At 32.7% G+C, this 60,948-nt stretch overlaps 4 protein-coding genes across 6 annotated transcripts; 3 read left to right on the top strand and 1 right to left on the bottom strand.

The window, feature by feature from the left end:
- Positions 1-3,993: 3,993 nt before the first annotated feature.
- On the bottom strand, positions 3,994-5,861 carry LOC131844924 (mitotic spindle assembly checkpoint protein MAD2A). Of its 2 annotated transcripts, none has more exons than XM_059193921.1 (3): positions 5,626-5,861; positions 5,405-5,551; positions 3,994-4,549 (listed from the first exon to the last, which is right to left on the bottom strand). In XM_059193921.1, the coding sequence occupies exons 1-3, from the start codon at positions 5,693-5,695 to the stop codon at positions 4,143-4,145; spliced, it is 624 nt and encodes a 207-aa protein (XP_059049904.1). In that variant the 5' UTR covers positions 5,696-5,861; the 3' UTR covers positions 3,994-4,142. The 2 variants fall into 2 exon arrangements, with proteins under 2 accessions (XP_059049904.1, XP_059049905.1); XM_059193922.1 differs by having other exon boundaries at positions 5,638-5,701.
- A 206-nt stretch (positions 5,862-6,067) lies between these two features.
- On the top strand, positions 6,068-8,168 carry LOC131844922 (SET domain-containing protein 4). Its single transcript, XM_059193918.1, has one exon. It carries the CDS (start codon positions 6,403-6,405, stop codon positions 7,777-7,779), a length of 1,377 nt encoding a protein of 458 aa, XP_059049901.1. The 5' UTR covers positions 6,068-6,402; the 3' UTR covers positions 7,780-8,168.
- Positions 8,169-10,072: 1,904 nt separating this feature from the next.
- LOC131844926 (iron-sulfur clusters transporter ABCB7, mitochondrial) lies at positions 10,073-27,072 on the top strand. Its single transcript, XM_059193923.1, has 14 exons — positions 10,073-10,232; positions 10,330-10,435; positions 13,779-13,909; positions 15,251-15,458; positions 16,115-16,281; positions 17,094-17,223; positions 17,714-17,862; positions 18,614-18,788; positions 19,278-19,435; positions 21,126-21,289; positions 21,829-21,958; positions 23,045-23,173; positions 24,825-24,971; positions 26,280-27,072. The coding sequence occupies exons 1-14, from the start codon at positions 10,077-10,079 to the stop codon at positions 26,490-26,492; spliced, it is 2,163 nt and encodes a 720-aa protein (XP_059049906.1). The 5' UTR covers positions 10,073-10,076; the 3' UTR covers positions 26,493-27,072.
- Positions 27,073-30,967: 3,895 nt separating this feature from the next.
- LOC131844921 (lebercilin) lies at positions 30,968-39,424 on the top strand. Of its 2 annotated transcripts, XM_059193917.1 has the most exons (8): positions 30,968-31,118; positions 31,625-31,835; positions 33,973-34,037; positions 35,752-35,943; positions 36,349-36,568; positions 37,201-37,341; positions 37,915-38,416; positions 38,672-39,424. In XM_059193917.1, exons 1-8 carry the CDS (start codon positions 31,069-31,071, stop codon positions 38,857-38,859), a joined length of 1,569 nt encoding a protein of 522 aa, XP_059049900.1. In that variant the 5' UTR covers positions 30,968-31,068; the 3' UTR covers positions 38,860-39,424. The 2 variants fall into 2 exon arrangements, with proteins under 2 accessions (XP_059049900.1, XP_059049899.1); XM_059193916.1 differs by having other exon boundaries at positions 37,915-39,424.
- The last annotated feature ends 21,524 nt before the right edge of the window (positions 39,425-60,948 follow it).

Raw genomic sequence — 60,948 nt, 5'->3', positions numbered from 1 at the left:
GTACTTACAATATGGCGGACGGATGATGCCAACGGCTTTAAAACGCTAATAAACTTATAATTATTGTCGGAGAATATAAATTGGAGTGAGAATTGAGAGTGGATATAAGTCAAAATATTTCTATAACCATGATTTTTACCACTAGTCTGATTGGGTGCTTTTATCGTTTAGGTACTATATATATCGTAACAATAATAAATATCTTATAATATTACCGTTCCCGCCAATTCCATCAATGAACGGAATGTCGTCTTCGAAATTTGAATTACATAGAGTATAAAATATGTACAGAGTGAGTCTTTCAGTCAGTGCCCATCCTGGAATTGTTGCTCATTAACACTATGAACTCTGTCTTTCGAGTTTCCTGTTGACTAGTTGCTACCTTTACTGAGTTTGAGTTACAATTCAAGCTTTTCTTATTGCACTACAATTAATAATACTACAGTAAATTATAAAAGCGCCCAAGAGTAATCCTGTATGTAGTAATTATTCACACCTACATGTTGTTTTGCGGAGTTAATGCGAGCTAATTATCATATGTATAGGATCATAGTGTACATATATATATACATGATTCCCTAACATAATTATGATACTGAAATAAATAATACAATTGGATTATTTATTTTAATGAATTCGTTATGGATTGATTGGCCTGTACATATATAGCACCCTTAATGATAAATTACATTACGTCAAAAATTACAATTGTAATTTTAACTTTAACTTTAGGGTCGATTTCCAAAAAGTTTGTAATTTTTGAATTAATGAAATATATTATTAACCCTACGATATTGATAGAAAAGAGCAATTATTTCAACGGTTTTGCAATTTTGAGATATTCACATAGGTCACTCACATATGGAGACAAAAGTATTCATAGGGGCCATCCATCTTAGACACTCCCCTCTCCTGTGATGTCACATATTTTGCAATTATAAAATATTACGAATATATTTCTAAGGTTTTCATTAATAGTTCTACATTTAAGATTTTCATATATGACCTCCCTAATAATACGCCTTCCACCCCTTTTACATAATGTCACACTTTGTCGACTTCCCCCGCACGTGTAAATGTCACACTGTCGACTTCCCCCGCCTAACGTGTGAGCATATCACATTTTGTCGACCTTCCCTGCCTGACGTAACTATAATGTCACACTTTGTCAACTTCCCCCGCCTAACGTGTGTCCATGTCACACTTTGTCGACTTCCCCCGCCTAACGTAACTATGTCACACTTTGTCGACCTCCCCCGCCTAACGTGTGATATATATAATTCATGGATGGTCCCTAATTAAAAACAGGCAGTTTCCATTATTGTGCGCTTATTTACAATACGGCTGTAAATTAGGCAAAATGCGACCCACTGACACTATAAAAAATCTCATATTTTTTTATTTAAGCTCTCGAATAGGCGTCAGATTAAAATGTTAAGTTGTATTAACAGTTTTGTACAGTATTATTTGCTGAATAGACATTATTTATTGTAGCTTGTAAATGCTATTTTGTAAGGGCTTTGTTATATTATATAATAAATGAATTGAAAACAAATGTGTACCTTATTATCCTAATCTTAATATTACTTTTTAAATGGATGATAATGGAAGGTTATACCTGCCTGCGCTAACGGTATACATTAGCGATGCACAAGTGAAGGATGATATAATCAGCATGAGGTTACCTCAGTTAGCCCAGCGTGGGAAATTAGAAATTAATCGCAATTGTGTCCATTAGTGTGACACTGTGAAATTCGACCTAGATCCTCCATCCTATTCTAACGGGGATCGAAATGATGACGGCCTGAGCCGAGGTTCCAACCCCTCCTCAGACTAAAGTCGTATCCGTCAGGCGAGGGAGAAAGTTAGGCCTTCAGCCTTTCGATCATCCTGCGGGTTTGGGAGTGTGATCGGCACTCACGCCCTATCCCTACACTCTATCGTCCGGTGTAGCTGTAAAGGCCAGCTGCGGCCATTAGACCAGTCCGAAAGAAAAAGCTAATGATAGCGGAAATAAACAAACTTATACAAACACTTAAACATTAAGTAATCCCACACGTAGTCAAAATAAACACATATGATACTTAAAATAAATCAACACTTTAATCAAATGTAAAGTTCAATTTCTACTTACAATTATATCTCTTAGCTACCTACTATTATACTAGTTACATTAATAAATACTGTTCATATAAAAATGGTACATTGTCGAACTGATATAATAACAAGGAGGACAAAATATATACTTGTTTTTTAATTTTCACGTTTGGTATATACATCATTAATATATATATAGTTATACAGGGTATAATTCTCATATATATGAATTATGGTCAGCTCACGACCATGGCAAGTGCAACTAGCTCACACAATATATATATATATATTATCCTGTTGAGCCTTAGATCGATCCCGATATATTGAACAAACATTGTCACAAAGATATCTTCACAGTATTCATATAATCAATATCCAGTGCTACAGAATGAGCACTCGCTAAAAAGTTTTCACTCTGTATATCTCATCCTCTGTGGTAATAGTTTATTTGGTCCAAATGTGAAATTTAGGCATTTAAAGTTTGTAACTTGGTAATATCAAGTAGTTAACAAATAAATAATTAATTTTTTAATTGATCTATCTTCCTATAACATCTTTAAACTAATTAATATGAATGAAGACATGGTTTGGTCCCTCAGAGATACAACACAATACCACCGGCATCACAATATCAGTGGTACTGTTTATGTATATAGGTGATAGTTACCACTTTATTTGTATTTATACACTTGAACTTAAATTGTAAAGTAAAAATAAAATTATTTAAAAGAGCAACACACAATTTTCTTGATCGTTCTTCTTGTGATGAGACAGCTTTCCGAATGAGCGGTAGATTAGAAAAATGTGATGACTATTCAAAAGTGCTTCAATGTAAGTTTATTTGAATAAATGATTTTCTATTCTATTCTATCATCAGGTGGATAATCAGCTTGTTTGCCATTTCGAATACATAAAATAGGTTTTCTTTTCTGCAGTTATCAAAATGAGTCTTATACAATATCACTTTGAATAATATAATGACAATATAATTATATTCTAGGACAATTCACGCAGTGTTATCAGGTCAAAAGGTAATTAGAGCTTGTGTTAATGGTTTTTTATATTACGTAAGTGGCAAACAAGCATACGGCCCATCTGATGGTAAACGGTTACCGTACCTATAGACATCTGAAACACCAGGGGCGACACGTGCACGTTGCAGACCGTTAAGAAACCTTAAAATACCCTTCTCGCAAAACCCCGTGCTGTAGTTTCTACAGAAAACCTTGGCAAGTAGTTCATTCCAACTGATATAAATACTGAAATTACACTTATTAAAATACATGCATAACATACAAAAACATACAGACCAATACAAATCATCATACTTATGAATACAAATGTTTGTACTATGCAAGGAATCCAACCCGCAACCATCAGAAGTAAAGTGGCATGCCAAACCGCTATACCACTGAGGTTGTCCTACAGAATATATCGCTACATGTTTAAAATGTTACTGTAATTATGTACAAGTGTGACAATATTAGTACTAGGATTCTGTGGTACATTCAAATTGTTTTTTTACAGAATACACAATATTAACACGTTGACGGACACTTCCTTTTATAGCCGACAAAGTGAAGTTTACTATGTGGCATGACGGCTCTAGCCGTCTATAACGAAATGGTCGTTTTTGGACACAATGACTATAGTGGCACAAATGTGCATTTACCGGCGTACAAGTAGAAGCCTAGTGTCATGTTTTGGAAGCAATTTTTTAGGTTGAATTTTGTTTTCCACCTATTACATGACTTGCAGCTTCAGAACACATGTGGGTGCGAAGGGAGTAGTGCAATTTTGTTTTCTCTTGAATTGTGTCAAAATTAAGGCTATTTAAGCAGAAAATGTGAAACTATATTTCTAATATTCTAAAAATTACAAAAACAGTATTAATTTTTGAACTTCACTTGTTTCTACTGTCTGTCAATGTGTTAAAACCATGTATACATACATTACTATCATTTCAAAATGTATTAATTATCATAAATATTACCCGTGTTTACATGTACCATACATATAACACTAAAATTATAAAATGCTAGAGATTAATCGAACAATTTATATGTAACAACAGTCTCCATTTTATGTAAACTAGTTGTGAAAGACTTCAATTGTACGTTCTGAGCATTCGTAATAGTTATGGGTTCTGCTTCTGCCCATTTCTCAGGTATATCACAGTCTGTTTTAGCGTGCACCAGAACATCAAACGAACATCTGCGATCTAAGAATGGAAGGTATGATATTGTTGCTGCGACTTGCAGCATTACATCTCTAATTTCTTGTTGGATCTTCTTCAAATCCTTAGTGCCTACTGTTTCGTTCTTTTCCTTCGATAATGTGGCGTCACCTTCTTCATACTCGACTTTGAAGTCCCAGCATTCCAGCACTTCTTTGTTAGCAACATCTAGTATAATGAGTGACAGTTTGCTGACCTTCTTGTTCACTATCCATTCTGAAATAAGAGAGTAATAGTTTTGATAAAAATGAAAAGGATAGATTTAATGTTTGTGCTAATATTTAATTCTAGAATAATAATAATAATAGTTCCGCAAAATAAACTACATATGTACTTTACTATATTTTGTATTACATGCATTGAAGTCAAATAAATAAAAAGATATTTTCTATGCAAGATGCATTTTAATTATATGATATCACTCAGAATAGGGGTGGGCAACCTTCAGTGTGGCAAATTTTATTGTGCCACTAGTATAATAGATATTAGAATTTAAAAAAAAATCATTCGTAATTATTTTCTGCAAACATTCATATTGCATGGTTGAACAAGACACCAACAGTGAGTGATATAAAAATTGCTTCAGTTTACTACCATTTTATTATTAATCTATATTGAAGGGCTAAAATAGAAAAAATAAATCCAATTATAGAAATACTTGGTGGCTTGTATAAACTTTTTTATCTGGCCTCATGTTGCTTAGAACATTTTCTCATGTGAACATATTTTTACTACGGAATTTATGTTGTGTTGTTGTTATATGTGTTGATTTGATACCTTGGGTTTTATTTATGTATAGGATATATATAGTACAGTACAGGTATAAATACTTAATGGTGTTTAATACATTAAATTCATATAACACAATGAATGGATATTGAAATAATGGTTATTTAATAAAGTGATTAACTCATTAGCTTTAATTGAAATATAAAATTGATTTTAATCCAAATTTATACAGTTGCAACGGAATATAAACTTGGATATGTATTATTTAACAAAATAAAGGAGAAATTAGTTCGGTTTTATTTAGCCACTTAGATTTGATCGAGTAACAAACATGAGACATACCTTCACTTTGTGTTAAAAGATTTGTTAGAAAATTTTTAATTTGCGAGTCTTCAGACAATAGTAGTGTAATACCATAATGCTGTTCAGCTTTAAAAGTTTCAGCCGGATACAGACCTCTTTGGAATAATACTGAATTCATAGCAAACTCTGAAAAATTACCAAATTATTAGTACAAAAATTAATGAACAATAGTGTGATAGTACTTTGCATTTTTTACTTACTAAGATATTCACATATGATTTGTGCGGAGCCTCGGAGGGTTATAATGTTTTTGGTCTGTTGCTGTGACATTTTACTTTATTACAGTTAAAAAAATGATAAAAAAATAAAATAAACGTTAGGTAAAAAATTAGAAACAAAAACAAACGGTTACGAATTTAATTTTGAAGGAGAAGTGGGGAGATGTGACAGTAACTGTATGGCGTTCTAAAACAAACACGTAGTATTGTTGTAACGAATTTTTATAACTTATTGAAAAGTAATAAAAAAAGATAATTCTTATTTAATAAATGTAATTGATTATTCTTATAAAATCATATTTTGAGATTACTTTTGGATAAAATAAAACAATATGACTATAATTGCGAATAAAATAATCGCAATTTTAGAACGAAGATTATATCGATTTTGCGTTTTGAGACTTTATAATTTATAAAACCTAGCTCAATTTCGTATAAAAGAAAACATTAAGATTAAATATTTGTAAGAGGATCAAGAAGAAACTAGTGCTTGAAATAAATTTACTGTAGTAAAACTGAGGTCTTTACTATTCTATCAGCATATATTAATTACGTCGGCCCACTAAACAAAACGCAGAATGTGTCAAATCAAAAGTCAAAACACCACGATAAATTTTTATATCGTTCATCGTTGTTTATTTTGTTTTTATTTTAATGTTTTTATTTTTGTGTAATTAATAATTATCAAATATCATAATGAGTGACAAATAAATGTAAATGGAAGTCTTCGAATGTATACGGTAAAAATACAGCTCAATTATGGGCCGTACACAGCGGAAGAGAAATCGAAATAAAATGCGAAATTTTCGTACATGTGACGACTGTAAGGAAATTGTTTTCTTCAATTCTTGGCTGGCCAAACAGGGGATGCGACGGAATAATAAACTAACCCTGGCTGTGTTCGATGACACAGGACGCGGAGTACTGACGAAAAAGAAGATAAAACCTGGAGAAGAACTAATGAATCTACCATTAAATTTAACAATCAACGTTACTACTATTCTGATGGATTTGAATTTTTGTAATATATTTTTAGAAAACACCAAACATTGTTTACAACAATATAAGAATTCTGTGACATTTCAATCGTTAATGGCGTTATATTTGACATATTTAAAGGTTCAGGGTTCAAAAAGTGAATGGTTTCTATACTTGGAGAGCTTACCAAACGAATATACCACACCATATTTTTTGCGAGGTGATATATTAAATCATGTGGACACTGATATATTAGCTGTGATCTCTAAACAAAAAGATATTATTAATTCATCATATTATATTTTTGAAGAAATTTTAAATAATACTACAAGTAATGATGTAATTGTAAAAGAACTGAAAGAATGTTTTACGATGTCTATTTATGAGTGGGCCTATTTTACGGTGAATACACGATGTGTTTTTATGGATTTAACCAAAGTAATCGATTTGAAGAATGTACAGACATCTATTTTAAATATTATATGTGATAATACAAAAATATCATTATGTCCGTATTTGGATATGATAAATCATAGTCCTATTGCTAGGAACGAGACAAAATTAGTTGTGAGTAGGAACATAGAAAATATTAGAGTAGCAAATTTGAACCATGTCTTATTTGCAGACGTATGGTTTTCGATTTTTACCAAAAACATTTTTGAGCCATACACGCAAGTATTCATATGCTATGGCGATAGTCATAATCTGAAATTAATTACAGAGTATGGGTTCTATCTTCCCAACAATGAGTTAGATTATGTATCATTCACTTTTGAAAGTGTGGACACCTTTTTAAGGTCTCAAGGGATCAAGTTATCGAATGATCAAAATATATTCATAAACAGTCATGGTTTAAATAAAGATCTATACATCGATTTGAAAGGCCTAAGTTACAATTTTTATGGCTTATTAATGGTTGTAAAGTATTATTATAATAAAACTGTTGATGTCGGTAGATTGCTGTACTCAGCGGCTATATGTTCCAGTAATAGAGACTTGAATGACATTATAACACCAATGGTTAGAGATAAGTTAATTAAGCTTAAAGAATCTGTTAGTAAATTAGAGACTTATGAGAATCAATGTGTGATCACCAGTAATTGTATAGCTCTCATGTGTCAGTATGTTGTTATACTTGAAAAGTTTATTAAATGTTAGAATGTGTCTTTTTATTTTTATACTGGCTAATACCCATGACTCCCTTTACGTAAACATTTAGAAAAAAAATATCTACTACTTTGAAGAAAATCTGATGTTGCAATAATAATTACAAATTTCCTCAACGCATCCCTTATCTGCTTTTGTGTGAAAATTCATTATAATCGATTCAACAGTTTAGGTGTGAAACTAAGAAAGTAACTCACTTTTGTCAGTTAATATTTTTGTTTCATAAACGATTAAAAGAGAAACTGACAGACAGAGCTTCTCTTATACTCATTTTTATATTGTACGAGGAATCGAACCCGCACATCAGAATGAGCGCGTATATTAAACCGTTGCACCACCGAGGTCGTACGATGTAGCAATGTATCCTATATATGTTCGACCGTAACAATATCTCTCATGAAACCATAGTGGCTAATTTTAAGCTTAGGCAGGTACAGCATTCAGCAATTCTTTTTAAGCATGATAGGACACAATAGTCGTGGGCCGCCATCGCAACGAGACCGTTCACCGTCGACGATGAACTAATTAAAAAAAAGTCTAAATTTCGACTGGTTTACATCGTCGTCGAAAAGACTATTTCTTCACATAAACAATTGGTAAACGTAAACTATGTAATATTGTTATCTGTGACGTAAACGAGCGAATGTCTACCGATTGACCATGTCAGAGCGATAGTCTCGGTCGGCTCACTAAACGACGAGACGATCGCGACGCGACGCAATGAACTGGTCAACCAGTCAACGAAAAACTTTGTTTATGTATGAACTGTAAACTAGTTTAATTGTTCGGTAACAAAAAACAGTTAGTTAATTCAACGCCCATATCCTGCACTAACGATACACGATTGCGGGGCACCAGTGAAGGACCGTAAAATTAAAGATCAAACGAACTTACCAAGTGAAGTTCGATCATAATTATGTGACAGCTTCATTCTTAGCGATTTGTGTTTACATATTGTAGTAGTATTCCCAAGCACCAGCCTCGCACGGTAGTTTATAGTTTTTTTTTTATAAAAATAAAAATTAGTTCATTCAACGCCCATATCCTGCACTAACGGTTCACGATTGCGGATCACCAGTGAAGGACCGTAAAATGAGCAGGTCAGTTAGGCCAATGTGGCAAATTCACCGGTCATATTTATCATTATAGTCACCAGGGGCGTCGATATGATACTGTGCCTACACTTGTAATATTTCTGTCAACACTCGACACCCTTCCATTAGTACCTCTCCACAAAACATAGATTTAAGTTAAATGTAAAGCCAGTCGAGAAAGTCTATGTCTCGACTCCGCGTCGACTGTACACGTTTCTATTAAGCCACTAAATGTACAATAAATAGTACAATTATTTCACCTGTATACTCACTATCTAGATACTACAATATACAATATATTGTAGCGACATCTCATCACATCATTTATAACGCTACAGTGGTGAGAGGATAATCATGGTACTACAGTACAGTACATTGCTGGCATGCTAACAATCTCCTTTTCCTTCCCTCTTATGTAATCCATATTTGTGCATCAATGAAAAACCAATCGTGTAAATGTATATACCTATATAGATTTAAATTTGGTATTGGTACACAAGGAGAACGAGATGAACAAATAAAATCTTAAAATAGAGTATGAACACATGCATTTCGTGAAATTATGAAATACAAATTTGGGGACTTTACTTGTTTTACGTGGTATGCTACCATTAAAAATAATTTTTATCAAAGAGCAATAGCATTTGTAGAAAATCTAGCTTACCGGCTCTATCAGTGCTTGCGGTCATAAATTCAAATAACAAGGTAGTACGGTCACAATTGGAAATAGAAAAAATAAATTTATTACTTGTGATCCTAGTTGCTACTATTATATTTAAATGTACGTATTATCTATCCTACAATGATCTATGCTATGAATCATTTCATTTACATTTTTATAAACGTTGAATAAACAAGTTTCATGTTGTTGATGTTGTGATATATTATGAAAATAAAATAAAATATTAGTTCTATCTATGGCTTTCTTAACTAAATGTGAGTAAATAATTTAAACTAATCAGAAATTTCAGGATAACTCATTGATACCATTTAATGATAATATTCACTACGTAGTAAACCTACTTTTTATGATTTTGTAAATAAACTTCAGAATTTAAATGTTGATTGAGTGTAAGCAAGCTGGTATCCCTAACCATTTATAAGAAGTAGATAGATGTTATATTGTAAAAATCCCCTTATAATTTGCAAATAAGAAATGTCAAATTGAATTCCTTCACTTGTCAGTCAACCACTATGGCGGCCGCTCTGTTGTCAAACAAAACATTCAATAATTTAATAAAAAAACATTATAAATTTAATAAATCGTATTGTATCACTAAATCACTAGTTATAAATAACCCCCAGTTCAGTTTAAATTGCAAACAATGTGCGGCCGCAAGTCATTTCAGGGTATGTTGTAAGAAATTAGTATTTCTTTGCATTTATATTTTATTACTGCTGTGTTATTGTGAAAATACAGCAATTTATGATGTTAATATTCTTTTAGTATTATTCTACACCAACCCCAAACAGTGCAGTGAAGGCAGACCCAGCGAAAAATGTTTTGGCGGCAGTTCTTGCAAACAAACCAAAAACTGGAAAAATACCAGTTGGTAAGTTGAAATATTTATCACTATCAATATATTGATAGGTAATACTTATTAATGTTTTAATTGAATATTCAATGTTTTTAAAATAATTACCATTATTTTGTAATTCTACCATGTTATGTAATATTGCTCTTGACCTTGTATCTAATAATTGGTAGTTTTCTACTATCTGTAGCAGATAAAATAAACTTCGCAATCTGCCGACTGTATGACGCTGCACAATATAAAATATATTAATAATATATGCCTCAATTTTAGTATTATGATTATACTACTTTTCTTTCATATCTGTATTTTTTTTTAACTTTTTTTCTTGTTTCATTTGTTTTTTGAGATTGAATATATAAATAGTCTATGCTCAGTCTTAAGATACACTCTATCTTCAAGTTTAGTTTCATTAAGATCTATTCAGCTGTGAAAGTACCAAACATGACTGACAGAAACTTTTGCATTTATTGTATTAGTTATTTCAAAGTTTTATTAACTTTCATCATAATTTGAATTACAATAATAATTATATTTATACAGCATAAGTTTGTTGTGTACCTTGTTTATTAAATTGTAAGATTATTTTGCAAAATGTATCTTCTTAATATTACAATTTTCATTTCTTTGATGGTTTGATTTGTTAATAAGTTTTCTTCTTAATTCATTTTGACTAAATTCTGATTTGACACTGGCATTCAGACATGTATATAAAAATAAAAAAAATCTGTATTATCTTAAAACAAATTGTGGTATTGTAACATCTCCCAATCCTTATAGAGATACATATACTCCAATATACATTATAAATATAATTGGAGTGTCTGTTTGTAATATTGAAATAACCGTTTTAGCTAAATGCATAGGAATATAAATGCAGTACATACACGAAAATAACAATTTTCGTCTGTCTGTTTGTTCTGGCTAATCTCTGAAATGGCTGGACCGATTTTGATGGGACTTTTATTGGCAGGTAGCTGATGTAATAAGGAATAAATAAATAATTTTAGAAACTAAAAGTTGAAGTCCTTGCGGATGAAGTTGCAGGGAACAGCTAGTTTATTATAAATTTCTTTTCCTATAAATGGTCACTCATTTTAATTTTTATTAAAATAACTATTTGTATTAAACTTTTTAACATATTATGTAAAGTTTGAAGTTTACAAATAGCATACTACGCACAAATACATAGCTATAGTCAGTGAAACATCTTATTTCTTACTAATGTTATAAATGCAACAGTTTGTGAGTATGGATGTATGTTTGTTACTCTAACATGCAACAACTATGAATTTTTTTTATTGAAACTGTACAGTAATATAGCTTATACACCAGAATAACACAAGCTATAATTTAAAATGTTATATAAATTGGGCAAAATATAATGTGCAATGTCGTACGTACATAGTACAAAATATACTTTCTTCTATTTAATTCTTTAATTTAATGTTATACTTGGCACTAGCAACACACATTATAACACAAATTAATTTTCTGTTCCATTCATAATAATCACTATGTTGTTGACATTAGAGTTTAAAATGTCATGTTAGCAATACATGTTTAGTTAGTCATAAGTACATTCAGTCATGGCATGGTTTTAGCAATACCACAATCATTGTAACTCTATTGTGTGTGTATGTGTGTGTGCTCAACACATAAATGGCCCAGATGAGTGGCTATAGCTATATATGTAGAGAATAGACAATTTACATTTATACTTTTTTTTTTGTTCAGATTTTACCATTTTTACCTTTAATTTCTTCTGTTGTGCCATGTATGCTAATTTATAACACACATATGACATTTAGTGTGAAATAACTTTAATAGTGCAATAAGCTTAGTTAAACTTTAGCATTATTAATGTACACCTTGTTTATGGTTATTCACCAATGCACAAAGATTTATACACTTTTTTTTTATTAATATAATTTAGAGGAAATTTTTATGAGTTGAGTTTGTATGTTACTGATGAAGTAATAAAATACATATATAATTTTAAATAATAATAAATTTATACCTTCTTCAATGGATAGTTGGATGCAATCCAAACAAGCATAAACTATATGTCAGGAGTCAGTTCCTTCCCAAAACATAAGGAAGACTGATTAAAAATCTTAAGATTAACACAAAAAAGTTTAGGAAACTTAATTATTTGTATTCACACAATATGGTATTTTGTATTCACACATTTCAACTGAATAATGTAAAATTACAACAATTATTTAAAAGAGCATCACGCAAGTTTCTGGCTTGTTCTTTTTGTAATGAGACCGCTTTCTGAATGAGTGATAGATAAAAAATATGTGATGACTATTCAAAAGTGTTTAAATGTAAGTTTAATGAAGAATTTTCTATTCTATTCTATTTATATATTCTTCATCTCTATAAAACATTATCAGTAGGTAAGTAATATAGATTATTAATTATTAAGAAATAATCTGAATTCACTGCAATAATTCCACTCCTGCTAGTAGAAGTTACATTTGCAATCTTGGTACGAAATTACAGAACCGACATTATGGCGTCATATCCGTTTTGCCGTTCACGGAATGGTTCTGACTTACCAATTTACCATCATGCCTTAAGCATGTTTGTTATTTGGATTACATAAAAATACTGTTTAAATATTTGTGCACATGTGATTGACCATATGTATGAGTATATTAATTATTTAGTTGCATATCAGGGGCGTAGCTACTGCCGTATCAATTATACGTGGCCCCACAACGTGCGTAAGCAAAAATTAACCAAATTAACTTCTCAATTTTTTTTTTATTTTACATATGGAAAATTTAAAATAAAAGTTTCTTTTTGTCCCTCAGCAGCTAGAAAGGATTTAATAAATCAGTTTGCCGTAAAAAAGGCAACGAGAGTGTATATTTAATCTGAATTGTTTGTAAAAATTTTGAAAAAGTGACAGACAATTATGACGAATAAATATTTCTTCTAATTCTTTTAATTTTATGTATTTTTTTCTTTTGTGATAAATCTTTACCCTTCGTAAGGGACCGCAATTTTTTTTACGGGGTCAAGGCACGCTACGTTTCTGTTGCATATACATTAGTTTCTATTTGTTTTCTTCTAAATCTTTTAATATTATGTATTTTTTTTTCTTTTGAATTAAATTTTTTTCCCTTCGTAAGGGACCGCAGTTTTTTTTACGGGGTCAAGGCACGCTACGTTTCTGTTGCATATACATTAGTTTACATTTGTTTCTGTTCATTAGTGTTGCCATTTTTGTTACTAATACTTGGTTGAAATGCAGTATCCCCGCACGCACTCCTTGTTTGTCCGCTTCTACCTTTTCCATAACTGTCATCCTTCCACAAAGTCCTGATGTTGTATCTCCCATCCTTAGGTATCCAAAAAAGAGACTGCTTTCACCCAGGTGCGTCTGTTTTGTCCCGTGAAGATATAAGCTTGGATGATGCGAAGCCGGTCACGGGTGCAGACATGGTCAGGGGCATGCTGGAGTATGTGTGGCCCAGGGTGAGTATTATATTATATCTTTTAATTAGGTACCTAATCTATACATCTATACATATAAATAAAATTAAAGTGTCTGTTTGTATTATTGAAATAACCGTTTTTTACTTACTACATGCATATATTATATAATATAAATACGGTACGGTACATACACCAAAAAAAATTGGATCTGTTTGTAATATTGAATTAACCGTTTTTTATTACATGTATATGAATATAAATGTGGTATATACACCAAAATAACATTTTTTACAATTCTTGTCTGTTTGTTCCGGATAATCTCTGAAAATGAAAATTTTGACCGGACTTTTTTTGGCAGGTAGCTGATGTAATAAGGAGTAACGTAGGCTACTTTAGAGATTTTAGAAAAATAAAGTCAAATTCCACACGAACGAAGTCGTGGGTACAGCTAGTATAACATACACTAAATTACAGTTTTTGTAATCAAAGTTATCTAATTTAGATGACATGAGGACTTACTGTAAGGATTGTTGTTTAAGCATATTTATATTAGTGTAAAAGTGTACAAATAAATAAATAATAATATATAATAATAATCTCAGGACAATTCACACAGCGCCATCTAGACCCAAGTTAAGCTAGCTAGAGCTTGTGTTATGGGTACTAGATAACTGATACATATACATAGATATTTTTTTTGTAAATACATACATATTATACATAGAAAACACCCAGACCGATACAAACAACATACTCATGGATACAAATGTTTGTGCCGTGCGAGGAATCGAACCCGCGACCATCGGTCGTAAAGCGGTGTGCTTGACCGCTAGACCACCGAGGTCGTAAAATATATTGATATCCTAGGATAATTCACACAGCGCCATCTAGTCCCAGACTAAGCAGAACTTGTGTTATGAGTACTAGAAAACTGATATAAATATAGAGATAGAGGGAAGCGAATTGTTAGTAATGTGGACTCATTACCCCATTACTATACATACATTACGCCAAGTTGACCTCCACGCGGATCCCCCTGGAAACCATCGTGACAAATACCTGGTGAATTTGTCACTATGAGCTAACTGACCTGACCTCATGTTTAACCAGTCATTCTCCACTGGTATGCCAGCGTAAACCATTAGCGCAGGCGTACTATTAACATTCATAACAAAAAAATACATACATACAACATGTATGTATGTATTTTTTTGACAACTACATATTATACATAGAACAAACAGTCATACTCGTGAATACAAATGTTTGTGTCGTGCGAGGAATCGAACCCGCGTCTCAAGTAAGTCGGTCCGCTAAACCGCAAGACCACCGAGGTTAGGATAACATAATATATATAACAAATATACTTATATATTACAGGACAATTCCATGATAAGAAACCGGGTCATGCTCTCCTTGTCGCTCCTGTTCGGCGCGAAAGTGATGAACGTATCCGTCCCGTTCCTGTTCAAGTACGCAGTCGATGAGGTGAATCAGATCGCGACCACGCCCACCGGAGACGTGCTGCTGGGTATGGCGACTGTACCGCAGGCGTTGGGAACTACCGCATTCAGTTTACTGCTCGGATGTAAGTTTAATATAATAATAATAAAAACCTCTTGTTTAAAACCTGTTTTGTACATAAATATTTAAAAACATTATAAAAAACAATTGAAATATATTCACATAAGTCAACAGACAACAGTCTTTGATTTCATACATAATAATGTATAATATATAAAAGAACCGGCAAATACAAACACCTCTATTGCTTTTAACTTTACAAATTAATATTTTTTTTTGCAGTAACTGTATCAGTTTATATTTATTAACTAGCTGTACCCGCGACTTTGTCCGCGTGGACTATAACTTTATTTTTCTAAAATAAAAGTAGCCTAAATTACTCCTTATTATATTCGCTACCTGCCAAAAAAAGTCCCGTCAAAATCGGTGCAGCTATTTCAGAGATTAGCCGGAGCAAACAGACAGATAGACAAAAATTTAAAAAAATGTTTTTTGGTGTATGTACCGTATTTATATTCATATGCATAATATTCGTAGTAAAAAAAGTTATTTCAATATTACAAACAGATACTCCAATTTTATTTATATGTATAGATGTATTGCTAGTATTCTGATCGAATAATATGTCATTCCACATTCCACAATACACAAATAATTAAATTAATAAAATTATAATTCACAATTAAAATGTAATTATATATGTATGTGTAAACTTTTCAGATGGTATAGCACGAGGAACAGCAGCGGGTTTCAACGAGCTACGTAACGCAGTGTTCGCGAAAGTGGCCCAACATTCAATACGGCGACTCGCCTGCAACGTATTCACGCATCTACACAACTTGGACCTCAGTTTCCATTTGGGAAGGCAAACCGGTGCCTTATCTAAGGTCATTTTTACTAGTGGTCGAAATTCGACCATATTGTAACATTCAGTAACACTATAGACAAATAATATTAAACATAAACAATATTAATCTATGCATTTGACCACAGAGTTCAATAAAGAAAAGAGTATATAGGTGTCAAATACACGGTAGTGTGTGTAATGTTTTTTTTATTGATTTAATGTATTATGTATACATAATTAAAAAAAACCATTCTACATTCTTCCTCTATATAAACGAGAAGTGTGCGAAATTTCATATATACTTCACCGTCAGCGCAATTTTTGTAAAAATGATGATATGGTGATGATGATAATGGATTGGCCAGTGGAGGATGATAATGAGGTTAGGTCAGTTAGCCCATCGTGACAAATTCACCATGAATGTATCACGATGGTCCTGGGGGAACAGTGTGGAGGTCAATCTGACATGGTACATTGCTAGTAGGTAATGGGGTTATTTTATATAGATAATATGTAAGATCCACTAATTATGAAGTTGCTCTTTTAAATAATTTATTATTACTTTACATTTTTAAGTTTAAGTGTGTGAATACAAACCACCAATTAGCACTAATTCTATTAAATACTCAAATAGAAATAATATTGAATATATAACCAACTGGTTAAACAATTAATAAGAGGAAATCAGTCATATGATGACGTGAACCCTAGCAAATATATCTACATGTGTACAAAAAATGTATCTATGTGTTTATATCAGTAGTCTAATACCCATAATACGAGCTCCGCTTAGCTTGAGACTAGATGGCGGTAAGTGAATTGCCTTATGATATTATATGGTATTGTTTCCAGACAATTGATCGTGGTTCACGTGCCATCAATTTCGTGCTATCTGCCATGGTGTTCAACATAGTACCCACTATATTCGAACTCAGTCTGGTATCCACGATCCTAGGGCTGAAAGGCGGCCTCGCGTTTGCAGGTAAAACTAAAAATGTCTTATTCACAACGACGGGTAACTTTTAAATAACTTTATTTTATTAATTTAGTTTTATACATATATTCTATATAATTTCTAAACATGCATACAGATTGATAGTCACAAAACAGTGATTCTATTTTATTATAGTTGTGTTATTTTATGCGAGGGTGGAATCACCACGGCCAGCAGAATGTGAGGCACTGTAGTAAAACCACTATACTACTGAGATCGTTAACATAATATTTTTTTTCGGACTACTCTAATGCTGTTGGCCGCAGCTGGCGTTTACAGCATCACCGGACGATAGTGGGCTAGTGCAGATGGCACTCCAATCGAGTGTAGGAACTTATGGAGTGCCTGAAGGCCAACTCCCATCTGACGGGTACGACTTTAGTCTGATGGCATCGCTAGGGGTTCGAACCTCGGCTCAGGCTCGTAATTTTGATTCCCGTTTGAACTGTATAGGGAAAAACTTGTTTGTGTGTGCCAGGGCTGGCGTTTGGGTGTGTGGGTGTGTACGCAGCCTTCACACTAGCCATCACGCAATGGAGAACAAAGTTCCGAGTGTTTATGAACCGCGCCGAGAACGAAGCGGGGAATAAAGCTATCGACTCGCTCATCAACTACGAGACCGTCAAGGTATGATACCAGATAATAGCCGAACGTTATGTTATGAAAAAGGTTATGTACTTTTTTTATAGAGTTGGACTGGAAGTCGAGATTTCCCACTTGTGTCAAGATCAACATCATCATATTACCATCACATCACATAACATTACCATCAACAACTGTTGGCCAGCGTGCCCTACTAAAGCAGATTTCAGTGACTACAACGCCGTCTAGTATCTGACTAAGATAACGAGACATGAATGAATTAAAACATATGAATAGTAAAGATTAAATCCAATTATAATATCAATCTGCAGATTTTGCCAAACTGAAGAGAAAACGCCACTAAACATCCTATGTGGATGTAGCCCACTCATGCATAAACGAAATATCTCCTTTGGAAAGTTTACACTCTATCACCCACCCATTGCTTACGTAAACACGGAGCGATGGAGCGTAATCATCATCTAGACTCCCCTACCTCCCATGTCATCCAAAAGACCCCCCCCCCCACCACCACCACCACCACCACCACCAAAGACATAACACCACACCACCACCACCACCACCACCACCACCACCACCACCACCAGAACACATACGTTCCACGTTCGAGTATTACGTGCTTACGTAATACTTGAACAATACCATAGAGTCATAAATACAAATGTTTGTACCATGCGAGGAATCGAATCCGCGACCGCCGGAAGTAAATCGGCGTGACCTCAAAATTGACACAGTCTAATACAATATTTATATTGTAGGTATATTTGTGTTTTAGTATTTCAACAACGAGAAATATGAATTGGAAAAATATGACACGAGTTTGAAGAAGTACGAAGAGGCTTCTCTGAAGACGGCGTCCAGTTTAGCGCTGCTGAACTTCGGCCAGCACGCTATATTCAGCGGCGGTCTCAGCATCATCATGATAATGGCTGCCAATGAAATCGCTAAAGGTATGACATTTCATCATCATCATCATCATCATCATCATCAGCTCACTGCAGTCCACTGCTGGACATAAGCCTCTCCCAAGGCACGCCACTGGGCACGATCTTCAGCCCTCATCCAGTTACTACCCGCAACCCTACGTATGTATATGCATGGGCGTTATATGCAACTGTTATGACAGCCTTGGTAGTCTAGCGGTTTAGCAGACCCCTTGAATTCCGATCGTCTCGGGTTCCATTCCTTGCACGGTGCACACATTTGTATTCATGAGTATGATTGTTTGTATCGGTCTGGATGTTACATATGTACATATTTAGAAACAGAAAATATCTAAGTATTTATATCAGTTCTCTAGTACCCATAACACAAAGTCTGCCTGCCGTGTGACTAGATGGCGCTGTGACTGAAAATTGCAGTGGCAGTCAACATTTTAAACGGTCGGATTTTTGTCCAATGACGTTGTGAATACTGACATTATTGTAATACTTCATCAGGCAACATGTCGGTGGGCGACCTGGTGATGGTGAACGGGCTACTGTTCCAGCTGTCGATTCCGTTGGGCTTCCTCGGGTCAGTGTACCGTGAGGTGCGGCAGGCGCTCATCGACATGCAGACCATGTTCACGCTCATGACCGTGCAGTCCAGAATCAAGGTACACAAACACCTCCATAGCTGCCTTCACCCAGGAAAGAATGTGCATGTAAATGTAGGCAATTTGAACTAGAAAGAACGCGCTACCAATGAGCGCATTATTACGGGTTACACATAATACGGGTTCTTCAATCGTGCGAGCTTTAGTATCCGTGCCTTTTTGTATCTTTTAATATGTAGGATCTGAAATGATGTTCCAGATTTAGCTCTCTCGTCAGGTAAGTTTTGGTAATGAAAATAAAGATTCTTCTTAATGTATGCGTGTATATTTTTAGACGGCCATGACAATACAGTTTTTATAGAGAAAAAAGCATAGACAAAAAAAAATAAAGCATATAGGTTGGAGAATAGTGTTGACAGCATATAAAATGGATCATGCCCCCGGACGTTGAAAACTTGCCTTTCAACAAGAAGTGTCGATCAGAGGGCAAATCTTGCTGAATGATCTTCTGACTACGCCATTAGGAGTCTTCACATCCGCAACGCGATTAATGCCATCGGTCCCGGGATAAACTGCAACAATATCCATCTTAAGGGAGGCAAATTGAAACAGCTGAATAGTTTGGTGCTTGTGAAGGTCCTCCTTCACAAAATACACACACACTGTAAATCTGGTTCCTTAGAGTACCATTTGCTCCATTGCTGTAGTTCACTGACAAATGAAATGAAATTGTTTATATTGTGAGGAATGTGGTGTACACAGTGGTTATAAAATGGATACATATAGTTCCACACAATCCGCCTTATGTGAAGATATACAAAATTATATATTGGTTATGCTTCTGTAAATAGGTAATGTTTTTTTTTTCATAATTCCATCTATTTGTAATATTTATTAATGCAATAAGGTGGACATCTGACTATAGAGCAAAAACATAATTATACAGTAATTGATAACTTATAAATCTTAAATGTATCATTGAAAAATTTAATCTGTGGAATAAAGAAATAAATTTAAAAAGTGAAATGTCTCGATTGTGTGTTGTAACAAGAATTTTCGTTGCTTCTGTTATTTATTTGGAATCAAAACATTTTTAACACGTTAAAGACCGCATGCCTACCGGTGGGTCACTCCGCAACGAAAATAATTTTACACGTTGGGAGCGGATGATCACCCGTGGGCACTTTATTGAAATAAATCTAGGGGTTAAATAATATCTACCTCCAATTATTGTACACTTAAAACATATTTAAAAAATATTAAACGTAATTAACAATAAAAAATATATGGGGACATTGTTAAAACAACAATGTTAAAGTAATTCCGTTGAGTTTCTTGTCAGTTCTTCTCAACTGGATCTGTATACTGAACTGGACGGTATAGAAAAAATCTTATCTCCTCTGAAACGGCTTGACCGATTCTCATGAAATTTTGTGAGCGTATTGAGTAGGTCTGAGAATCGGCTAACATCTATTTTTCATCCCCCTAAATGTTAGCGGTAGTCCACCCCTAAATTTTTATTTTTTAAACAAAATTTTTAGTTTCTATTTTTTTATGATACAACATACAAAAATACATACAATCCTAAATTATGTCCCCCCTATCCTAAATCATCAACCCCTATTTTTTTATAGCGTTATTAATTTATATGGTAAAACAACGTTTGCCAACTAGTTATGATATAAAAATTTTACATTCATAAGAGGCTAATATATCCGAGATGAATAAATGATATTTGAATTGGTTGCAGGAGGTAGATAAAGCGCCGCCCCTACTGGTGGACACGAAGACGGCTAGCATCGAGTTCAGGGACGTCAGCTTCAAATACATCAACGGGAAGCCGATCTTCAACAACCTGACTCTGAACATCCCCGCGGGAAAGAAGATTGGCATCGTGGGTGGATCAGGAAGCGGGTGAGTTAGCATATCTTTAAATAATGCATGTTGCCGATACTATACTCTTTATATATACATCTATACATATAAATAAAATTAAAGTGTCTGTTTGTAATATTGAAATAACCGCTTTTTACTAGCATCTCTCTATTTACATGCATATGAATATAAATACGGTAATTACACCAAAATAACATTTTTTACAATTTTTGTCTGTCTGATTGTTCCGGCTAATCTCTGAAATGGCGGGACTTTCTTGGCAGGCAGATGTAATAAGGATAAAGTTAAATTCCACGCGGAATGAAGTTGCATGTACAGCTAGTGTATAAATATAACTTACTACTTTTTATAATTTGACATATTCTAAATCATTACATAGTATCAAACAAAGAGGCTATTGCTGTCTGTCTGTCCCTATATATGCTTAAATCTTTAAAACTACGCAACGGATTTTGAAGCGGTTTTTTTAATAGATGGAGTGATTTAAGAGGAAGGTTTGTGTACCTATATAATATTCTATCTATAAAAGTTATGTTAATTTAAAACCATGTTTGCAGGAAATCAACACTGGTGCGGCTACTGTTCAGATTCTTCGAGCCACAGTCGGGTCAGATATTCATCAATGGACAGAACATAAAGGATCTAGACTTGGCCAGCTTGAGGAAGGCAATTGCCATTGTCCCACAGGTAATAAACATTTTTATTATTATCAGAGTATACATGTATACTGTTTATATAATGTTAAATAGTCGTAATTAAAATCATTTGAGATTAATAATAATAATAATAATAAAAACCCTGCAAAAAAAAGGTGAGAAAACAAAATATACCAAGAATAATAATAATTATTATATATTTGTTCAAAAACACAGTACAAAAGATAATAATTAAAGCGTAGTAGGTATGATGTGTTTTGCCATAAAAAAATTATGTCCAGCGGACATTAAAAATCCAAATTATTTTAACTTACATTGTTTGATTAATAAAATATTATATTTTAAGTTACTACTTATTATATACTTATATACTAATATTTGACGACCTCGGTGGTCTAGTGGTATAGCACACCGCTTTACGACCGATGGTTGATTAATAATGAATGATTGTTTGTATCGGTCTGGGTGTTTTCATGTATAATATGTATGTATTTACAAAAAAAAAAATATCTATATATCTTATCTAATAACACAAGCTTAAAAAATGGGTCTAGATGGCGCTGTGTGAATTGTCCTGAGATTATTATTATTATTATTATTATATATCTTTTAATCGTTAAAAAACAAGGTTTTGTCCAAAAAAAAAAATCGGGTTGGGTCACCCTTTTCAGGTCTGACGAGTATACATATAAAAATTTCATCAGGTTCGGTTAAGCCGTTACGGTGAAGGATGGCAATTGACACTATTGACACGAGAATTTTATAAATCGGATAGATATATGTATAATTTCCCTCTTAACAAATGTCTCAATTTGTTTACATAAATATTTCAGCTCAGTGCAAGTTTCCGCATGTTTTTAATTCAAAAAATTCAAAAATCATTTATTCATGTAGGACATTTTAGCCGCTTAATTTAAATTTTTTCCCTACTGTCCAGTTCGGTATATAGATCCAATTGAGAAGAACTGGCAAGAAACTCAATTGAATTACTTTTTTTTTAAACCATATTATATATTTAAATTATTAAAAGTAAGTAGATTGTGCTGTAAGAAGTTGCTTTTTATTAGCATATTTTTGATTATTTCTTTTTTATTATTATTCATTGTTTCTCTACCAGGACTGTGTTCTGTTCCACGATACGATATTCCACAACCTTCACTACGGGGATCTGAACCGGCTACCCGAGGACGTGTACAAAGCTAGCAAGATGGCAGAACTACACGAATCTGTTACCACTTGGCCCAAGGTAATTTATTCAAATTCAAAATATCTATTCAAGTAGGTCTATTACAGAATCTTATGATATGTCAAATCTAGAATGAGAATCGTGGCAGTTTTTATATATTGTTTTATCCATATTCAAAATATGATGTTCTTTATATACATTTTGTTTTATATCACTTCTGTGACTGCGCTCTGCTATAATAAACGTCTCTATATATCTCTCTATTTACATTCATTATTACTAAAGTAAGATTATTAATTTATTCAGTAAAATGACATTTCCAATGTTGCAGATTTCTAGTCCCAAATAAATAGTGCTGTGGTAGAATCGAGTTTTAACAATTAAAAGTTAGTCGAGATTACATTTTTTTTATTCAAAATCAAATTGCCTTTATATAAATAAAAATTCTAGTGTTAATTCCTCTGAATCTCTGTATACATTTTTTCCCAGCTTTTGTAATAATGTTATAGTGAGAAATTTTAATATTCTGGTAAGGTACATATTTCTAAAATAGTATTGTTTAATACGATATGTATTAAATATTTAAAATTAAAAAAAAGCTTCCCTAATAAAATAAAGCATTAAATGTCTAAGTCTATTGATCGCCGGACATCACTATTGTGCGGGTCACTTTTTGTATCAGTGACAGTTGCACTTGTCATTTTACACTGGAATTAATAATCGTACTTTAGATATTTTTATTATGGATGGTAATGGAATGGTGCACCCGTCTTTTTTTTTTTTTTTTTTATCAGGAAAATCCATCAATATATATATATCCATTAAGGAATGGATATTAATTTATAAAAACCTTACGACTATTCCTTATAAATATCGTTCAATAAATAATAAACCCTATGAAAATATAATCGATGGAGGTCACTTCATACTAAAAAACAGTTTCTGCACGCCACCACTATAAATAGTTATTTCATCAATCCTCCACCCTAAAATGTCACCTGATTTTACACATAAAATATAGGTCATATTAGATACTCGACTGTAACATTATTTAATAATTATAATTTATTTTGTACTAGTTACATCGTGACAAATTCACCAGGAATTTATAACGATATTTATATGCTTGTAATGAAAAACATTGTATTTCAATATTACAAACAGATCACTATACTAACAATCCCCTTATTTGATCATATTAGATATAATTAGCATACGCATGCATATTTAAAATCGAATTTATTCGATTAATATAATCTTTAATGTTAAATGGTCGTGTGGAAAAGATAGTCATGTCAATTTGACATACATCTGGCTAGAAGGTGGGCCGGGTCAATTCTAATATGGTCGAGCGCAGTGATGGCTGGCTCATTTTCATACTCGTGAACGAGTCCGTAGGCAAAACTGGTCTGCTCTTATCACTACGATGATTTAATCTTATTGCATATTTATATTTGAAAAAATTAGTGCTTGTTGGTAGTTTGTATTCACACGTTTCTTGTAAATGTAAACTTACAATATTATTTAAAAGTTTGAAATAATTTTTGTTTGTTATATGATAAACAGCTTTCCGAACGAGTTATATAAAAACAAATTGTTAAGACAAAAGTGCTTAAATTAAGTTTATTTGAATAAATGATTTTCTATTTATATTATATTGCTATTTAATAATAACAGTATATTATATATTTATATCTTACATATATTACAGGGTTACGAAACTCAAGTGGGAGAGAGAGGTCTGAAGCTTTCAGGCGGCGAGAAGCAACGTGTGGCGATCGCTCGGGCTATCCTTAAAGACTCGCCGATCATCGTATTCGACGAGGCCACTTCGAGTCTCGATTCGCTCACCGAACACGTAACTAACAATCTTTATATTTAAACCATGTGTGGAACTCGTTGATTTGCTATATAAAATTAATATCATTATTAAAAAATAGTGGTTGGTGGCAGATAGCTGAACATTTAGGAGTCTATGTGTTTTTTAGCTATAAAATAAACTAACTGATCCGGCAAACATTGTTTTGCTATATAAATTAATATTGCTGTTATGTTATGTATAAAAAATAGGGGTTGTAGATACAAGGGTGAAAATTTAGGGTTTTAATAATAGCCCCAGTGGTCTAGTGGTTTTGTCATTCTACCAATCTTTACATTCAAACTATCTGACCCGGCATACTTTGTTTTGCATATAAATTAATATCGCTTCCCAAATAAGGGTTGGTGGCACCCTTCTAGGGTGAACATTATTTAGGAGTCTATTTTTTTTAATCATAAAAAAAAACTAAAGTTTGTCCAATAAATAAAAACAAATACGGCTGGCCCTTCCTTATCACTTAAGGGTATATATAATAAAGATACAGACTTACCGAATATACATGTAGAATTTTATCAAAACTGAAGCTCTTTCAGAGGAGTATGTCCACTAACACTAACACGAGAATTTTATATATTAAATAACATATAATATATATTTAATATAAAAACATATTCTATAAAAATTTCAGCCTAATTACTCTAGTCAATTTTATGTAAAATCTTAATACGCTTATTGTTGTCGCTGTCATAATTATATATATTATCGTTCTGTATAATATATATATAATGTAGCGACATAAAATTGACCAAATAATGAAAAATATTTAATGACCTAACCCAATAAAAGTTTCATCGTTTCATCTTCAAAAATAACGTCACTTCCACATAACACCCATTATAACCCTTCTATCGCATTCAAAAGTAGCCTATATCCTTTCTCAGGGTCTAGACTAACTGTGTAGCAAATTTAATTTAAATTGGTTCAGTAGTTTTGGCGTGAAAGCGAGACAGACAGAGTTACTTTCGCATTTATAATATTAGTAAGAATAATTCTTAATAGAAAATACAAAGTAAACATAAACTGCTAGCTGACCAACTGACTTCGTTTGCATCAACTTATTTTTATATATGTATCGCCCAATTCACATAGTATCTTTTTAAATTATTTTTAGTTATTCTGATGTATAAGCTACATTATTGTAAGTTTCATCATTCAAAATTCGTTCAGTAGTTTTTGCGTGAAAGAGCAACAAACATCCATACTCGCAAACTTGCGCATTTATAATATTAGTAAGATAAAACTATATGGCCAGTATGTGAGCAACATTTTATTTTGATTATATTTCAGGCAATCCTTCAAGCGTTGAAAGCGGCAACGATCGGCCGAACATCCATCTGCATAGCTCATCGACTTTCCACCGTAGCGGACGCCGACGAAATCCTAGTCCTCGAGAACGGGTCCATATCTGAGAAAGGCAACCATAGAGATCTCATCACTAATCCATCGTCACTCTACTACAGATTGTGGGAGAAGCAGAACAAAGACGCAATACCAAAGTGAGGTGTCCAAGTGATATTTACGGATCTTGTTTCGCCGGCGAGATGCGGCAAACATTGAAATAAGTTCGCAGTGATTTTGATACCGATTTTTGACTGTACCTCATATGAGAATTGTGAGATCATACGCGATGTTTACCCGGGTCTTGTATGTTGTTTTTTGAGCGAAAAACACCAAATAATTAAGTAGAACAATGAATACAAAAGTACATAAAAATTGCATTACACAAAATTAATGAAATTAAATCGGACTGTTTAATGTGAAAATTATAAATAAAACGGTTATTAATTTACTAGCTATACTCGCGACTTCGTCCGCGTGGAATTCAACCAAATAATTAATTAGAAATTTTTTCTAAAATAAAAGTAGCCTAAGTTACTCCTTATTACCAATAAAAGTTCCGACGAAATTGGTCCAGCCATTTCAGAGATTAGCCGGAACAAACAGGCAGACAGACAAAAATTGAAAAAAATGTTATTATGGTTTATGTACCGTATTTAGATTCATATGCATGTAGTAAAAAACTGTAATTTCAATATAACAAATAGACACTCCAATTTTATTTATATGTATAGATATGTATAGATGCCTGTATTCTACTGTAATTGAAGTACTAGATAGTCCTATACAAACGTTAGGAAAAGAGCTTATTCCTTCTTAAAAGTACGGCAACGCCGAAATTCCTCTGGTGTTAATCATTTACCATCAGGTGAGCCTCAAGATTGTCTCTTATGCTATAAAAAAATCGCAAACACTAAAATGATCCGTTAAGATTGAGAATTGTTGATAGCATCATTAAATTATTGAGTATCATCACTACATAGCATAAAACAAAGTCGCTGTCGCTGTCTGTCCGTCCCTATGTATGCTTAAATCTTTAAAACTACGCAACGCATTTTGAAGCGGTTTTTTTTAATAGATAGATTCAAGAGGAAGGTTTATATGTATAATACATGTACACCCGTGCGAAGCCGGGGCGATTAGTTAATATATGATAAGACCTCAAAATGTTGTAATGGAAACAATAAATGTTTAAATTGAGATAAATCGTGATGAGGGAAATTAGTACTAATTTGTCAGATATCATACTTCATAATAAAATGCTTCAATAGACGACGTATTTTCTAAATTTTAAGTGATATAGTCTTATTATTGTAGTATATTATAGTGTTATATTTTAAAGAATGAAATTCTTTATTTTTCATATCTACCTTCACGCCAGGTTTATACCGGTGTGAGCAGAGAAGAGTGCCAAAGGTTATATTATTATATTTATTGTATGTAAATTATATCCGTTACTCTAAGGTTGCCTCAAAAAATTGCTTTGAGCGATTTTTTCTTATCAAGGTGTTTGGACTATTGTCATTGTCAGATGCTAAGACTTGTAGCACTGCGACGTACATAGATCTGTGTGCTCGACCTTTTTAAGAGTTCTCTACCTAAACCCGGCCGCCTTGTCTTCATACATATACCATACAAAGCAAATAAGCATATTTTGATATCTATATCTATCTATATATATTTTGATCTAATAATGATAATTTGAGTTACAGAAGTCATTAAAACATGGTTTTTGTATCGAATTGTTGAATATTTGTATGAAACCTATGGTTAAGACTGTCCTATTGTATCTGAAATTCTATATAAAGACTGTCCTATCCTATCCCAGACGGAGTATTTTAAGAAAAATCTATAAAGTTCCAGAGAGCATATAATAGATAGATAAAAGCTTATTTGCAATAAACACAAAAACTCTTCTATTTTTAGATAGAACAGTCTTGTTCCATTAACTTTTGCTCAAAACACAAGCATGCTTTGATTTTTTTACAATTATCAAGAATAATTTTCAATAACAATTTGTAAAAACAACCAAAATATGATAACGACCATTATTATATTTTGTTTGTTCTTATAGATTTTAGCATTTTAACAAATATTTACATATACTATGGTTAGATCATATTATTTGACACCATACCTATATAAAATTATTAAGGAATTGTAAAGAAACAAAACATTTGACATCATAATTATATGTATATTCTTTCTAGAGATTATTGTTTATAGTTATGTGTATAATATATACTATATATAAATTATAAATTTATTGAAACATGTGTATAGAGCGAAGTATAATTAAAAATTAAAATGTTTAATTTATTCCCGAATAAAGATTTGTTGTAGTCAAAAACCATCTGCTTTCTAACAAAGCAAACCGCATCATAGTCGGTCCATTTGTTCAGGAGCTACGATGATAAATATGGAGACATTACAATTACACGTCAAATTTATACTCCTCTCAAAAACAAACATCCATCCATCCAGACATACAAACTTGTATTGTGTGTTTATTATATTGGTAAGTATAGTTTGACTTTGTAATGCGAAATTGAAGGTCTGCTAAGGGTCCCAGGACTCTAATAACATGTAAATAAAGATTCCTACATGTACAGTAATGTTGACTAAGTATATTATTTTGTTTACAAAACACTGCCTTTTATTTACCATACCATTATCTTACAAAAACTGCCTTTTTTACCATACCATCTTAGAAAAAATTGCTTTTTTTATCATACCATCATTTTACAGAAAACTGACTTTTGTTTTACTATACCATCATCTTACAGAAAACTGACTTTTGTTTTACTATACCATCATCTTACAGAAAACTGACTTTTGTTTTAGTATACCATCATCTTACAGAAAATTGACTTTTGTTTTACTATACCATCATTTTACAGAAAACTGACTTTTGTTTTACTATACCATCATCTTACAGAAAACTGCCTTTTTTACCATACCATCATCATACAATAAACTGCCTTTTATTTACCATAGCTACGTCTTACAAAAACCTTCCTTCAGAGCTTCTTCCTACGCACTTGCAATTCCCCTGGTATTGCGGGTGCACATGGGCGGCTGTAATCACTTACTATCAGGTAAGCAGCATGGTGTTTTGTCCGCTGTGCTATAAAAAAAACAATACTAGTGTTCTTCGTGTAGTTCGACCCTTATTTGAATTGGACGGGGGATCCATCTGAGGGGTATACGTTCTTGAATATGATTTATTAATCAAAACCTACTGGCGAGATCTCGATAACATTTATATATTTAGAATCACACGTGAAACACCAAATTTAGAATAAAACAAAATTTAAAACGGTTCACGTAGAAAAACAAATAAAAAGTACACTGAGAATCTTCAACTGTTTTTGATGTCGATTAAAAAAGTAAATTGCGGGTAATATATATGTGGCGATTCTACGGATAGCGCGCGGCAACACCGTTGCCTTGCTACGACAGTTTCCAAGGCCGTAAAATACTTAATAAAAAAATAGCTACGACAGAGCAATGTAATAATAAGCTTGTCATTCGAGACCGAATCACCTTCTTATACATATATCAATTGTAAATATTTTGTTAATATACATAATGTAAATAGCAATCACTGGACTTATCACTTCATCTCCTTTCCTGCTGCTGCTACAGAGAACACATAAAAAAAATACCGCTATTAAGTATTTTTAAGTAAGTTAAGTAACAATATGTGGCGAATTTACTATTATCGCGTGGCAACACCGTTGCTTAGCTACGACAGAGCAATAAAATAACAGGTCTGTCATTCGAGATGCAGAGAAACTAGTCATATAGAAATAGTAGAAATAGTAATATAGAAGTCTTTACAATTAGTATATGTACAAGAAGGCGATTCGCGCCTTCTTGTATATTACTATTTCTACTATTATACTTCTATATTCTATATGACTAGTTTCTCTGCACCTCTTCCTTTCCTGATGCTGCTTCTACATGAACACATAATCATAAATAATAGCGGCCCCATCTTAGCCGCTATAAATATATAGAAATAATTTAAAAAATTTATAAATTTAATATAAGCATTTCTGAATAGTCATATTTTTTAATTCTACCACTCATTCCGAAATTTTAATTTACCACTAATTTCAACGTGTGTGTTGCTAAATTGATACAAAAACAAAAATGAAGAAAATTATACATCTAATATATAAAATGCGGTGACTCATTCGAAACGGCTTTACCGGTTTTAGTAAAATTTGATTCTCGGACTTGATAGGTCTGAGACTCGGCCAGCGTTTATTTTTCATACCGCTCAATGATATAGGTGACCCAACCCTAAATGTTTTTTTTTTTACATAATTTTTATGTTGTGATTTTGTATTAAAAATACATACAACATTAAATTTTTACCCTTCAACTATCAACCCCTATTTTTAATAGCGACTTTAAAGTTATATCGCAAACGTTTGCAGGTCTAATGAGTATGACTATATTTACCATCAATACATCTCTATACCCGATCCATCATCTTCAATCATTATTAGATTTATAACCTATAATATTACCCTGCCAGTATAGATGTTGATTTCTTGATCGCATTTCAAATATATTGATTGACATATTATCGGTTGCCATAGCAACGAGTTTACACAACAATCTGCTTCGCAACTCGTAAGTTATTTTTCATCAAAATAAACCGTAACCCGATTTATTGGGTTATTTTCTATTTCGGGAAAGGAAACAAAATGGAGTGCATGCATTGATGATGTCAGTGCTGAGTTTAATACCTGAAGACAAGAAGAAAGAGCAAAGGTTGGTAATATACCTACTCGTAACAATCTTATAAAATTCTCGTGTCACAATGTTAGTTACCATACTCCTCCGAAACAGATTTTTATGAAATTTTATATGCATATTTAGAGGGTCTGAGAATCGACTACTATATATTTTTCATACCCCTAAGTGATAAGGGTTGTCCACCCCTAAACATTTATTTTATTTTATTTTTATAATGTGGCATTAAAAATACAATCTTAAATTTTTAGCTTTCTACCACCAACCCTTATTTTATAACCCCCAAAATCCAAAAACATAAGATTCAAGCTTCTACTTTTAAAAATGACGATACTTGTATGCAACCTCCTCTTTCAATCTCTTACAACCCTTTTTCGCATTAAAAAGTATGTCCTTCCTCGGAATCTAGACTATCTGCGTACCAAAGTTCATTTAAATCGGTTCAGTAGTTTTGGCGTGAAAGCGACAGACTTTCACATTTATGACATTAGTAAGGATTTACATCAATTGCTTGTAAATTACAGAAAGGAGTCGCTTGAGAGCGTGTACAGCAGTAACTCCAGATTAAATCTGCTAAATAAACGCAAGAGATTGAACCCGCTCATAGAGGCAATGTCTAACCAGTCACTGAACGGCCGCGCCGACAGATATGTCACTCAGAGGGTGCTGTCAGCGAAGACGCATAGGGTGAAGCAACTGCAGAATCAATTGGCAGACGCTCACTACCACTTGCAAGTAAGTCCTCCATGGTTTAGCGGATTAGCATATTGCTTTATTTCCCATGGTCGCGCGTTCGATTCCTCACATGCTGTAAACGGTTCTTTTCGTTGGTACAAATGAAGTATACTCTATCTATCGACGGACGGCCTCGACGATCTAGCGGTTTAGCACATTGCTTTACTTCCGATGATCGCGAGTTCGATTCCCCGCACGGCACAAACATTTGTATTCATGAGTATATTGTTTGTATCGGTCTATGTGTTGTCTATATATAATATGTATGCATTTACGAAAAAATATGTATGTATTTGTATTAGTTATCTAGTACCCGTAACACAAGCTTTATCTAGTTTAACTTGGGTCTAGATAGCGCTGTGTGAATCGTCTGAGATTGTTATTATTAATAAAAAAAATCTATGCATGATGAAACTACATTTGTTTTCTAATAGTACACTCGTAAACAATAGGCTTCATTCAGCGAGTATTTGTTACAGACATTTATTGAAAAGTAGATCTAATTTAGATTAACTTTTAAGTTTACCGTTAGGAACGATATTCAAAGTTACCAGACATTATAAATATACTTTATGTGTAACATACAGCAAAGAAAAGGCATAACTAATATATTATAGAACACACGTATAGTTACAATAAGGCGACTTTATTACTGAAAGCAATCTTTTCAAGGCAACCTTAGGGAAACGAATTTTAATATTGAACAGGTAGTTAATATACGAACAGGAGAAAACTAAACGATAAAAGTAACAAATACTTATGATAATAAAGAAAAATAATATAAGTATATGTAGTAAAAATAATATAGAAGTATAGTATAAATTAAAAATTATATAAATAATAATAATCATATATTAAATTAGATACACTTATATGAACTATAGAAATAGTATCTTAACATAGTAATAAAGTCGCTTTATATCTTTTAAACTATGCAACTGATTTTAATGTAGTTTTCACCAATGGATAGTGATTCAAGAGGAAGGTTTATTATGTATAATACATGCATGTTATAGTACATAACAAGCTTAGAAAATCAAAGATTTGTAATGTATCGTGTGAAACCGTGACCGATACTTAGTTTCATATAAAACCGTATTCATATCGATTAAGTCTTCACTAATTTGTGCAAACAAAAATACACTATAACTACCTATCAAATTTTGATAGAATCCGCTCTGCCTTTAGTGGTAAAAATGTAAGAAACTGATAGATATACATACTTTCTTATTTATAATATCAGTATAAATTAGTAGTGTGTCTTGAAGGAGTTGCTAGAGCGTGTCGGAGTAAAATTAAAAATCGGAGTTTTTTAAATAATTAGATTTATTTATGACACGCAATTGTAGAATTTAAAAATGAGCGTAGGGTGCAGGCTGGCTAGGTGGCTTTTTGTTTCGAATTTTATCTAAATTTAAAGTAGTTCTCATGTTATTGGCCGCAGCTGGCCTTTACAGTTTCACACAACGATAGAGGACGAGTGCACATGGCATTCCAAAACCCGCAGAACAATTTATAGAGCGGTTGAAGATCAATTCCCGTCTGATAGTCTAGGAATAAGGCTGCGTAACTGGCTAGGTAGCGTCGGTTATAAGTTAAGATTATTAAGTACATCGCAAGAATTACCTGCTACTTTATACTTAGACAAACAATAGACAATAGTTATAAATAAACAAACTATAAATCTTAATCTATGGAACACGTCGCTTACAAGTAGAATGTTCAGTTTAAAATTAACAATTTTATTTATTTATTTAATTCAGGCTACATGGCCCATATTATAAATACCTTATAGACTAACATACATAAGAAATAATAATAAAATATGAAAAATAAAATTGTCTCTACGGTCACGGTACTGACAACGGCAATCTGCCACGGTAGCGCCGATAGACCACCCCCTTCGGCCAGTAGTCCTCCTTCATGAAGGTGGGCAGCATGTTGGTGGTTCAACAATTGAAGTCCATGGTATTAGAGATGTGTCAATTCGAGTTACCTGAATTTCAACTAGAGTTAACTCAAGTCATGTTTATTGCGAGTTAGCACATCTCTGCTTGGTTATTTTTAAGTAGTTTGTACATTATTTCATGGAAATCTTTTGGATTAATATCAGATCTTATGGCTATATTTTTTTCAGGAGCTTAGCAACGAGAATCGTGTACTACGGGCATTACAAAAGAAACAAGAAATCGCTCTACAAAGGTAATATTTATTGTATTTTTCCTTTAGAAATCATCTTTTACATTTTGCCTTATTGGCTTTTTCTTTACAAATCATCTTTTTTGCATATTCGAGTAGTGGTTATGATCGAGCTTTGAATGTAACCATATTCGCAATAAAAAATATTTTCTTCAGTCTGTTGAACAGAATATATTTTTTATTTAATTAAAAATGACAAGATGGCGGTCCAAGATGATTGTCAAGATGGTGTTACATATGAATGTGGATGGTTATAAAGGCAGAGAAGGCCGAAAAAGAGATGGATGGATTGTGTGAAAGATGATATGGTAAGAAAGGAAGTAAATAACGCGATGACTGCGAACAGGGATGAATAGAAGCGAAAATATTACGCCGACCCCAAATAAATGGGATAAGGAAGAAGCAGATGATGATGGCCGTTGGCACAATAAAGTCCTCGAGTGGCGACCACGAACCGGAAGACGTAGTGTGGGAAGCTTCCAACAAGTTGGACCGACTCTCCGATCGCTGAAAGGCGATGTATGCGAGTAGCGCGGGACCGATCGTCGTAGAGATCTTTGAGGGAGGCCTATGTCCAGCAGTGGACGTCGTACGGGCTGAGATATGATAATTAATAGTTTCCACTTTTAAAACTAGATAACGTTAGTGAACGTTTTAAAAGTCGCTGTTAAGATATTTTTATAGTTTTTGTATCTTTGTTGTGTTGTATTTATGCGATTGTACTTGTGCGTATTGTATTGTGTTATGCTTTGATCCATTTAGTTCTGAAAAGAATATACCAACGACCTGTCCCAATATTTTGTTTTATTTATTAAACCAATTTTTAGGACAACTTAGTGTTGTGAACTTGTAACGGTATTCAGTTATCACATCGTCATATGTCGCCAGTACTAACCTTCATTCAGCTGTTCCTGAGGACATTATGGAGTAATAACTTCATGCCTTGAATTTGCACTGTATTATCTCAACCCTTCAACTGCTACGTTTTTTACAAAGCAAACTGCTCTCCAATACAATATGAAGCTTATTAGTTGGTTATTAATTTAATTTCAGTGTGTAGCTACTTACTTATAAATTCAAAGCAATATGATTGATGTATAACACGTGTATTTACTCAAATATTAAGAACATTCGCTAATTTGACATAGTAATGGTTCTTAATTAAAATAGCCTTGTATATATGAGTATTAGGTTTCATTAATATTTGATTAACTATTTCAGTAAAGGTAATTTTAATTAATAGAACTACTTGTGTAAATATCATGACTTGTATGAAACCACAAAATGAATACTCAGTTGAATTATTTGAGTATTTGAATTACTTTATTATTTCGGTAGTTAACGAGAGTATGATAAATGTAACAGTATGAGAAATGATCATCTGGGTGAATGGCGGTCCTAAAAAAAAAGTTTTTAGAAAACCACCGTGCGGTTTTTTAGTATCTTTTTGCCACGCATTGTGGAATCATCTTTCAGAAATGGTATTTCCGATACGATATTGAAACTTATAAAAAAAGAGCCCATTCCTTCTTAAAAGGACGGCAGCGCACTGCAATTCCTCTGGTATTATTCATGGGGGGCGGTAATCACTTACCATCGGGTGTGCCGCATGCTCGTTTCTCCCCTATGCTATAAAAATGTACTGCAACATATAATAAAATTTATATAAATCAAAATATATAAGTAATAGATAAAAATATTTTTACCGTCAAATCAGGTATGAGAACTCAAATGCGGAACTGCCTCAAGTTCTGAACTCTCACAATGAAGAGATGAGAGTACAACAGAGCAAGTATAAACAACTGAAACAGCAGTTCAAAGAAGTAACCCAGAAGCTGAAAGAACGGGACATGCAACTGCAGCATTTAAAAGATGAACACCAGCATTTACTTGAATTGAGTAAAGATAGGTGAGTTGTGTTGTAAATCTAATAATCTACATATATACTAAAATTGTAAATGCGACAGTATGTCTATCCATTTGTCTATTTGACACGGCTTTATGGCTGAACTGATCTTGATGATAATTAACATGGAGATAGACGGTGTCTCGAAGGCGGATATAAACTAGTCATAAAAAGTTGTCATGTGACGCCCGTGATAACACTCGTGCGTTGCCATTTCTGATGACTAATATGTTATTCCTCTTATCGTATAAAGTCACTATTTTATCTCCTCCTACAAAAACCCAAACACAGCTTACAAAACAAGCTGTTTGGCGGCTTAAACAGGTGGACAGAAATATGCAAGTACTCCACGCAGAAAACTTTTTACAAATTCTACCTCGATATTGTTAACGTTTTTGATAATTTCAGAAATCTTCTAGAACGTGAAAAACTTCAAGCCCAAGTAGCAGATCTGACGCTTAAAGTTCAAAGTCAAAATGAAACTATTAGTATGCTACAACGTCGGATTGCACTCGAAGCGAAGAATTTCAAACATCAGCTTCAAAATGAAATTAACAAACACAAAGACACAAGACATGATCTGGACCTTGCTATCAGTAATGCTGATAAATTATCCACTATTATAGAGGTTGGGATAATAGCAATTATTTTATTTAAAGTAAATGGAAAGGCTAAAGAGCAGACAGTTTGCCTACCAGATACAAAGTTTTAATGGATACTACATAATAATTTGTGGTGCTCGTGGTATACTCATAGAAGAGCAACTATTAATTTTTCTAACTATTCTAATGTAAATTCTAGTCTTTACAGTTCACTGAACGGTAGAGCCGAATGTAAGATGACATACCAAATCCGCTGAAGGACTTATGGTACGGCTGAAGGCTCTGGCTCCTCTTAGACGGATACAACTTTAGTGACAGGGCTTCGCTAGTCGTTCGAACCTCTTCTCAGGCCATAGTAATAGATCTCCGCTTGAATTGGATGCGGGATTAATAGGAGTGGGGAGGATTCTATGTTATGACTCTTTGTCATGTAATATTTTTACTATATCTCACATTTCAGTTGGGAATACAGTTAACTAAATAATATTCTGTAGGGAATTTTCAGAAGTGTAGTATATTTGACTTACTAATATAATTAATTTTTTGTGTCTCATATTTTACTTATTAATTAAAACAATGACATTATTTCTCCAGGAAAAAGATATACACAAAATTGACGATGTTACTTATACTGAAAATATAACTTTTAAAATTACAGATGAAAGAGAAGATGCTTAGTACAGCTGTGAGTCGCTCAGCTAAGTCTCCAACAAAATCGTCATCCACTATGAATATTACTCGTCCAATCAGTAAAACTAAAACAAATCAAGAGAGTTTTAAAGCGGACGATAGAAATAACGTAAGTATTAAAAATATTCAATTTATATTTCTGACTTACGCTCCGATGAAGTAATATCGATAATATATCAAACCAAAATTCGGGCGAAATGGGCATGTGAAAAGTTGTGGTTACCATGCATCGACAGTTAATAATGCTATTCACTACTCCATCTGGGTTAATAATTGTGACGGCATGTGTGTGTGTGGATATATACATAAATATTATTCTAAAAGTAACTGATGGCCCAGGGAAATTGAGAAGACAAAACAAATAGACTACTTTTAATACTTAATTCTATTTATCTGGTTAAGATATTTTTGAGCATAGTGTGAGTAGTAGTAGTAACTTTGTTATTTAACTGTACTATATTGTTAGTAATAATGATTACACAATTAACTATGTCCTAGACGACCAAATAAAAGATGGTCTTTGTGATAGATAATACGCATAACAGGAGAGTGTGCTCATATATGTCTTTCTTTCTATCATGACTTTAATAGTGGCAAGACAAAGATAAATGATAAGGATACATTATTCATAGATTGTATAAATACTAGCAGTATTGTTAATATCTAAATGTCATATTTACAGGAACAAACATTATTAGCAAAGCTTTGTGAGAATTCGCGGAATATTAACAGCGCTTTATCTCACGATGAAGATACATCCTCCTCTACGGAACCTCGTTCCCGTTATGTTACAAGTAGAACAAATTCAACAATTAGTCGATCTGCTTCGAATCAAACAAGAAAGAGTTCTAAAGGGTCATCCGATGAAATGATTGAATTAGCGAAAACTGTGCAAGATGGTATGGCAGATTTAGCAATTTTTGATGAAGATTTACATTACAAAAACTCTTCACCAGAAGATATGCAGAAGAAAATGGAATTTATGAAAGCTGATCTTCTTAATAAAATAAAAAATAACGAGGAACCAACGTTGAGGAAAACAAGTATTAGAAGGGGTTCTACAGAGGAGTCTATTGAAGAACAAGTTGAAAAGGTCAATGATGATGATGAGCGTCCCAAGTCAAGAGGGAGAAGAAATTCCAATATTTCTTTTTTCGATGATCTTACAGTTGAAGAAACAGCTGGTACGGTTACTATTAATCAAGACAATAATGAAATGGATGTTTTTAAACTAAAACGTGAGAATAGTTCTCTAGAAAGAAAATTGTCAGGGAAGCCTATGGAAAAATATTGTAAAGATATAATTCAAGATATAGAAAAGAGTAGTAAAGTTATAGATAGACATATGAAACAGTTTAATAATACCAAATTGGAGAGTGACAAACTTGTACAGCAACTGCAGGCTGTAGATAAAATAAATGAATTTGTTAACTCCCAAGGTGATATTCCTGAAGAGGCTTTAAAGGAATTAAATAATAATTTCAAAATTATATCAGATCAAGTGCCTGTACCAAGAAAGAGATCTATATCTGGAAGGAGGAGTTCAAGAGAATCTAGGACTAATTTAATGGGGGATGCCAGTATGAGTAATCAGGATTTATTAAATGATTTGCTAGGAAAGAAATGATGAATGTTTAACATCCTCTATATGGAATTTTATCATGCATATCTGCATCACATATTTCATCATATCATCTGCATATTTGTTTAAACGTGAAGTCAATACTTACTATGATAATAGTTTCTATCTACATTACGATATGTACATATCTTAAAGTAGTATATTCTCTCTATATATCTATATGATGAGCTACTGTATCATAAAATACACTTGATGTTTAAATATTCTGCTCATTAAGATTTTCCTACTGATATGGCCATATTCAATGAAATATAGATGAATGAATGAAATGAATGACCCTTCTTGGATTAGATAGGACCTTATTAATGTATTTATAATAATAATAGGGACCAATTTTATTTATTTTGTATGTTTGTTTGTAATGGTGGTGATTTTCTCTATCATCTGTACGGTTACATGAAAATATTTCAATCAGTAATCTAGTACCCATACTACGATCTCTGCTTAGTTTCGAACTAGATGGCGTAGTGTGTGTATTAATTTATTTATTACTATTTATTTCTTTGGCAACGTTATGTCTAAATATATCGTCGGTTAAACAGAAAAATTGCAGTATTCAAAATGTAACTTTTATACAAGACAGGCATTTACAAGCTTTTAAATTTTTTAAATTTATATTTATTAATTCTTCCTTTAAAGTTTTAAATTAACACAGAAGTATTATATATAATTTTAAAAGTATTTAGATAATGATTAAGACGGCGTGGTTAATTTAATTGACTTATATAAAAGGAGGCAATTCTAGCTCTAATTTAGAAAAATTACATTTTTCTATTCATTCAACTAATTCATTATGAATAATATATAATACTTAATAAACAATAATTTCATTTAAACATGCGTCTGTAATTTTGTACTCATGTAGAAGCTTAGAAAGAATAATTGCTGAGTTTCTTGTCAGGTCTTGACCACCACTTCAAACTGACGGTAGATTTGACATATCACAAATTTGATATATTCGAAATGACTGTTATTATATTGTTTATTTTAATGAGCTTTATAAGTTTGTGTATAATATTTATATATATAATATATTAATAATTATGAATAGGCTGATGTAAATAATAACAATCAACAAAATACAGTCACTTCCGATCGATCCTCCGTCCGATTCAAACGGGGATCGAAATTACGTCGGCGAACTTCGGCTCGGGAGCCGAGGTTCGAACCCTAGTGGTGTCCTCAGGTTAAAGTTGTATCCGCCAGGCGGGAGTTGGCCTTCAGCCGCTCCATAAGTCCTTCCATTGGTTTGGAGTGCCGTCTACACTCGCCCCCTATCGTCCGGTGAAGCTGTAAAGGCCAGCTGCGGCCAACAGTTTTAGTGTAGTCTGAAAAAAAAAAACAAGATACGTACTTCCGTATCTTGTTTTTTTTGTCTTTTACCATATTGGAATATTTGCTCTGCGCGATGTGGACATTTTTTTTAGTGGGTTATTTGGACTATTGTCAGGTGCATATAGCACTGCGACGTACATAGATCTATTGTGTTCGCCCTTTTTCAGAGTCCGCTACCTAGACCCGTCAGAGACAAGAATTGAAGGATATTCTTAGGGAAAGAGTGTAAACTTTCCAAAGGAGATATTTCGATATGGGCATACCAAGTGCGTTAATCACTACGTCGATAGTCCTGCCTCTGTCTACCCTATCTAGAGAAGTGAATCGTGAAGTTATATTAATATATTATCTAATTATTGCTTGTTTTTATTCTACACACATTAATATAATAAAAGTATTTGAGATTACTACTGCTATGTGCGAGTGTTGTGTGACCAGGTTTTCTAGTCTCTATTTATCTTCAGAGATGTTTTATATGGATTGTTATTGCGTATTGTTAATGTGATTAAATGGGTATAGAATACATAAGTTTTTGAGATATAAATAACGTTGTTTTATTACCATATAGCTACTCGTCCCGGCTTCGCGCGGGTGTACATGTATTATACATATAAACCTTTCTCTGGAATCATTCTACCTATTAAAAATACCGCTTCAAAATCCGTTGCGTAATTGTAAAGATTTAAGCATACATAGGGACAGACAGACAGCGACAGCGACTTTGTTTTATATATACTATGTAAAGATATAATTTAGAAATAGAAATAATCTTTATTCAAATAAACTTAAACACTTTGGAATAGTATATATTTTGTTTCTGCCACTCATTGGGAACGCAGACTCATCACAAGAAGAATGAGCGAGAAACTTGTATGTTGCTCTTCTAAATAAGTGTTGTTTAGAATTTTGTGTGAATACAAACTACCAAATAGCAAAGTTGACATAAGTATATAAACAACTTACAAACTTAACTTTACTTTTTTTTACAACTAACAACTTAACAAAATAAATCATAGTTCAGAGTAGATCAGTCCCTAGAAACTAATTAAAAGTTATATTTTAAGATTAAGATATAATTGCTCTATTTATAGACAGACCCTTTTGTTTAGTCTATGGAATAATAAAATAATGATTTGAACAAGATATTGTTTAATAGCAATCCTGATAATTATATAAATAAATTAGATAAACAAATAAATAAATAAAAATAAGTGAAAATATAACCTCGATGGTGGTACATATTAAGTAGGCAAGGAAACTCGTATCTCATTCAAGAGTATGCATGTATAGACAAAACAATATAACATATGGCAGCTACATGTGGAGAACAACTAACAATGGGTAGCATATAATCAATCTCTGATACATTCTTAAATGATTGACGGTTGGTTGACAAATTTTCCGTTTGTTATTTAAAGTATTTTAATAGAAATAATTCTCCAAATATGAGGATTGCATGAATACAATAATTAATAAACATCTATTTTACCGATTTAATGGAAATAGGAATTTAATTAAACAAAGTTTAATTAAATTTAAAATAGTTGCCACAAAACCTAAAGGTGCGGCCGCAGAGTAGATCCCCTAAAACTAGGGTTGTCGACTATTACAAAACATATAAATACACTATAGATAAATTTTTATATAAATATTTTAATATAATTTAATATAAATAAGATATATTTTTTAATATATCATCAGGTTGACCTCCACGTATTTCCCCCTGTAAATTATCATGATAAATTCCTGGTGATTTTGTTACTATGGGCTAGCTCATCTGACCTCATGCTCATCTTATCATTCTCACCTGGTGCTTCGCCAGCGTATACCACTAGCGCAGGCAGGTGTACCATTCCATTATCAACTTCAAAAAAATACACGTAGGGAAGAGGTCAGGTAGGTACAGCATGTAGTTTATTTTTTTCAACTTGTCAATATAGCGCGAAAAATAAGTAAGGATGTACTTTCGGTATCTGTGATGATTTTATCAAGCATGTGACAACCCTATATAAAATGGGTGAAGTATTAATACATTAAGTAGGTATTATATTACAAATAAGCTCCGATTACGATATAAGCTTCCGTGATCTCTAATAAATATAGAAGTTTAACATTTGTTGTTGAACAATGAAATTTAATAAGATTACTCTGTACGGCTTGGTAAGATTTTGGTAAACATGCTCGTTTGTATCTTGCTAACAAGCGTTCTCTGTTTTAATATAATTATAAAAATACTAATCACAAGCCTCGGCTCCATAAATGTACCATTTTGAGTAAATATATATAAATAATTACCTTGGACATCAGACAGCCCCATCTGTTTTTTTTTATTGGAGAAAATCCCTTATACCTCTCTCCTCCTCTACCCTGAATGTTGACTTTATAAATATAAATAATAATCTTGGACAATTCACACAGCGCCATCTTTTTTATGGAGAGTATCCCCCGCCTGGGGTAGGCAAGTTGGTGTTATGCGACTACTCATCATCATCATCTGCTTCTTCCTTATCCCATTTATTTGGGGTCGGCGTAATATGTTTTTCTCTTCCATTCATCTCTGTTCGCAGTCATTCCGTTATTTACTCCTTTTCTCACCATATCATCTTTCACACAGTCCATCCATCTCTTTTTCGGTCTTCCTCTACCCTTATAACCATCCACATTCATATGTAACACCGTCCTTAGGATATGATCTTCATTCCTACGCATTACATGCCCATACCACGATAGACGATTACTCTTTAACTTCTCTGACATCGGTGCCACTTTCACTACTATTCACTAAAAACTCCAAGGTATCTCGACGAAGCGCCTATTTCCGGAGTCCGACGGCATCGGCCCGCTTTAGTGGGCCTCTCCGCTTTTTGTTTTGGGGGGTCAACCCAAGGGGGGTTGACTCCCCAATTTTTTAAATATATATTCACGACATTCTCCGAAATTGAAGCCCTCCAAAATTATGCAACAGACCTAGACTGAAACTTCTCTTCAACGTAATATAATAGAAGCGTACATTTTGCCCGGTATGTGATGTTGAAAGAGTTTTGATACCAAGAATTTCATTGTTCCGAATACTTACACCTTCCGTTTCAAACGTGTACAGTTCTCGGGGAGTTTGTGTTATTGTCATTTCAATTAACACAACCCAAGGGTAGATGCGCCGTAAACGCAGATGCGTATTTCGGGCGTCGATATTAGTGTCAGCTGTTTCCCGCATTGACATCTCTATATAACTTTCTCCCTTGTAAGTCACCCAACCAAACTAAATAAATTTATTGATTAAACCTTTGCATTCCATAATTTTACAGTAGGTAGATAGATAGATATATTTCAAAGTAGGTTAATTATGGACCAATAATCAATAATACATTATTTAAATTATTAACCGGGTCTTAACACGAACTAATTTGAATAACTTTATGGCAAATAAAGGTATTTACCTCTCTCGACGTTTCGACTAGGTTGCACTAGCCGTGGTCACGAGCTGACTGGTTAATAATTTAAATAATGTAAATTAAACACGAAAGTTTACAATTAACTAATAATCAATAATGTCTTGAGATCTCTCTTGAGATCTTATAAATTGTTTATCATTTTTTTCTTATTTAAAGAAAATGGTAGAGGTTCTATGATCTTAAGAATGTTTTTTTCCTCTTTTAAAGAAAATTTGTTTATTAAACTATTTGTATATAAATTTATCTATTAAACTATTCGCCCATGTTCCGAAACAAAAACGTCAAACGTCGTGTATAAAGAAACATTATAAGATATTGAGATCTTCAATAACGTGAAACAATTTGTTTAATGAAATAAATTTATTATTAGTATAATGTACCCCATATAAAAAATAAATTTTCGATTATTTATACTCATTTCTCTTTTCCTCCTGGATTCCTCAACAGGTGAGGTGATGCCTCAACATACGTTCAAGGTTCACATGTTATTGAAATAAGTTTTGTAACAATATATATTAAAATTGTATTATTAATAAAAGTCAGTAAGTTACAACCTATTTCTTTAATTTAATAATCGAGTCGGTCGAGTTCACTCACCACGCGGACAATGTCACGGGTATTAACTAGTATAACATATATAGCAAAGTGGTACGTAGTTGCAATGAGAGGTAAATTTTTACTTATACCAAAAATGCTTAAAACATTTCACATATTTTTTATGCAGAATATGGGATAAACTATGGAATGGGTACAGTAAGCAAGCAACGTGCAGTTTTCACTCTGGTGCGCACTAGAAAATTAACATTCACTAGCACAGTGCAGTATTTATAGTGATAACATTCCTTTTTTATATTTTTAAATACTTTTTTTATGTAATTCTAAAGGCAAAGGAGACAGAACAAGAGGCCATTGCAGATTGCCGTCGTCAGTGTCGTGACCACACAAACAATATTAATACATATATTAGTTTTAAATTATTATTTCATATTATGTATGTTCTAAGTGTTAGAGTTCATAATATGGACATGTAATGCGTAGGAACGAGGATAATATTTTAAGAAAGATGTTACAAATGAATGTGGATGGTTATAAGGGCAGAGGAAGGCCAAAAAAGAGATGGATGGACTGTGTGAAAGATGATATGGTAAGAAAGGAAGTAAATAACGCGATGACTGCGAACAGGGATGAATGGAAGCGAAAAACATATTACGCCGACCACAAATAAATGGGATAAGGAAGAAGCAGATGATGATAAGTGTTAGAGTTCACATCAATATTGTAGAAAAAAAATCCGATATTTTAAAAAGATATTAAATGAATTATTCATAAATGAGAATCGACATTATTCAATCTAATGATATTTCATCTTTGTCACAACTCTTTATAAATTTTTTTTAAAAGGCTTAAAAAGATATAATATGATGACTAAAATATATTATTAAAAGGGGTCCCTTTAGGCAACGTTCCGAAGATACTGGCAGCGTTCCCTCTTTGAATAGCTAGACTAATTCTTTGTCCAAGGTAGCTGCCAGCTCTTCGGTCTTCTGTGATGTCGACTAACCTTTTTTAAATCTGAAAGTAGGGATGTTTCTTACGCTTTCACGCAATAACTACTGAACCGATCATCATGAAATCTTGTTTATATGTTCTTTGATGTATTTGTTTTTTATAAATTACAAAAAAATAAAATATCAACATTTTGTTACTGCAGCGCCATCTGGTAGCCAGTAATGAAGTTATGATTAAAAAACATATATATAAAATTGGAGTGTCTGTTTGTTAAAATAAATATTTCTTTTTACAATTTTTATCTGCTTGTCTCCCTGTTTGTTCCGGCTCTGAAATGGCTGGATCGATTTTAACGGGACTTAACTTAACTTAACTTAGGCTACTTTTATTTTATTTTAGAAAAATTAGGTAAAATCCACGCGGACGAAATCGCGTATACAGCTAGTACATATTTTCGTTCCTCTAATCAAAGATAAGGTGGATAGAGAGACTTTGTCAACTGTCTACACATCAATCAAACGTTAATTAATCGGCCAATCACGGGTAACGTGCGAATGAGCAAGAGTCGGTGACGCGCGTATGGATGGGTGACCGTTGATCATTCCAATTCGACAATCAGATTCGCCGTCACGTAGCCTATTATTTCACTATTTATAGTATCAATGTTATGCTTCTATTAGTACAATATTTTTTTTATAATCTTTAAAATACAAAATTCATTGAAGATCATCTACAACTACTGTGGAACACCTGACCAGAGCAAACATCACAGACAGATCGCAACACAGAACGTGATCGCCTCCATTTCGCTTTCACTGTCATCTCTCGGATTAGTTCATATTGTTATCTATGTTTCCATCACCGGATAGTCAGTCAGAAATATGAAGAAACATTTTTTTTTAATTTCAACTCATGAACATTCGGTGTCAGTCAGAGTGGGTGAATAGGATACTAACCTGTACTGATAGATAAATAAATCATTTACAATCTGTTGGCCTCAGTGGTCTAGCGGTTTAACCCACCGCCCTGCTTCCGATGGTCGCGGGTTCGATTCCTCGCATGGTACAATACAAACATTTGTATTCATGAGTATGATTGTTTGTATCGATCTGGGTATTTTCTATATGAAAAATATATGTTTAGTTACGAAAAAAAATATCTATGCACTTGTATCAGTTATCTAGTATCCATAATACAAGCTTTAACTAGCTTAACTTGGGACTAGATGGCGCTGTGTGAATTACCCTGAGATTATTATTATTGTTATATTATTATTAGGTATGTCTTAAGCAGACTTTTTTTATTTTGCCTTTAAATTCCTTAAGACAGTATCATGTAAAAGAACAAAAAAAAAATGTATTTGTATCTGTTGCCTAGTACCCATAACACAAGCTTTAGTTGCTAAACTAGATGGCGCTTTGTGAATTGTTAAAAAAAATGTTAAATTACACTAGATGGCGCTGTATGAATAGTTAAAAAAAATTAAAGTTACACTAGATAGCTCTGTGTGAATTGTTAAAAAAAAATGTTAAAGTTACACTACATGTTACTAGTTTCTCCACACTATATTCTATTTGTGCACACTGTGATTACGTAGTGAAGTCACGTACGGACGTCAAATAATTCACGAAATCTCGCCGTTTGTTGCTGTTGACCGTCATTCTGGTACTTGAGATGGACAGAATCGCCCACCGGAAATTTGATCTGAATAATAGCATTTGCTTTTATGACCCGCCCAGTTTAAGATGAAATAGAAATAATCTGTATTCAAATAAACTTATTATAAGCACTTTTGAATGGTCACATTTTTTTTATTCTACCGCTCATTACATTGCAGACTCATCACAAGAAGAATTAGCAAGAAACTTGTGTGCTGCTCTTTTAAAATGTGTGTAATTGCGCAAAATAGAAAGTTTTTTTAAAATAATATACGTATTTCAAATTCAAAATAATTAAAAAGTTGAAACTATCTGTACAAATACAGGAACCTTTTCTTTTAACCTTTTCTTAAAGCAACCAATTCATGGACTATCAATTGGTTGCTTTAAGAAAAGGTTAAAGTCGGACTATTTATCTATCTTAGTATGATTAGTTTCGTCATGTATGTTATTATTTGTATTTTGTGTAATAATTATAGATATCTACATATATCTATAATAATTGTATATGTATTTGTATATATATCTTTTATTTATGTGTATTTTATTTATTATTGTATATTTTATTATAATTAGAATATAATTAGAACATTATTTAATTTGTTGAATTTTAAATGTTTTTTTATCTCATCTTTTGTATATTTCAATACAATATTGTTAATTGGACATGTCTTACCCATTCACTAATAGTTATGCCTCGCTGTTGGGTTGACTGGTAGAGATCTCTTTTAGAGATAAGGCCACATCTTCTCACTCTCAAAGTTAGTAATTCGTTTTATGGCAATTGCGTAAGGTTTTACAATAAAATACCAGATTCTGTTATAAATCTGCCAGAAAAAAGATTTAAATGTCAAATAAAATACTTTCTATGCAAAAAAGCTTACTATAAAATTGAAGAATTCGTTAACGATAATAATTATTTTATAGAAAAACTTTAAAGCCATACCACTGACAATATTATCTGATTACACTAATAATGAGTGCGTAGCGATTTCTATGTTGATTAAGAGCAAGCAACACACAAATTTCTTGCTCATTCTTCTTGTGATGAATCTGCGTTCCGAATGAGTGGTAGAATCAAAATATGACTATTCAAAAGTGCTTGTAATGAGTTTATTTGAATAAAGATTATTTCTATTTAGTTTTTATTTAACAGTATTTATAGCTACTTATGACTAATTATTATAGGACTTGTGGTTACGAAATTGTGGACGACTTGTGGTCTCGACTACGAATACAGTGCTTTTCAGACAAAACAACTCATTATTTTCTCTTCTAAATGACTGCAGAAGAGAATTCATGGAGCCGTGTAATAGTTCTACATACTATTCTACCTTAAATATGTTGCTAAATATTGTATTTAGTTGTTTTTGTATTTATAATATTAATTTACTAGCGTTGTATTGCTAAGGCCAAATAGTTTTTGGAGACTGTACTCCCATCGAGAATAAAATCGTTTTATAATTTAAATTATCTACCAATATACTACTGATAGCCGACCTCGGTGGTCTAGTGGTTTAGCACGCCTTACTACTGATGGTCGCGGGTTCGATTCCTCTCACGGTACAAATATTTGTATTCAAGAGTATGATTGTTTGTGTTGCTCTGAGTGTTTCCTATGTATATTATGTATGATTTAAAATATATATATATATATTAAAGTATTTGTATCAGGTGTCAAGTACCCATAACACAAGCTCTACTTAGCTTGGAACTAGATGATGTTGTGTGAATTGTACACAGTTACTATTGTTATATTACCACTTACCATCAGGTTGGTCGTCAGTTTGTTTATAATATATATATATATATATATATAAAAACCATTATTTAACTGAATGTTACCTGCGTCCTTTTCTCAACCACTATTCACGCAAGAAAGAACCTCACAATACATATAAATATAATTGGAGTGTCTGTTTGTAATATTGAAATAACCATTTTTTACATGCATATGAATATAAATACGGTACATACACCATAATAACATATTTTTCAATTTTTGCCTGTCTGTATGTCTGTTTGTTCAGGTTAATCTCTGAAATGGCTGGAGATATTTTGACGGGACTTCTATTGGCAGGTAGCTGATGTAATAAGGAGTAACTTAGCCTACTTTTATTTTAACCAATCAATTTTTTTGTTAAATTCCACTCAAAGTCGCGGGTATACCTAGTACATATTATATATATATATATATCTTAACGCCACCTGCGTCCTTTTCGCAACCACTATTCACGCAAGAAAGTACCTCAATTAAGTAATATAAGTACAGCCACTTGGCACGTTCACGATTGGCCGCCCACGTTGCTCCATAGAAATACATTTGTATACAATTTATCGAGTCCATTCATACACGAGTCTACTTGTCTAACTATTAAATGTGGACTACCTACGTGTTATTCGGATTCTATTGAAAACCTCGGTGGTGTATTGGTTTAGCATGCCGCTTTACTATTCGACAGTCACGGGTTCGTTTCCTCGCATGGTATTTAATCATAATAATAATTTATTTATTTATTTACGAAAATTGTTTCAATATAATCACCATAGCATTGATTCCTACACTAGGCTGGGCCTCTTGTAGCCAGAACACGAATTATCTTATAATAATTTTAAGTCTAAAAATACAATTTGTTAAGCTAAAATATCTTAAAACTATCTAGGAAAACTAATATAGTAATATGTGAGGTGGCGAGTGAGTATGTGTAAGTGTATGGTACTTTTGAATAGTCATAACAATTTGTTTTTTATCTACCACTCGTTCGGAAAGCTGTCTCATCACAAGAAGAACGAGCAAGAAACTTGTGTGTTGCTCTTTTAAATAATCCTTGTAAGTTTACATTTACAAGTCGAAACGTGTGAATACAAACTACCAACAAGCACTAATTTTTTGGGTCAAATATAAATATACAATAACATTAAATCAGTCGTAGTGATAAGAGCAGACCAGTCCCTACAAGCAGCACTCGTTCACGAGTATGACGGATGAGCCAGCCATCACTGCGCTCGACCATATTTTAGGGAGCCCATTGACCCGGCCCACCACGCCGCCACATGTCTGGACATTTTAGTGAGCATGACTACTCATTCCACACGACCACGTCACAGCTACAAAAATTACTATATGGTAGTTATATATATATATATATATATATATATATATAATATATATATATATATATATATATATATATATACATATCTTCTCCACAGACATCGGTTAATTTCTTTCTGGTTTGAACAGCATTTTTGCCCTTTCTGTAGTAAAACAGTAAGATATGTCGAAAATGCTGCTTATGGCTCTCCATATTTAAAAGGGCACCAACCAAAAACTACTGCGTAGAATTAATTGTAATTTTTCACACACAAGCCTTGCTATATGAGCTCTCAAAGCATATAAAAATTATACGGCTTAAGTGTGAAGTTGAGTGCGAAAAATACAATTAAATCCTAAGTTAGGAAAACATGAAATTACTTTCGGAACAACATAATAGTTGTACTCACAATGAAATAAACAGGTTTATTAATTATTCCAATTACATAAAAAAAAAAAAATGTAAATCCCAAACTACAAAGCCAATATGTAGAAAGTCGTTCACGCGTATTTACTGCCGCAATTGATAGTGACCCTTTCAATAATATGCGAAAATGTATTTAAAGTGAATTTCCTCGAGTGTGGTTTGCGAGGGTCTCCAGATGCTTTGAAGGGAATGGCTATTGAAAACTGATTGGCTGCGGAATTTATTCCGTCCTGTGGGAATTTGAAAATCAAACGACTTGAAACGTAACTTTTGGGATATTAATAAAAAATAGTGGTTGTATATAGGTCGAAGTTCGAGCATGATTAATTTAAATTATATGTTTGAATGATATTATTTTATTCATATATTCCCTTATATATATTATTAATTCGTGGTGAATTTGTCACGATGGGCTAACTGACCTGACTTTATGTTCATCTTATCATCCTCCACTGGTGCCCCGCCAGCGTAAACCATTAGCGCAGGCGGGTGCTCCATTCCATTATCATCCATAAGAAAAAAAAACTCGTCTTAAAGGGCTTTATCGATCGGGATGAAATTTTGTATATATTTCAATGAGTACCTGGATTGTTTTAAAATACAATGGAAGCTGACCGGAACTGTTGGGTCCCTACTAGTTGCCCATACAAGTAAGAGTAACTACATATATAAGCAACTAGAGTGGGTCATATTATAGGTAGGTAGGTAAATATTAACTGCTTATAATACCTGTCTGCATAGCGCTAAAGTACCTTACATCCGATGGTCACGAGTTCCATTCTCGCACGATACAAATATATGTATTTCTGAGTATTATTGCATGTATCATCTGTGTTATATGTTTGTATGTCTGTGTATTTTCTATACATAATTGTTTAGTTTTGAGTATAGAGTTGTGTGAATAGACCTGGTTTGTTATAATTTATTTTTTTATTTTTCTCGACTCGTATATGCATAAATTAAGTATACAAATTTGTAATTTCGAATTGAAACTTCTCACAAAAGCTGCAAGCTGTTCTCGCCATTAGTTTAGTCGTTATAAGTTTGTTAATCGGACTGTGAACAGAACTTGTATGATTAATTGCGAAAATAATTATTAAATGTAGATTTATATTTTTAAGAGAAGGATTAAGAAGAGTTTAAAAAACTTTAAGAGTTTTATTATTTATCTTGATGCATTTGGGTCCTTATAATCTTATTCAAATCTTAATTATTAATATTATAAACGCGAAAGTTTGTGAGTATGGCTGTTTGTTACTCTTTCACGCAAAAACTACTGAACGGATTTTGACGAAACTTTACAGTAATATAGCTTATACCTCAGTATAAGACATAGGCTGTATTTATTTACTGAAATTTATATATATTGAAATTTCTAATCTTTATTATTAATATTATAAACACGAAAGTTTGTGTGTATGGGTGTATGTTACTCTTTCACACAAAAGCCTAAAACTATAGACAATGCTTTGTCTATATTCTCAGTGGGAATACTTAATTTTAATATATAAACCAGAGTGTATCTGAAAAATACTAAAATTATTAACTTTCAGCAAACACTCTTACCTATTATATATATAATATAATATTATAAATGCGAAAGTAACTCTGTACATATACAGAGTCACTTTCTCGAGTCTCATTTTCACGTAAAAATTACTAAACCGATTTAAATTAATTTTGGGACACACATAGTCTAGACCTAATAAAGGAGATAGGCTAGTTTTTAATGCGAAAAAAAGATTGTAAGGGGTTGAAAGGGAAGATGAAAAATTTGAATCTTTTTTTGCCTTTTTTGGGTTAGATTATAAAATATTTTTGTTTCATTTTGTGTAGGAATTATTAAATGCTTGAAGTGTTTTAAAATAATAATGCCATAAATCGAGTTCACGGGACGTGCGTTTGAATAAGAATCAAAAATAATGTTGACATAGATTATAAATTATGAAGCGCCTAAAATATCTTCTTAGCAATAATTATAAGTATTGCATATTGTTGCTAATAGAGCGTTTCTGGCGTAAACATTTTGTCTTTTTTATGGATGATAATGGAATGGAGCGGCCGCCTGCGCTAACGGTTTACGCTGGCGGAGCACCAGTGGAGGATGATAAGATGAGCATGAGGTCAGGTCAGTTAGCCCATCGTGACAAATTCATCAGGAATTTATCACGATAGTTTCCAGGGGAACCGCGTGGAGGTCAACCTGACATGGTACATTGCTAGCAATGGGGTCATGAGTCCACATTACTAACAATCCCCTTTCCCCCTAAACATTTTGTCTAGGTCACTATATCACACGGACGAAGTCGCAGGCACAGCTAGTATTGTATAAATATACAATGAGGTTTCCCTTTTATGTTCAGGCTTGGTTTATCTACATTTTTGATAAAGTTTTCTTCAACAGCACCAAAGAAAAGTTAAATCCACCTCATATTGGAACGTGATACAAATAAATTATACCTGCACGAAGGATAGAAATATACTTTATAATATCTTATCTCCAACTTTACCGAAATACGGTTTTTTTTCTATAATTTGTAGAGATGGAACCACATTTTACTGTGTAGACGTTTGTTTTGAGTTTTCGAGAAGTTTCGAGAACAAAATAAGTATATAACGATGTTAAGAGGATTCCAAGATGTTGACAGAAGGGAATATTTGTTCTTATTAAAGTTTATTGTAGTAGTACTGTAGGGTCAGAAGTTAGGGTCGGTCGGTCCGGTGCTATTCGCACCCCCTTCGAGCCGCGCCCCGCAGCACCCCTCGCGGACTCCAGTCCGGCGAGCCGACGATGTCTGAATAAGTACTGTTCATATTCTTCATTACATGGTATAAAACAAAGTCGATGTCTGTCTGTCCCTATGTATGCTTAAATCTTTAAAAGTACGCAACAGTTTGAGAAGCGGGTATTTTTAATATATAGAGTGATTCAAGAGGTACGTTTATATGTATAATACTTGTACACCCGGGTGAAGCCGGGGCGAGTAGCTAGTAGTATTTAAAAATTTCGTGTTACATTGTTTGTCCGGGATGGTATCCTAAACTATTTAATCTCAAAAAATTCGTTTTCTGTCTAATATATAAAATTCTCGTGTCACAGGTTTCGTGTTTATACTCCTCCGAAAAGGCTTGACCGATTTCGATAAAATTTTATATATATACGGTAGGTCTGAGAATAGGTTGTCTACTTTTTATGAGTGACTGAGAGACTAAGTGATTAGAATGATTATTTATTTAATTGACATATTTTTTTATTACTCTAAATATTTGGCTTAAATTTTCACCCTTCTACCATTAACTGCAAATTTTTTAAACCGATATTAATTTACATCAGAAAATAGAAGTAGAAAGTAGAAACCATCTACTTCCCCTCAGAACGGGGGAAGGGAATTATTAGTAATGTGGAGTTATGACCCTATTACTAGCAATGTACCATGTCAGGTTGACATCCACGCGGTTCCCCCCTAGAAACCATTGTGAATAAATTCCTGCTAAATTTACCACGATATGCTGACTGACATGACTTCATGTTCATCCTATCATCCTCCACTGGTGCCTCGCCAGCGTAAACCGTTAGCGCAGGCGGGTGCACCATTATCATCTCTTAAAACTTCCCCTCAGATAGGTCGTCAGTTTGTTTATCATTACAGATACATAAAAATCAATATAACAATACATTAAGATAGTAAATTGCATACTAAAAATCGGGATGCTTCAATCTTTATTCATTATTTATAATTAAAACTGAATACGTTTTTCATTGCACAAACATTTTAAAATCTTTAAAGCAAACCACTTTAAAATAAGAATAACACATTAACATCTGTTTACACATAGAAATAAAAATGGAATACCGAAGAAGACTCCTCTTTTTGAAGTGGGTTAAATAGTAACACAACTTATTTCATTATTGTAGTCAAAATAGTACTTTCTGTTTCAGATGATTACTGTTTACCATCAGGTGAGTCATTTCATTTATACAAAAGATATCACACATATATTCTCGCATATTTTAAAATCGTCTTTTCCATTTACTTGTCAACATTTTTTTTAAATCTACCGCTTATTCGGAAATCAGCCTCATCACAAGAAGAATGAGCAAGAAACTTGTGTGTTGCTCTTTTAAACAATCCTTGTAAGTTCACATTTTACAAGTCGAAACGTGTGAATACAAAGTACCAACCAGCACTAATTTATTTAGGCTCAAATATAAAAACATAATAATATTAAATCAGTCGTAGTGATAAGAGCAGACCAGTCCCTACAAGCAGCAATCGTTCACGAGTATGACGTAGCGTATAGACGTAGCCAGCCATCACAGCGCTCGACCATATTTTAGGGAGCTCAATGACCCGAATCATATATATTTTTTCATAATCGATCATATTATTACATCTCAGTACAGCACTCGGTGTTTCTCCTTAAAAATAAAAACAAAACAAAAAAAAAACATTTTTTTTATAACACAGTGGACAAACGACCATGCGGCTCACCTGATGGTAAGTGATTACCGCCGCCCATGAGCACCCGCAACACCAGGGGAATTGCAAGTACGTTGTCGGCCTTTTAAAAAGGAATAAGCTCTTTTCTTGAAGGTTTCAATATCGTATCGGTTCCATATCGTTTATTTATTATCCCAGCCAGTCATAGTTACATAGGTATTACAGGTAGAAACTAGTCATTTATGAATATTTAAAATTACGCTTCTTTTGTACAAGGAAAAGCTTTTAAGATTGACAACTCTGTCCCCAATATACGTGACAGACCCTTTTGTTCGTGAGAAACCCGTCAATTGACACTCATCTCTCCACAACACTAGGGCTGCGACATTCTTATATAGATAGACTCGCAGACCCGACCTCGCGTTGCTGTGGTGCTAAGGTTTTTGTTATCTTTAAGTATAAAATGAAGTCGCTGTTGCCTTTATCCTAGGCCGTTATTTGTGGTCGGCGCAGTATGTCATTCTCTTCCACTGCTCTCTATCGGTCGTCATATCTGAGCATATGTACTCTTCTTTTATTTATATCATCTTTCACACAATCCATCCATCTTTTCTTAGGGCGTCCCCTCTCTTTACATCCATCCACATTCATATCGAAAAACATTAATAAATTTTCAAGGAGAAACATCGATTGCTGTACATAGATGTAATAATATAATCGATTATATTGTGGAATATTAAAATTACATTTTGCGGTGTTGATTTTATAATTTGAAATAGGTCATTGAGCTCCCTATTATTTTAAATATGGTCGAGCGATGATGGCTGGCTCATCTATAAAAAAATTCTGTCATACTGAAATGGCTAATGTTATAAGAAATAAATGAACAATAAAACTGCTGTGTGTTGTATTATAATATTAAAATCGTTGTATTTTGTTAATATGTTTTATTTCAATTATATGACAGATTTTTCTAATCGACTGATTTAATAAATTCTTAATTGTGTTTTTATATTTTGCAGGGCCTAAATAAATTAGTTTCTATGGTTTAGGTATGGATAGTTGTTTTATTTTGTAAAATACACAAAATTTTAGGCCGATCAAATTCACTCGCGCACGAAAAATCGACAATCGAGGGATCGCCGGTCAGCGCGAGTGGTAGCGGCAATGGCTTTTCAAGAAATTGTTTAAACTTGGTTATTGATTTGATAAACACACAAAAAGTTACTTAGAAAACGGTCGTCGAATTAATGATGTCCATAATATAGGTCCAACCAAATTGGTTTCGTTAGGTTTCTAAAAATATGCAAATTAATTCGACCTAATCATAACCATGATGGGAATTTAATTAAATACAAGTATTATTATTGATATTACAGAATCACAATTGTAAATATGTACAACATTAAAAAAAATACGAGCTGAGGTCGTTCTTCTCATATCGAAATCTCTCGGTAGATTTGACATATCATAAGAAATGAATAAAGATATGTTGAATTTGGTGCTGTGTGAATTGTCTAGGCAAACGTTTGTAATTTATTTTATTGTTTTACACGTATATTATATACTAAGTAACCCGCGCATGTACGAATGTGATAATAGTTTTATATGTTTTTCTTTTTTTTCTTTAATGCAAACCATCCTTTTTATACTATATTCTGAAGCCAAACTTGTAAGTAACATATGGCGTAACATAACCCTACGATGACCTTCCTTATTTTTATATTATAGTATATATATATATATACTAGTTTCAAAATACACGCTACTCGCGGCTACGGGTTATATATATATATATAAACCTTCCTCTTGAATCACTTTATCTATTAAAAAAAACCGTTCCAAAATCCGTTGCGTACATAGTTTTAAAGATTTAAGCATACATAGAGACGGATAGACAACGACAGCGACTTTATTTTATACTATATAATAATATTATTTAATAATAAATATATATGGCAAAACAAATTATTAAAGCACTAATATCGATATTGAAAAATAAGGGTTGATTATAGAAGGGTGAAAATTTAGGGTTGTATGTATGTTTTAAAGCCAATCATAAAAATTATAAATAATTTGCAAAAATCTATTAATGATCTATGAATATGAAAAACAATTATTTTCTATTCTTGTACCTATAATATATATACACAAGTTTCATAAGAATCGGTCAAGCCGTTTCGGAGGAGTTTAGTAACAAACACCGTGTCACGAGAATTTTATATACTAGATATAGAAGTTAATTTAATACATAGTTATGTTTTAAGTACCAATCTATTGTAAGAACACAATATTAAAAGAAGAATTACTATTTAAAATACTTAAAAAGCCTTTATATCTTATAGAAATATACCGCCTTACCTAACATACTATATCACATATATATAGCACCTAAAATATATAACATATAATTTATTATTAAAAGTGGCGAGGTAACATATTGAGCTGGTATGGGCATGTTATGAACAGAGGACCGAGAATCACGTCTTATGGAAAGTGTATAATATGAATGTGGATGGATTGTGTGAAAGATGATGGATGAATATATAAATAAAAGAAGAGTATGTTCAGATATGACGACCGATAGAGAGCAGTGGAAGAGAATGACATACTGCGACGACCACAAATAACGGCATAGGATAAAGGCAAGGCAATGATAAATATATAATATATAATATAACACCATACGTAATGTAAAACACCGAAATCGTTGGGTATTCACCGAATTATATATCATAATATTAATACTAGATTTAAAAAAAAATTTGCTGTTTTAACTATCTTTTAGATTAATAGGTCTTTTATGGGAATAGGTATAAAAATTTACAATAAGATACCAAAGGATATGTTGGAATTACCAAATAAATAATATCTCAAAACAATTTTTTTAAATTTATTTAATAAAGATAATTGTATCTAAACGTTACTTTTATACATTGACTCGCCAAACTGCAGAACAGTTTGTTGGACATAGACACCTATAAAAATACATTGTAAATTTTTTTTTTAAAAAAAAAGTAATTCAATCTTCCCATAAATACACGTTTATATACTGGACGTATAAAAATACAAATTATAATTAAAAATTTGACGTTTATAAGCAAAAATGTACAATGAATAAATGATTTTTAATTTTGATCTATCAATGGTAGCTTTTTGATTTGTATTTTAACTATCTTGGATTAACTACCTAAATTAGACCTTTTTCCGAAATTTTTCACACAGCGCCATCTAGACCCAAGTTAAGCTAGCTACGTGTTACGGGTACTAGATAACTGATACATAGATATTTTGTTTAATATATAATTAAACATAGAAAACACCCAGACCGACACAAACTATCACACTCATGAATACAAACATTTGTGCTGTGCGAGGAATCGAACCCGCGATCATCGGTCGTAAAGCGGTGTGCTAAACCGCTAGACCATCGAGGTCGTCGGTCGGTGAAAATCGGTGAAAATAATACAAATATTACGTTTATAGACAGATTATAAATAGCTGCGAGAACTCTTGATAAACACATTGTCATCATTTCATCCCGATGGAATTTCGTCTCGGCATTTCTATGTTATGAAATTGGAAATAAAAATCAGGAAATACAATAGGCATAATTCAAATAAACCGTTTGATGTTGAGTTATAGATTTTTTTACGTCTCTTCTAAAATACTGTTATAAATTTCTGATGATTTTATCAGTATGTACTTTCATGATTTTGCGAGACTATTTTATCATATAAATCTGAAGACTCTTTCTTTTGAGTACTTAAACAATATTTCTTAACTGCAGAATAAAAAAAAAACTCATATATATATATATTACGGCTGGCAACGGCTTAACAAACTTGAATGATGTGTTTATTGGTAGAATATATGAAACAATGTAGCAAAACAATATGTCGAAAATTGTATATAAAAAATATATGGTTTCAAAATAGAATAATCTATAAAAAGAGGTCTGTCGCCAACAATATGTATATATAAATATGCTATAGGTTTTTTTTATCTTATATTTACTTACACGTATGTACTTGTAGAATTTTATATTTAGATATGAAAAAAGAGTTTATCTATAGGGTTTAAATCCGGCTCGATGGACCACAATGTACTTTCTATGTACTAAATCTGTTTTCTAGTGCCCATCACACAAGCTCTGCTTAGTTTGGGACTGGATGTCGCTGTGTGAGTTATCTTGAGATAAAAAAAATCTATTTGGCTACGATGCTCTCCGGTCAAATTGAAATATAATGCAATTACGTAATCGAAAAACAAAACGATTATTAGAAATTGGTAGTACCTGCACGTTTGGCAAATATTTGAGGTGCCGCGAATGAAAGAACAACTTTGTAGCTACTGTAGATATTTGATAATTTTTAATAATATACCCAAATGGGTCTTAGAATGAATAATTTTATAGTAAACTAGCTGTTCCTGCGACTTCGTCCGCGTAGAAATCTAAATTTATTTCCTAAAATAAAAACCATTCAGCCAGCCATTTCAGAGATTAACTTTGTAAAAAATGTTATTTTGGTTACATTTATATGCATCTGTCAAAAAAACGGTTATTTCAATATTACAAACAGACACTTCGATTTTATTTATATGTATAGATAGATTCGACGTTTCGACTAGTACACCAGCCGTGACATCGACATAATGTGTCAAAATATATTTGTTTGTTATTTGTAATGTGTTTAAATTGTTGATTGTACTTTTTTTATGCATTATTGTTATGTCAGTTTATTTATATTTTTAGTTTATTTATGTATATTGTTAATGTTAATTTTTTTTTAGTTTATAGCTAAGTTTCTTATATATTATATAAATATCTATAATAAAATTGGAGTGTCTGTTTGTAATATTGAAATAACCATTTTTTTATTACATGCATATGAATATAAATACAGTATTGGTATATATACAAAATAACATTTTTTACCATTTTTGTCTGTCTGTATGTACCGTATTTATATTCATATGCATGTAATAAAAAATTGTTATTTCAATATTATTCAAACAGACACTATAAAAATAAGAAACTAGAAAAAAATTGTTTACACACAAGAAAATTGCATAGATATGATAATATTATTATATTCATGGATGGCAACAAAATCAGTTGATTTAATGAAGCATGCAACACTGACTCGTCATGTACAACTTGATTATTAATGAGTTGTACTTAAAAATTGCTGACGTACGGACGAGCAGACGCTAAACTCAAGGACAATTCACACAGCGCCATCTAGACCCAAGTTAAGCTAGCTAAAGCTTGTGTTATGGGTACTAAATAACTGATACATATATTGATATATTTTTTGTCGTAAATACATACATAATATACATAGAAAACACCCAGACCGATACAAACAATCATACTCATGAATACAAATATTTGTGCCGTGCGAGGAATCGAACCTGCGACCATTGGAAGTAAGGCTACACCACTAGACCACCGAGGCCGTCTTACACTTACATAATATATATATTTTTAAGATAGATATAATAAGAATAAATAAGAATAATAAGATAGATATTTTGAAAGACCTTGTTTTCGTGATGTGTTCCGAGTGTAGAGTTGCTAACTTTCTCAACGTGGGAGAATTTAACAACCTGCGCTTTGACGACCTTTAAGAAATCTTAATATCTTGAAAACCCCCATAATGTAGTCTCTCGAGAAAACCGCGGCAGATTTTGTAGCCTAACACTTACTCCACAAAACGTGAGGTTTTGTAAGGTTAAACAGATATTTGAAGACATTGCGCTTCAAGAATTCATAACTGGGTGTTTTTTATGAATAGGTTAATGAATGTAAAGGAAGGAAAAATGATAGGTAAGAATCATTGCATTTCATGTCTTGGTGTACTTCCCTGGATGATAGGAGTAACTATATACACTCTATAAGACGCCGATGTTAAACAAACGTTTGTTGAGAGGAAGGGGATTCTTTGTCATGATGATGATGATGATGATGATGATGATGTTGATGATGATGGTGATGATGATGATAATGATGATGATGATGAATGAACCCATTGCTAGCAATGTACCATGTTAGGTTGAACACACGGTGCCCCCTATAACCATCATGATATATTCCTACTTAATTTGTCACGATGGGCTCACCAACCTGACCTCATGTTCCTCTTATCATCTT

The sequence above is a fragment of the Achroia grisella genome, unplaced genomic scaffold (genome assembly GCF_030625045.1).
Source record: "Achroia grisella isolate CSIRO2021 unplaced genomic scaffold, CSIRO_AGI_Agris_v1 utg4290, whole genome shotgun sequence".
NCBI lineage: Eukaryota > Metazoa > Arthropoda > Insecta > Lepidoptera > Pyralidae > Achroia > Achroia grisella.
Note: the sequence above shows the minus strand (reverse complement) of the source record. Positions and strands in the feature narration are given on the sequence as shown.

Coding starts and splice junctions, on each gene's coding strand:
- LOC131844921 (XM_059193916.1), top strand. CDS start 31,069: ATGATGTCAGTGCTGAGTTTAATACCTGAAGACAAGAAGAAAGAGCAA. Junction 31,836..33,972: donor ACGCTCACTACCACTTGCAA/GTAAGTCCTCCA, acceptor TATTTTTTTCAG/GAGCTTAGCAACGAGAATCG. Junction 35,944..36,348: donor CTTGAATTGAGTAAAGATAG/GTGAGTTGTGTT, acceptor TGATAATTTCAG/AAATCTTCTAGAACGTGAAA.
- LOC131844926 (XM_059193923.1), top strand. CDS start 10,077: ATGGCGGCCGCTCTGTTGTCAAACAAAACATTCAATAATTTAATAAAA. Junction 16,282..17,093: donor AAACCGGTGCCTTATCTAAG/GTCATTTTTACT, acceptor TATTGTTTCCAG/ACAATTGATCGTGGTTCACG. Junction 21,290..21,828: donor GTGGGTGGATCAGGAAGCGG/GTGAGTTAGCAT, acceptor CCATGTTTGCAG/GAAATCAACACTGGTGCGGC.
- LOC131844922 (XM_059193918.1), top strand. CDS start 6,403: ATGGGCCGTACACAGCGGAAGAGAAATCGAAATAAAATGCGAAATTTT.
- LOC131844924 (XM_059193921.1), bottom strand. CDS start 5,695: ATGTCACAGCAACAGACCAAAAACATTATAACCCTCCGAGGCTCCGCA. Junction 5,552..5,625: donor AATCATATGTGAATATCTTA/GTAAGTAAAAAA, acceptor GTAATTTTTCAG/AGTTTGCTATGAATTCAGTA. Junction 4,550..5,404: donor TCTTTTAACACAAAGTGAAG/GTATGTCTCATG, acceptor CTCTTATTTCAG/AATGGATAGTGAACAAGAAG.